The 72,089-nt window shown below is 38.2% G+C and overlaps 4 protein-coding genes and 1 long non-coding RNA gene across 5 annotated transcripts in view; 2 read left to right on the top strand and 3 right to left on the bottom strand.

The window, feature by feature from the left end:
• Positions 1-6,540: 6,540 nt before the first annotated feature.
• On the bottom strand, positions 6,541-11,892 carry LOC146361612 (frizzled-7-A-like). The gene has a single exon (XM_084922275.1). The coding sequence runs from the start codon at positions 11,501-11,503 to the stop codon at positions 9,842-9,844; it is 1,662 nt and encodes a 553-aa protein (XP_084778401.1). The 5' UTR covers positions 11,504-11,892; the 3' UTR covers positions 6,541-9,841.
• Positions 11,893-23,758: 11,866 nt separating this feature from the next.
• On the bottom strand, positions 23,759-32,034 carry cdk15 (cyclin-dependent kinase 15). The gene is made up of 13 exons (XM_084921698.1): positions 31,813-32,034; positions 29,855-29,992; positions 29,674-29,768; positions 28,545-28,624; positions 28,369-28,463; positions 27,826-27,888; positions 27,594-27,717; positions 26,245-26,365; positions 26,080-26,173; positions 25,903-25,966; positions 24,993-25,041; positions 24,673-24,815; positions 23,759-24,475 (listed from the first exon to the last, which is right to left on the bottom strand). Exons 1-13 carry the CDS (start codon positions 31,993-31,995, stop codon positions 24,363-24,365), a joined length of 1,362 nt encoding a protein of 453 aa, XP_084777824.1. The 5' UTR covers positions 31,996-32,034; the 3' UTR covers positions 23,759-24,362.
• Positions 32,035-43,842: 11,808 nt separating this feature from the next.
• Positions 43,843-58,064, bottom strand: ftcd (formimidoyltransferase cyclodeaminase). The gene is made up of 14 exons (XM_084922240.1): positions 57,938-58,064; positions 56,267-56,450; positions 56,064-56,192; positions 54,149-54,237; positions 53,759-53,938; positions 53,342-53,479; positions 51,342-51,473; positions 51,196-51,257; positions 49,735-49,861; positions 49,495-49,656; positions 49,298-49,341; positions 48,925-49,063; positions 44,174-44,269; positions 43,843-44,091 (listed from the first exon to the last, which is right to left on the bottom strand). The coding sequence occupies exons 1-14, from the start codon at positions 57,989-57,991 to the stop codon at positions 44,008-44,010; spliced, it is 1,620 nt and encodes a 539-aa protein (XP_084778366.1). The 5' UTR covers positions 57,992-58,064; the 3' UTR covers positions 43,843-44,007.
• Positions 47,202-51,346, top strand: LOC146361610 (uncharacterized). The gene is made up of 3 exons (XR_014799480.1): positions 47,202-47,388; positions 49,413-49,869; positions 50,455-51,346. It is a non-coding gene; the product is annotated as an uncharacterized LOC146361610 (long non-coding RNA).
• A 9,701-nt stretch (positions 58,065-67,765) lies between the features above and the next one.
• Positions 67,766-72,089, top strand: part of LOC146361608 (adhesion G-protein coupled receptor G7-like) — a 14,796-nt gene continuing 10,472 nt past the window's right edge. The window contains exons 1-8 of the mRNA XM_084920503.1: positions 67,766-67,826; positions 67,913-68,022; positions 68,193-68,333; positions 68,531-68,619; positions 69,239-69,387; positions 69,846-69,959; positions 70,155-70,345; positions 70,850-71,002. Coding sequence (XP_084776629.1) covers positions 67,948-68,022; positions 68,193-68,333; positions 68,531-68,619; positions 69,239-69,387; positions 69,846-69,959; positions 70,155-70,345; positions 70,850-71,002 — 912 coding nt within the window. The 5' untranslated portion in view covers positions 67,766-67,826; positions 67,913-67,947. The remainder of the gene's footprint in view (positions 67,827-67,912; positions 68,023-68,192; positions 68,334-68,530; positions 68,620-69,238; positions 69,388-69,845; positions 69,960-70,154; positions 70,346-70,849; positions 71,003-72,089) is intronic.

The following is a 72,089-nucleotide window of genomic DNA, read 5'->3' as shown; positions in this document are numbered from 1 at the left end:
ACCTGTGTACCCACCCAACCTTTTAGTATGTTTGAATGTCCCATTACAGATGTCCTACCAGGAAGGAAAAGGTTTATTATGCCAAAAAGACTGAGGTGCTTTTCATGAAAACTTAAAAGCATGTCCTTTAAATGAGTTCAGAGGTGAATAGAAATACAGCCATGATACTGACAAGGTTAGAAGCAATGATTCAGTCCTGTCTTAACTACCATAGAGTCAGTCTAGAGCTACTGTGGGGTGGGGCAGGGATCACTGGTGGTTGTTGCTGGAGAAGTAAGTAGTAAGTAGTAGTAGTAAGTAAGTAAAATTGTATTTATATAGCACCTTTCTAAATAAAAGATCACAAAGTGCTTCACACAGAGATACCAAGGTAGGTTTTAAAAGAGACTACTGAGTCCACAGATCTTAAGCTCAGAGGGAAAGAGTTCCACAGCTGTAATAGTTCAATGATGTAAGCTGGTGCTTGTCCATGAAGAACTCTAAAAGATAGAACCTGAAATCTTAAAATGGAATCCGAATTCAATGGGGAGCCAATGGAGTTTGATCAGAAGCCTTGCGGTAGCATTTTGAACAACCTGCAGATGCTCCAGGGAGTTTTTGCTTAGACATGTAAACAGTAAATTACAGTAGTCTAAACATGATAAAATGAATGCATGTATAACAATCTCCACTTCAGTGCAAGATATAATATGGCTTCATTTAGCAACGTTATCTACAACGTTATACAATGGATACACCATTACAGACAGAGTGCAGGTTGGCTCCTCTTCAAAGAATGAAGCTGTGTTTTGGCAGGAAACTGGCTCCAAACTGTCTCGACCGGGTATTATCAGCCCATTGAATCAGCACTATTAAGTATTATCAGGCCTTTGCAGGAAATAGCTTTCTCTGCCTCTTATGAGTTAATTATCATTATATGGAGGGAGTTCATAACATCAAAGCTATAGCTGCAGTTAAAAATGGCCCAGTCCAACAGTTTCACACAAACAAATAAATATTCTTCAGATTGTTTCGATAAAGAAATATATGCATTTTAAATTGTTTTGTTTTATTTTGTTCATATTAATAAACGTATGATATAAAACAGTTCTTGCACTTTACTTCCACTTGCTTGAAAGTTGAATGACATCTGGCAGACTGATTCAGTTTTTCAAGATAGGAGATGAAGTAAAGATGGTGAGCTGATGGTTAGATGCTCATTTATTCTTACAAAAAATTCTTTTTTTGACTCAAACACCTCAAGCTAAGTTGTGTCTGTTCATAACACTGTTCTCTAATCAAACTCTGTCCACTGTATATATTCTCAGATATGGGTTTTGTCCTGCATACTGGAGTTATCTCTTCATTGTATAGACACCTTTTACTAAAAATGTCCAGATTTTCCAAATTTTCATGGAATATTTCTTTTCTCTTCATTTGTTAGAAGAACAAACTTCAGTTTGAATTTCACAGTTTTTTGTGGTCATTTTAAGACCAATCCAAACTACAGATTCTGATCCTTCAAAGCTACATTTGTTTTTGGCTTGTTAAGCAAATTTAAGGTCTTTCTTATGTGTTCATGGACAAGCAGTTTTCTTTAGCCATTAGTCGGAAAGCAAACAACCCTGAGTGTGTGGTGTGTTTGTGTGCTTTTGTTTGCTGGGAGCCAGTGTGATGACCAGAGCTCCCACTATTGTAACAGTCGGAAACAAAAGAGCCTGTTTTCATCTGAGTCCAGCGGCAGCAGAGGACAGGAAGTCACTGTGCCGATCAGATGGCTCAGAGCATGCATGTGTTTGTTTTTCTATCTTTATGAGGCCCAATATGAACTTCAGCTTTGTTTGGAAGACGTTTTAAAGATTTGCTTGAGGGTTTGAACCTCACTTTAGGTTTGAGGGTGGACTCTGGTTGAGGTTAAAGAATAATTGGAAATGAATTTTGATTTTAACCATCAAATTGCTGGACCTTTTTTCTCCTGCAGACATTTTCCTGTATCCCCAGAGCTTCACAGTTCTAAACGAAGCTCCTGGTGACGTAAATTGAAGAAGGTTCTTAGAATGATGACGTTGATTAGCACCAAATCCTGGCAAGGATAAAAGGTATTCACAAAGCATCTCAGCTCATAAAAGAGCTCCTGACATAAAAAACAAAAAGAAAGACAAAATGTAGTGCCATGGGAGCTCACTGGAACGAAGCTCTGACACGTCTTTCCTTCCTCATGTGGAAACAGGATATTTACAGTTTGTAAAATACAGTTAGGTGTAAGCTTTAAAGATTCTGTTAGTGTAAATGTAATGATTAAGATAAACTGAACATGTGCCATGCTCACATTTGTGGTTAATTCATGATGTTAACTCATGCAATAAAACATTTTACCTGAAATGCTGTTGTTGAACAACCCTCTCCTCCACCTGCACTCTATACAGCAGCTGAAGGAGACACGGAGCAGCAGATGACTTTCTGAGCTTTTTGTGCAATTCAACATTTCATGGATGATGAATGCATGTAAACCATATTAACAGCTGTGACATAACAGTAAAAACGAGCCGCAGCTCAATTATTTATGTGTAGATGTTAATAATTGCTGTATGAGTGCTACATGTGATAGGATTAGGACAGTAAGAGATTTGATTTAGACTTCACACACGTATCCACAGATATGATAACTACTCAGTGCTGTTGTTAGTAACTGAGATAATCTGAACAATTTTTAGAGTTAATAATTCAGATTAAGCACTAAATATAAGGCTTAGTAATTATATGCAAGCAGAAACAAGCAAAAATGGAGTTTTCTGTAGTTTTGTGTTAAGTTTGGGCCAAGAGTCAAAGATTTTTATTGTACATTTTCTGCATGTACAGGACATACAGGAGAACTGAAATATTGTTTCTCTCTCATCTCACTGTAGAGAAGAACTAAGAATTAAGAAAGATAAAGGACAATGTATAAAAGTCAAACCTACATCCAATAGTGAAGTAATGCAAGATATGAATTCAATAAATACATAGATCAGCTTGGGAGCTGTACAGAGTGACCAACGGCAGCTTTTTCTTTGTCTTGTTTTCCTATTTAGTGTCATCTGTTTCCTCTGCTCTCATTAACTGGCATGTGTGTATATTGTCTGAGCGTCAGCTCACAGTTGTGTGTTTCCTCCTCTTTATGTTGCCCTAGAGAGTCCTACTTTTTAATTGTTTGCTGCTGCTCAGTTAGTGAAGAGTTCAACATTAAGGCTGCTTTTTGAGTCGATGTTCCACCTCCTGTCCTGCATTTATGTCCACATCCTGCCTGCCACACTGGCAGATATTATATAATAGATATTATATAAAGTTCCCAGTTTAGTCAAATACACCACAGGACTAATATTTGCTTCATGAACGCTAATTGTCCTCATTATTTTCTTGGCATCATGTTCATTCTTTCCATTTATAAACAGATATGTGATACCTGTACCCATTATACCTTTGCCATCACCTTATATAGACCAATCAGAACCCTTTGTACCTACAAAAGCAGCCCCAAAATACTTTAAATAGTAGGAAAATACATAACGAACAGGTTATCCATGCACTTTGAAAATGACTCCAACTTATTTAACATGCTTTTATCCATCTCAGATCTCCACCTGTGGCAATGCAAGTTCACCAAGATCCTAGATCTTTGTCCCAGAGCTGAACTGTTCTTTGAAACGGATGCACGGACAAGCTGTCGAGGTTTCACCTGAACAGTTTAAATGAGGGACACAGTCAAGAAATGTAACAGGTTTAATGAGGTTTAGTGTAGTTTTCATGTGGAAAAGCTACACAGGTAAGTTTGCTTTAAAAGGTAAGTGAGCAAGTGGGAATCAAAAGATACATTTTAGCAGGCAGGGTAAGTGGGGTCAGGCAGGTATGTATTTAAGTAGGAGGCAGGATGATTCCTAGAAGGAGACATGAGTAAACAAAAGGCTAAAAACAAACAAACGGAAGTTTGAGAAGAAAGAGGACAGAGCTTTTCTATAACATGACGAAATCAACAATCAGGTTACAAGCGGTGACAAAAGCTAGTTTCAAATGCTGTATTGATTGCAGGTGATGAGCAATGGGTGTCTGCCAAGGAGTTTCTGAAACCACTCCCACCACTCGAAGACCTACAGTAGTTTTCATCCACACCCACAGCTACCAAAGCCACCTTACAGCAACCTCAACAAAGCTAGGTCTGGGGACTATGACATGTTGTAAGTGTGATTTTCATCTGCTTCTAAAGCCTCCATCAGCTTTTTTTCTGCAGTCCTAACCACTCCAGCTAAAGGCAAAGATAAATAAGAGTAATTTTTCTCTTATTTATCTTCTTTTATTAAACAGATTAATATGGGTGTTGGTGATTTCAGAAAAAATGTAAACTGCATGATGTAGCAGGCCTTAGTCATCTAATTTTAAAACACTAAAAATCATCGTTTTAGATTCTTTTTAGAAAATGGAACATCGTTAAAGATCTTTCAAGACATTACTTAGAGTAGTAGCAGTACTGGGCTGTAACACTGAGGAATGTTTCCCTGTGATCTGTTGCCCACTGGTGGTGGAAAGATGAACTGTACTGGTGACTTTTCGCAGGAACAGAGGTGATATAAAGTATTTCAAACAGAGGAGAGTAAGCAAGTGCTCACCAAGAGTCTCATCATGGATGTGCAGCAGACAAATCTGCAGCAACTGTGCGCAGCAAAAGGTCATTCAGGGTAGTAGCAAGGTGTTTTGGCTTTGGTATACTGGTGTTGGCTTCATTTACCTACACCTACACCAGATTCTACCTTTTGTTGTTTACATTTGGGGGCTGTGTTGAATCAGGCTCAGTGTTTGAACTTAGTTAAGAGTTCTTCTACACCTGATGCATGTCCTTTTGTTAACCCACCTATTTTATCTCCACCTGTCCTCAGTCCTGCTGGATCTTACAGGCTGGTTAAAATGATAGAAAAAGAGTTTATAATTTCAGGGTAACTGTGGAGGAAAGGGAGGGAGGTAAGAAAAACCTTTCAGTATCCATCCACGTCTGTCAGACTCATTTTGCTCATGCACTGAAAACTCCAGATGACTTTAAGATCAGAATCTCCAACTCAACATCAGATTCAATGTGATCAGAAATTTGCCTGATTTAGGAGACATTTTTCATAATTATATGAATTATTCAGTCATGGCCTAAAAAAAACCTACATTTTATTTGAAAAAAGGCTCAGATATTTTACACTCAGCTTTGTCTGCTCTCATCCAAAAGCCTAACCCTAAGAAGGAACTCTAATCCCAACCTACTGGTCACAGGTTTCTCTGCTCTGACCTTCACCCTAACCCCAAGCTGTCTTATGTGAGTTATTAATATATCATTAAACATGCTGCACTGAATATGTACTCTATGTTTTGACCAGTGCTTCATTTTTCCAATGACCTTTATGTTACAAAGAAGCTTTCAGCAGATGTGATCAGGCATGCTGAGGGTTATACATCCGTAAGCTGCCACTGCCATTACAACCTGAACATTTATAAATTCAGACATTAAACACTGATGTTTGTTTTTATCTGCTGTTTGTACTTCTGTGGTCATTTTCTACAGTTTATGTTGTATCAAAGTCCTTCTACAAGAAATCAAAGTCCTTCTGTGCCACCAGTCACAGCAATCTTAACAGGCCTCATTTTATTATTATTATTATTATTATTATTATTATTATTATTATTATTATTATTATTATTGTTGTTGTTGTTGTTGTTATTACAAGTAGAAGTAGTACTATTAAGTGATGTATTTATTATATTAATGATTTTCTGAATGTGTTTTTATGTCATGACAGTCAAATCTACAAATAAATAGATAAGCATAAAAAAAAAGATCTTTGGTTTTCCGACTTTGCTTCAACATAAGGTTAACCCCCCCCCCCCCAATGTTAATGCTCTCTCATCATTTCTCTGTCATCTTCCTTTGTTTGACCCTGTTATGTCAGTGTGAATGCTGCTGAATTTCAAGAGTTGTATTTTCAACCTTTGGGTGAAAATTAATTTCATGTTTTTACCATTAGATGGAGACAAGTTACCTTCAAGGGAGAGTCAGATTCCTTCCCAGTGAAAGAGTTTAGTTCCTTCTGTGCTTTTACTTACTTTTATGTATGAAGTGACGAGTACTTTGATGTCTGATAGTGTAACGTAATGGTTCATTGCTGTGTTCAGCATAATCTTCGGCTCTTCTTTCTGTCATGTAAGAAAAAGACTGAACTCTGCTTTCTGGTTTCAGAGAAATGTTTACATTTTAACAAAAGCAAATCGACCATGACACTTAGACTTTCTATGATTATTCAGAATCATTTCATGAAAGGAGCCAGTTAAGATGGATCAGGCATCTAACACCGGGAGGAGGCCCTGGGGAAGAGGTTATCTTGGCTGGTCTGGGAACGCCCGGACATGCTGGAGGAGGTGGTCGGAGAGAGGGAAGTCTGAGCTTCTCTGCTTAGACTGCTGCCCCCGCAACCCGGGGAAGAGCGGAAGAAAATGGATGGATTCATGGCTGGATGGATGAAATTTCATGTATCAATGAGTTCTTTTCAGAAGTTACAAACTTGAGCATTTTATTCTGAAAAACTCTACGAGCTAAAGACAGGTAACCACACAGAAATACAAACATGATGCTTGTTAAACATAAATACATTTATAAACATGACACTGTTATAAACACTTTCCTGAACCACCACATAGAAAAAATATTTAACTTTAAAAGTCAGACATAACGCCCTAAAAATAATCAACAAAACCTCCTGAAGGAAAAATGTTTGAGATTGTTTGACTGATCTTATCACCCTATCAACATGTACTGTACATGATCATGTCTTCTTATTTTATTACCTGATTTTTATGTTTGTTGTTTGTTTTATGTATGTTTTATAAATAAAGTTTCTTATTAATTAATGAAAACTCCACATTTTTATAAATATAAACAGAATAGTAACATAAATTCTTTGTACAGGGCATAGACTAATACAATTCAGATTTTCTAAGTGTAAATAAATAGTACACAATTTACTGTTGGAACTACATCTCCCATAATGCTGGAAACGCTTGAGTAAGAACTAAGTGTGAGCTCAGTCATTAAACTGTTCTCATAAGACATTGGTGGACTTGAATCTGTTGATTGATTTCAGAAATCTTGCGGCTGTTTGCACCAGTGAAGGAGAAATTAGTCGAAAATAACTTGATTCCTTCAGCTTAATCATTAATAACGTTTCGTTTTAACAAACCTTTTTTTTCCCTGGTAAGTAACTAATGGGCAGAAAACATTGTGTAGAAATTTTTTTTCTTCACAAATAATATTCAGTGTTTGATGTCAAAGATCAATAAATAAACCAATCAGCTCATTTATAAATTTGACATATCAGCAGACATGATGGAACCTGAAGTTATTTTAATCTCTGACTTGAGCTTCAAACCTCACACTGATCTCATTACTAAGACAGCCCTCTTCCAGCTCTAAGAAAATCATTAAAGTGTGACCTCTCCTGACTCAGTCACCTCTGCTGATGTCATCAACTAACATGTAACTGGATTACAACAGCATCCAGCCTCTTATAATGCTGATTTTAAAATACTTTGACTTTTATTTTAAGCCTTAAATAATGCTGAACTCAGTTACATTTATGATATTCTCTCACTTTTCGTCCTGGACATCAAAATTCCTCAGAGAGAAAAATTGTGGATGTAGCTTTTTGCTGCTGATGTCTCAAAACTGTGAAACAGTCAACCTGTAAAAATAAATACTTTTAAGCCATTGGTTCTGGTATGTTTTCTGATGGGCTGAAGGTCAAATAAAATAGCAGCGACTTGATGAATGAATTACAAATCAGACAGGACAGAGTTTCTATGAGAGTTACAGCAAACTGCAAAAACATAGTTGCAGGTGATAATTATTGTGCTCTGAAACTCCTGTTTTTAAATTTCATGTGAACTAAGTGCTGTGGAGACATTTTTAATGGTAAAAATGTTTTCTGCTGTGAATTTGGTGAGGTGACTGGAGAGCTCTGTGAACTATAGGTCTGTTTTATTAACACTTTATTAAAGGCTTTCCTTTGACTGTAACTTCTACACATCTAATTACTATAATGTGACGTTTCACAGTGCACCATGGGTCACTAATCACGATTTACTGAAGCCATGATGTCCTAACCTAATGTCCAAATTAAGAGAGATTTGTTTTAGCATAAAATTATTAAAATCATGATTAATTACACAAAAATATTTTAAAATGCCTGCTATAGATAACGAAAACAGTATAAGTCTTTAAATAGTGTCATTAAAAATTATGCCTGTATATTATATTATATATTATAACAGACTTTGAAAATGCAGTATTGACACAGACTGATGAGTCCAAAATGTCTGCATTAATAATAAGGATCACAGTTGAACTTCACACTCTTGGCTGTTGCTATATACTGAATATGATGGCAGAAAATACAACACTAATATCATGCCAGGAACTTACATTGAATCCAAATAATTGCTCTTTAAATTTAATTTAGTTGCCAAAAACATGGAATAAATGATGTAGTGATATTCTGATATTGTGACAGCCACAATCAACACATACCGGTTAGCCTTCTATTAGTTTCCATGAACAGTGGTCTAGAATTCAGCCACATTCCCTGAATTTTTATATTATTATTCTGTTTTTCTTTAGTCTGCCCCTCCACGCAGTTTTATTGTGTTATAAACATAATAAGTATAAAACATTTATTTAATTATCAACCCCCATATCCCAACATCAAGCATTTATAACTTTCAATTAAAAACATTTTGGGGCAAGACTGTTTCCAAAGATTCAGTTTTACTGATTTTGTTGTTAAAACTTGGTCTTCCTGTCATCTCGCTGAACTAACCCTGCCACAGCCTGACGGGGAGAGAGTTTGTGTTTTAGAGAAGGCGACATCACATGACACCACTGTTACAGAAAGAAAAATCAAAATGACAACAAAAAAAAATATTTTATGTTTATTCTGCTGTTCTTATAACTGCTGAGTTTATAATTGGACTGAGTTTAAATTTCTATGAATTTTGTTGTTATTCCGACAACCTATTTCATGTTTCTACAATGTTAATATAGTAAAGCTTTCTTTGAACAAAATAGGGAAATAAATAGCATATTAAAAAAAACAACAATAACAAAAAAACAACCACATCATCATTTATGTAGAACAGTTGGAGTCCATCCTTGACTTTTATCTAAGGAGGCTTTTGAATGCAACACTTTTACTTGTAACGACATATGCAATGAAATGAAGGTCCAGATCAACCACCGGCAAACCAAACAAGACAAAGCAATTGTTTATAGACTAAACCATCCATAACTAATCAATGAATCTATAAATCATGAAATCAGTTACAGGGAAATTTGGAGGAAATTGTTGCCAGTATTTCTGAACAAAAATGAAATATTTAATATGAATTTAAGGCTTTTGGATCTTTTGGGAGGACAAAACACATCTTAAGATTTGGACAAATGAATCAGGTTTATCCACAGATCAAAGTGGTGTTTTGTTTTGTTTTGTTTTTTGCTTCGTTTGTTTACTTCTTCTATTTAAAAAAAAAGAGAGAGAGAACAGGAAACTTCCAGATGGCAGACCCATGAAATAAAAAGTTTTTCAGAGGCTGATAATCCAATTTGAGTCTGAAAAGTTAAAAAGATGTAAGTGGACGTCAGATTTTCAGGAAGTTTTTTTTCTATTTTATGACACAGTTTCTTACATGTATGTACACTGAGATCCAAAAGACTCGAAGATCCACTGAGCACTAAACTAGTGTCTCCTTTACCTCAAGTAGTCCATCAACCTCAGGCTGTTAGAGGTTTTTAATTTCTTCGGTACTACACGGTGGTTTCTCCCTGGCTGCTATTGATCAGTCTTTGATAAAAACGACGCCACGACTGTAGAGTTTTCCCTGACCAGATCCAGAACCCTGATGTTATGCCCACAATAAGGGTCATCAAGTACTTGATCATAAAGACGGTGAAGTCTGGTGTGTTTGATGCAAAGTTTGATGCTGGGCATGGCACGGCGAAGTGCTTGCAGGTCTGCATGTGCCAGGTTACCTCCCACTGCGATCTGAAGGCCTGCTCATAGAAATGGCAGGCGATGACGATGGTGGCAGGCACTGTGTACAGCACGCTAAACACACCAATTCGCACCATCAACTTTTCGAGCTTCTCGGTCTTTGTGCCGTCGTGCTTCATGATGGTGCGGATACGGAAGAGTGATACAAAGCCAGCCAGCAGGAAAGAAGTTCCGATGAAGAGGTAGACAAACAGAGGCGCCAGCACAAAACCACGCAGTGCATCCACGTTGTAGATCCCCACGTAGCAGACACCAGTGAGCAGGTCACCGTCCACCTGTCCCGTAGCCAAGATGGTGATGGTCTTCACCGCTGGCACCGCCCAGGCTGCCAGGTGGAAGTACTGCGAGTTCGCTTCGATAGCCTCGTGACCCCATTTCATCCCAGCAGACAGGAACCAAGTGAGAGAAAGGACCACCCACCACACAGAGCTCGCCATGCTGAAGAAGTAGAGGATCATGAACAGGATGGTGCAACCCTCCTTCTTGGTGCCTTGAGCCACCAGCTTGTAGCCATCCTCTTTAAACCTATCCACACACACTACTTGGTCCTCCAGTAGGAAGCCAGCGCTGTACGCCACCGCCACCATGAAATAGCAGCCTGACAGGAAGATGATTGGTCTCTCTGGGTATCGGAACCGCTTCATGTCCACCAGATAGGTGAGGACAGTGAAAAGAGTGCTGACACAACATAGAATAGACCAGGTTCCAACCCAGAGCCGCCCAAACTTTAGCTCATCCTCTTGGAAATACATCAACCCATTGGGTTTGGAGGGCTCACAGGGGGAGCCACAGTCCTTCACTCCGAGGAAGTGATAATTCAGGTAGGAGGGCACCTGGAGCTGCAGGGGGCAGAAGAAAGGCTGGTTGCCCCAAATGTATGGAGGAAAGGTCACAAGCTCAGAAAGACTTGGGGTGGGGTCGGAGGTGGGGCCCTCGGTTTCGGTGGTGTTTTGACCGACGCAGATCTCTCCTGCCCCATGGATGGGAAAGTTCTCACAGCGCAGTCTCTCGGGCCACTGGAATCCAAATTTGTTCATGAGTGCCTCGCAACCCTGCCGAGCCCGCTCACACAGAGACCTGCAGGGAGGGATTGCCTGGTCTAGAACGGTGCAGACCGGTGCGTACATGGAGCACAGGAAGAACTTAAGGTCCAAGGAGCATTGGACTTTGACCAGAGGATAAAATTGGTGCACCTCGAGCCCGGCGTCCTCCTGGGTGGTGTGCCCCAGCAGGTTGGGCATGATGGTTTGGTTGTAGGCAATGTCAGTGCACAGGGGGATGGAGATGGGCTGGCAGAAGCCATGCTCAGGGATGGAAATTCCTCGATCATGCTGACTGTTGCAAGGCTGGAAGAGATATACCAGAGTGAATCCCCAAACCCACCAGCAAAAGGAGCAGTGTCCCCCCAAAGCCATGACAGCAGATCCAACTCCAAAAAAGTTTAATCAACTTTTAAAAGGTTTTAATAAAGGTTGCAAACGCAGTGCAAAGACCCCTTTAACATCCAACTAATGTTAGCAAAAATTATTTATTCAAAGTATTTCAAAGTATAGTCCTCTCTTAGGAAAAGGTGATGGTCTGCTTATGAATCCTTTCAGAGTCATATGTCAGAGAAAAGTCCTTTCTCTCACACAATGAAGCAGTAAAACTCTCCCTGAGAGTCACCCACAGTCCACCGTGGATCAAGTACTCTGGACTGCAGTTAAGTTTATCAGTAAATCCACAGCTTGTCCGTCTGTCTGTCTGTGAAGTTGCCAGACCTCTATTCTTTCTCCTCAGTCTGCAGGACCCTTCACACTCTGTCTGTTTCTGATGGTTTTCAGGCACCCCTCCCTCTCCCCGCTTCCCCAGCAAAAGAGCAGAGTGAGGGGGGTTCCTTGAAACCAGCCTCCTCTGCTCCAATCACACACTTTGTTTTTTCAGGAGTCTCCTGACTGATTGGTCACTGCTGCTGAAAGGGGGCGGGGCGTTGCTAAAGGAAAGTGAGTGTAGGAATCCTGCAGAGTTTCACTGTTTCTGTTTACTTCAATGAAATAAAGAAGAAATCCTCCTGTCCATTCAAAGTCAGGTGGAAATAGTGTAAATGCTCAGTACTTCTTGCTTCGTTTTATGTGGAGATTACTGATGGCAAATTGTTTCTAACCAAATAAAACCTTTCTATTATACTCATTTATACATATAAAAACTAGAGTGGTTTTCAGTCAAAGCAAACTGAAAACAGAAGTATAACATAATCCTGATAGAGAAAATGTAACAAATACAATATTTACAAAATAAATACTTATTTATTTTTATTTTTATATATTTTATTTATTTGTTTGTTTATTTTATAGCCTTAAAATGAAAGGAGTGAAGCAAAAAACTGCAACAAAAACTTTAAAATATAACATGAATGAGTGAATATCTACAAATAGAACAAGAGTGGAAGTCTGGCTTCGGTCATTAAAATAAATCACAAAAATATCTTTGGAAGTGATCATTCTGCACATTCATTATGTTCTTATTGAATCTTATCTATCATGTGTCTATCAGCTGCTTCCCCTCAGAGACGAATAAAGTTTCCTTTGAACCTGATTGAACCTCAGCTGTGAAACAAACACAATTACACTAAAGTTAGACTCTTTATTCCCTACATTCATTTTTTCTTTTCAGTTTAACAGATGCATTAACTCTCAGACATCCTTCAACAACAAACTTATCAGTTTTCATCTTCTGTTCCATTTGTCTGGTTTTTAAACAGGTGACTCAATTCTGTCTTATTTTCTGCTTCTCGAGAAAAAAAACTCTTTTAAATGCGCTTGTGTCAACTGGTCATAATCTCATGTGTTTTCCTTTATAACCACCTGGACAGATCAGAAATCTCAGCAGATGTCTGCATAAGATTTCACCAAAACTTCCTGCATGTTCAAACACCTCACACATTTCTGCTGCATCTGGGTGGAAACACAAAGGACACGACCTTAAAAGTAGCTCAAACCCTTACAACACTAATAAAATGATTTAAGTTTCCAACATGTTGAGAAAAACAAACATCTTGATATCAGACTTCCTCCTTCTTTGACTCTGCATGACTGAAACTCTTTTGTGTATTGCATGCTTATGTCAAGAGAATGTTTGTCCTACCATCAGATATTTAGTGTGTGTATGGACTCGTGAACCTTTTGGAACTCAAGAAATACCATCACTGAAACATTTGTTTATCACTAATGTTTTGTTGCATTTTGTTTTTTATTGGGGTGATAAGTGTTTCCTGTCAGGTTCCCTGAAATCCATCATGAAGACCGTTAAAGACAGGAAAAAAGAAAAAGGCAGGAACTGACAAATGTGATGTGGAGCTAAAAAGCAGATGTGTGACATAAGAATATGGCAGACAATTACAACACAAGACAATATACTATGTCTTTTTAAATTTTTATTTAAAATGAAACACTAAAATTTAATTTCCTCTTAGAATAAAGAATTAGTGAAAAGCAACTTTCTGTCAAAAACTGTAAATATTGTGATTATTCAGTGAAAGATTTATTAGTACTTCCATATTTTTCTTGACATTACTGATTATTTAATGGTCCTTTACTCTTATTTTGATCGTTTTCTTCGTGTCATTGTGATCCTTCAAATTAAACCACACCTGTTACAGGAAACACAAAAACATGAAGATGATAGAAAAACTGTAAAATGGTGTTTTTATCTCCTCTGCATCTGTTTGACCTTCATCACACTGAACTTTACTCGTCTGCTTCTCGTCTCTCTGTCAACACGTTGATCGCGTAAACCAGCTCGTGCAACAGTTGCATCAGACACAAATGCAGCTGCAGCGGCTCAGCGGGAGGAACGATGGACGCATTAAGAGCTCAGGGCATCACACTTGACTCCTCCTCCCATCAAACATCACACAAGGTGGTGGTGGTGTTAGGGGGGGTACTGCTGCTGCTGGGCTTCATCCATAGTTGACTCCATAGAGTTTCTCCAGCTGTGGGAAGTTGCTGTTTTGATTCTTACATAGGATCATTGGATTTAAACGCTAGAAAACCAAAAGTGTTTTAAAGTGAGCACTAGAGACTCACTTTAAAAAGCAATGGTGCACTAGTCATAGTGTTGTGGACTTTGATCTCAAAAATAGCATAGTTGGTGTGGTGATTAAAGCCCTAACTGAAATTTAAAAATGTATTTTTCAAGTCTTATTGCGGTTTAGGATTTTTCTTATTTAGATTTTAAGTCATTTCTGTTCTCATTTCTTTTTATTTTGTAATCTTTCGGCTCTCCGACACCGCTGTCAGCTTTACTTCCTGTCTTTGTTTTTCCTCCTTTGCTGACAGTCTGTCCAGCTCACATCGCTTTCACCCTTGTTCATTGAAAGACAGCTGAGCCCTGCACAATGAAGCGAGTTCAGCTACGCAGAGTATCTTTCTGTTGCTGGATTCACTGACACTAACATCACAAACATGATAAGCGGTCACACGAAGCTTGTTATCAACTCACTAATGCTTCTTTTGACCAGTTCCAACTTGACTCAACTCTACTCAGTTTTGGTCATTTTGCCTTACAATTGAGTACCGCCTAATATGTGTGGGGTGATTATAGCAACATCCAAAGTCCTGTGACGCCATCTGTATGATGTCAAACACAACACAACAATAGACGACTTTGAGGCAAGGCCAAGCAGGTATTAAAAAGTACCTGGTACCTGGTACCAGGTACGAACACCTAATAAAAAATCCTAAAAACCAGGCTGTAGGTTAACCCGAGGTTTTCCCTGTATGTTCACGTGGTATCATCGGACAAATCAGTATGAACTGTGTGGATAAGTCTTTTTACAAATGAAGATAAATCTGGAATATCAGAGAAAAATGAAGAGGTTAAACACACAATACAGACTTAAAGTAACACATGTGAGTGTGTGTGAGAGGAAAGCTCTGTATAGTAGTTTAAAAGCATGTATGAATGTGTGTGAGCACAGTAAGGCTGGAAATGATTTACTATATTAATAAAGTTTAGCCTGTTTGAGGACAGGACAGATTAGTTTGTTAACCTCTGGTGGGGAAAGAGCAGTCTCAAGGACCAAGAGCAGGAATTTCTCAGTCCTCTGGCAGAGCAGCTACAAATAGTCAGAAAAACAGTCAGAAATGAATTCCTCAGTGTGTGCCAGGTCTTTTTTTACACCCAAAATATGAATCACAAGTTCACATAATCAGTAAATCTTTTGTGCTCCCCTTGGTTAAAACATGGCAGCGTAAAAAGTAGCAGGAAGCTAATGTATTGAGCCAGCCAATCAGAGTTACTGTGGGCTGTGCAGTGAGATTTCTACATGCATGAGGTACAGAGTGGGCTTAAGATGGGTCTACAGTGACCATGTACCCACATCACGGGTTTAACACAGTTAAAAATCACTCACTGCTCAGTGCTGTTGTGTTGTTTGACTATAAGGACAGTATTATTATAATCTCTGTTGTCACTGGTACAGTGCACTCACAGTATTTTAAATTGCCTCATTAAAAAGTAGCGTGCAACTTGTGACCACCACCCAGACTCTGCATCCCATCATGCTTTGCACTGAAGAGAGGACGGAGAGCAGTGCACAACAACACAAGCAGCACCAAAGTGAATATTATTACAAAATTCAAATTTTATTTGACAGTATATTATAAAGTAGTTCTGTAGTCCTGATCAGTCTGTACAGGGAGCTGTGAGAATGAATGACTTCGGATGAAACCTTTGTGTTTAACTGATAAAAATCAACAAGATCCAGATTCTTAAAGCAGCTGTATTCCCCACCTTTTGTTTTTTGTTTTTTGTACATCGCGGCCCAGAGAAATGCATTGTTCGTCTGCTTCTGTTTATGTAGGAATACAGATGTCATCTTAAAACAGAGCCAAAACACTGTAATTAATAACACTGTGAAAGTATCTGACTGAGCTTACTGCTACAGCTGAATAATTAAGGCTAATCACTAAGCATTTCCCGGATCCCTGTGTGAGTTTAACTCAATACACATTTATAAAGCTTTATTAACACAGAGCGGTGACACAGCTCAGCTCTCCTGTGAGGAAGCTGGAGTCTTTATTTTCAAACTGTCAGATTTGTTTGGTTCCTGAGACATTTTCAGACTTTATCATCTGCATGTCTTTTTTTTGTTTGTGTGTCTGAGTCTAAGCTGAAGGACTGCAGTGTGTTCACCCCCCCCCCCCCCCCCCCTCCTCCTCCTGCTCTGTTTTTACTGATGCAACAAAGTGAAAACTGTCCGACGTTCACAGCGTTGCACTCCGCTCTCAAATTCACCTGATCCACTCTCAAGCTCGCCTTCTTTATTTCTGCCCCCCTCCTTTAGTGAGACCAGGGAGCCTTTACTGATGAAAAGCCACCATGTGAAGGGGGTCCCCGGGGTCCAGGGGGGGATTTCTTCACAGTGGAAGCTATGTTAAAGAGCAGAAGATATTAACATCCTATTACCATCCCATTCATACACATTAACATGACAAGCTGCCTAGAGGGGGGCCGAGAAAGCACTCTGGGATGGTGGGGACAAAAGAGCTCCGCCCACAGGTCAGAGTGGCGAAGATGAAGGAGAGGATGGGAAGAGGACAAAGGGGAAAGTTTGATTCAGAGGATTTAACCCTTGAAACTCAGTTTAGACTCTGAATGAGAAACAAGGTGCAGATCTCAAAGGCAGAGACACAGGCTGAGGGTTCAGGTTTTATCTTAAAATAAAGACAAAACAGAATCTGGTCATCAACGGGCTCAGAATAATACTATAGTGCATCACAGTGTGGGATATAAAAATTCAGATACAGCCACTTAAATACAGCTAACACTCTGTGGCAGCAGAACTACAAACAAGCCAACACTGAACCTCCAAAAGCTGCTGTTCCTCTAAAATCCACCGCAGGCTCGAGCAGTGAGTCCATCCCCAGAGACTCACAAAATAATCCTGTTCATGGTCTGCTACATAACAACTGTACATGGGGAACTTTTTTTAATGACCCCTCTTTTTAAAAGTTTGCATTATGACTGACAGGTGGATGGTGACACAGGCGGCTGGAGCTGCTAGCTGTCTTCTAGGCTTCGCCTGAGCTTATTGGAGTCGCTGAGCTGAACTCAGGACTGTGTTTGTGTTGTTGGAGCCTTTTTAATGCAATAATCTGACCAATAATGTTGTTGCTATGAGATTAACTGTCGTCCTCAATGTCTGAGCTCCAGTTTTGGTGAGTGAAAGTCTGGGATCTTATTTGTAGGTTAGCACTAATTTACAGGTATCTGTGTCTGTTTGATGCTTCTATACAGTCTATGACTGTTCTCTCTGTGAATTTAATCAGGATACTTTATTAATCCCTAAGGAAAGTATGTAAAATCTGGGAATCAAACCCGGGACACGGTGGTGAGAGCACCAAATCCTAACCACCAGATCACAAGGGACCTCTGACAGGCTTGACTTCTTAACTTACAATGTTTTTCACTGATGGGCAGATGGTAACCTGACATATGTTAAAATGTTTGACAATAAACTAGTAGTCTTAAAAAGCACCTACTTTTTCTAACAGCTTCAGAGTGTAGCTTGATTTAGTGTTTTTTTTACATAGAATTCAAACCCAGAACGTGAGTTCAAAGGTTTATTGAAACAAAATAAGTTTACTTTGAGATTGATAAACTGCAGGAACCATGGAGAGAGAAAGACAAAAGGATAGAAACTGTGAAGAAAAGTGGAAACCTTATTTCCTTTGTTTCATTGAAGGTACCAGAGCAAGAATCACACAGGATAAAAACCTAGCTTCATGCTCACTGCACTGTTTGCATCACTAACACACCCCAGTTTTAATTTTTATTTGCTACTTTTATTTGCTTTTAAATATTTAAATCCTAAATCATTCAGTGATCTTAAATAAATCCTTAAGATTTGAATCTTCATAAATATTAATGAGTCCATAGTTGCTGCTAATCCAGCAGCATTTTCTTCTTTTTCTTTGACTTGTCTATAAATGGACTATTGTTGACGCCTCAGTCCATTAAGAGACCAAGCAGCTGAGCCCTGGAGGTCAGTGCAGGTTAAAGGTCACGGCGTGTGTGTGTCTGTATACTATAAATCAAACTGCAGACACACAGTCACACTGAAACTGATTAGTTTTAATGTTCCTCGTGGACAAGAGTTATTTTTAAAACGTGAAAATCACCAACCAAGTTTGGAATATTTACTGGACCTTCAGTCCTTAGACCTATATCAGTAAGTTCATTAACCACAACCTGTACATGGTTGTTACAAGGTCACTAATGTATGTCCACTTTTTTATTAAAGCAGAGTGACATTTTTTTAATAGAAACTAGTGAAAAATTTTAATGGGAAAAACTCAAATAAATAAATTTTTAAAAAGATATAAAAAATTAGAACAACAATGGAAAATAATGAAATACAGCAAAGAAACATTTCAACAGTAAGTCATTAAAATATGAAATGAAAAGAACAAAATTACATTCGATAAAGATATGAGCTCTCTGTAATTATTTTAATCTGTGATTCCTTCAAAATAAATGCAGCAAACTTTGATATTATTCATACAAAGCATGTGTAAAACGTGTTGACTGCAAACGTGTTCTCATCTTGTTGGTCATGTTTCTAAAAACCTTCATGTGATCTGATTTAAACTGACACTTCAGCTAACTGCTTACAGTGACAACACATGGCTGCTGCCCCTGTGAATAAGACCCAGTCTGATCTAATCTAATCTAAAGATGATTAAATAAAGTCTGATGAGACACACATGATGTTTGCTGCCATCACAACAAGCTTAGAGTCCAGATTGTTACTAAACTTTAATTATAAATTGTCAGGAGAATAACAAAGAAAAGGAAAGGTAACAAAGCTAAAATAAATGTACCATCCAAGAAAATGTAAAATGAGTTGCATGTGTAAAACAAAAAAGACACATGAGAGTAATTAAGAGTCAATAAAACACAAATAGCTGGTAAACTGCAGTGTTCAGGTGATTTTCATCATGTTTGAGTGAAACAGTGAAGATACAATCAAAGAATTAATCTACATCTGCTTGAAATCTGGGTATCATTGTCATCAATGCAAAATAATAACAACTTCAATGTGCACAAAATCTAAAGAAATTAATACAGGGTATTTCAAAGAATAGTAGTCACATCAGAATATAAAAATGATTCATAATTGAAAAAAACAAGCAGAGCTGATTATGTGATTTAAATGCAGCGAACTCAGATTTTTTTTAAGATAACTACTCTGCCAAGCAGCTGTTTCATTTAATAAAATCAGCTAACTAGCAATATTGTTTTATTGAAGAGTATATTTGACTTCTAAAAACAAGCAGTAAATGCAGCAAAGCTATTAGCTAGTATTTCTTTTACTTTTAGCTTCTTAGTTTCTATTAATTTACCATGGACATTAATTGTCTGTTCATGTGGTGATGCAAATGTTAACAATTCTAAATTTTGGTAGTGTCTAATGATAAAAAAAAGTACAAAAAAAGAGAAAAGAAACACATAGTGTCACTATAGCAAGGGCAAGCTCAATGCTTTTTGCTTTTAAATATCAATTAAACATAACATTATTGTTTAGTTTAAATATTTTTATAAGTCCATGTTTGTTCAACGAAGCAGCTCACCATATTAAAAAAAACCAAACCAAACCAAAAAAAACAAAAAAACAAATCTGCCTTTATGATCTTTCATGTATGGCACACAAAAATCCAGTTCTACTTCATGTTAGCAGCGAGCGAAAATTGGAGAATACCACAAACTGAAACAGAAAGTTTATCAGGAGAAAACAAAGAAAAACAACACAAGTGAAACTTGCCAGGGTACTTGTCTTCAGAGGCTTGATATCAAAGGCTGCTTAGCATTTTGATTTATTAATGATGGGATTAGTCAGATTTCTCTCATCAAATGTCCAAAAACACAAACAGAGTTAAATATGCACAAACACCTTCTTTCTCTTTTATCTTGCCAATCAATCAGACGTCAGTAGGAAATCTACATCTGACATCCTGTCAGTCAGAACAGTTAGTGTTTTTCTGTTGACTACTAATCCTACATTTACATATGAACTCGATCAAAACAGGTCAACAGAAAAAGTTTCATAAAACTTTTTCTTTGTTGCTGTGAACAAAAATGTTAATTTAAATTCTTTGATCTATAAATGTTAAACAAAGATGGCAAACAAAAAAAGAAAAAAGGAAAACACAAATTCTGCAAAATCTGTCAAATACCCAAAAAGTTGAAAACAAAGTTTTTCTTTTTGAGAAAAAAAAGGCACGTTTGACTAACAAAGCTAAACTGTAAATCTTGTTTTTAAAGATTTTTCTCTACATTTGAATATTTCCTATCGAACCTTAGAAACAAATAAACAAACGATGATAGCAACACAAGAATAAATGTGTATAGATTTCGCTAACCTTGAGACTGTGCTTTTTAGGGTAACCAATGATACTGAACTGATACTACTGGTGTTCTGTTATTGTGCTACTTGACTGAAGTACAGCCTTTGGTACAATAGACCATAAAATCTTGATGAAGATGCTACAGTACTGGTTTTCTATATCTGGCTTACCAGTTAGAATGTTTTGCTTCTATTAGTGATGTCTTTTTTTAATATATGTGGCCGCATTTTATAGAAAAATAACATTTCATGCCATTGCTATGCTGATGACACATGGCTCTATTTCACAATCCACACATTCAACAAACCTCTCCAACCTTGCAAACTGTCTACTGATATTAATGAATGGATGTGTGTTATTTCTTTAAAATTAAACTCATATAAAACAGAAGTTCTGTGCAGTAGTTCAGAAATGCATCAAGCCTCTGTTGAACCTGTTTGCCCATGTAAAATATGCTTGTAAAATCTTGAGGGCACAATCAACACACAGGTGAGGGTACATGTTTTCATTCATTCATTTACAGCAGGGGTGGGCAACTCCAGGCCTTAAGTGCTGGTGTACTGCAGGTTTTAGATATCACCCTGGGTCAACACAGCTAAATCAAATGATTAGGTCATTACCAGGCCTCTGGAGAACTTCAAGACATGTTGAGGAGGTAATTTAGCCATTTAAATCAGCTGTGTTAGATCAAGGACACATCTAAAACCTGCAGGACACCAGCCCTTGCAGCCTAGCCCCAGATTATATACTCAAACTGTGGTTCCCATACTAAGCAGTGAACAGCCTCAGACTCTCGGGCAGATCCTCAGCCACCTGTTAACTGTCCTGTGTTCAGGCTCAAAGATAAAAGGTGATTAGTGTTTACCATCAGAGCTCCTGGAATGTGAAATTAAACTGCAAGCTCACCTCATTAGTGCCTTCCTTTAAATGATTGGTAAAGACTCATTTGTATCAGGGCTTTTTCATAAATGTCATTATAAATGCAGTTCTTTGCATTCCACCAATCCACTAATAGAAATAATGAGAACAACATATATCCTCTTTAACATTACTCACTGTTTTAACTTTTCTTCTCAAAGACTTTTCTCATGGTCTGGGGTGAAACACTTTAATATAAGCTGCAAATAACTGAAGGATAAGCTTGTGTTTCTTCCAAGAGTGTGTGTTAACTTATCACTGGCTAACTTCATTATGTTGTATGAAAATAGTCCCACTAAGGATGCTACTGTTAGTGTTTATTGGATTTGTTGAGCCTGAAGAGTCATCAGACCATTTCTTTATTTATCATTGTACTTAGTGAAAAATCAAGTTGTCCTTTTTTTTATTATAATCTTTTTATATATATAAGTATTATTAAGTATGTTCGAACAATCCATAAAATGATTTAACAGAGGACAGTGGTGTTTCTGGATTTTTGCAGATTGGTGAATCTTTGTCCAACTTTACAGACTTATCACCTAATTAGCTGCGAAATGTTCTATCTTTTTTTTCAACCACTTAGTTTTCCAAACAGCAACACAAGTTTTTTTGAGACGTGCTGATGCCATCAGCTAAACATTTTCATGAAATTGTAAAATGTCTTATTTTAAACATTTTATATGTTTTCTGTGTTGTGTGGATAAAATATTGGTTTAAGCAATTTGGAAATCATTGTTGTTATTTACATTTTATCCATCATGCCAGCAGCTTCTGAATAGGGTTTGTTTGTAGATGTAAGTTGTTGCTTACCTCCTCCTGTGAGCTCAGTGTTTAATAATGGAAGGAAATGAATGAATGCATCAGTAAATATATTTTTTAAATCTCTCTGGATGTAAATGCATTTAGTCGAATTAAAGCACAGGAAAGCTGGGGCGAAGAGTAACAAGAAAGATGAATTATTAATGATGGATATAAGTTGTTAGTATTAATTCTTTTCTACTTTTTTTTTTTAACTGTTTAATGATAAAGGGGATATCAGGACATTCAGTGATGAACTGATAATTTGTATTATTCACAAAATAAATCCAAAATGTATTTTAATTAACATGTAGTCAGTGTGTGTTTCACAGTGTTTAATCTGAAAGTTGCTTCGCAGGAAATCATCTGTAATTCAGCTACTTATGCATTTGAATGTTCTGAATTATGACACTGAAATCCTCGTTCATTTTTATTTCTTAATGTTAGTCATTTTAAATTTTTTAAAAATCAAAGTATCTTTCAAAAATGTATTATTAATTTGAGCCCATTTTTATACACTTGAGTTTGTTTTTGTTCTTTCTTGTTTGTTTTCCATGATCTTTAACTTTTGTTTTTTAATCTGTTACATGTTCAGCTTTTTCAAACATCTGCATAAATCTGAGTAACAAGGAATATGTTCAAGCCCACATAGATGCAATTATCAAACATCAAGTCAGTGGTAGGAAATAAAAATCAGGTGGTCATGAGGAAGGAAGAGGTGATGGATTGGTAAATGTGGGAGATTAATGATCATGCAACCTTAAAAGGAGAAGGGAAATTTCTTTGGACTCAAAAAAAAACAAAAAAACAAACAACCTCTGCCTCCACAATTCAGCTTCTTTCAACAAATTAAAAAAACTACGCTGTAAAAATAACTTGAAATATTTTATATCAGCACAATGTTTCAAAAAACAGTGAAAATCAAACTGGATTGTAACACCTCAAAAAAAGCACAATTTTTGTCTTGAAATTGTAGGATATGCACCACAAAAATCACCAGAAGTTCAAATCCATTCTCTTGCTCTTATACAATTCAGGGTGGGTCACGGGTGATACCCACTTGACTCAGCTTGACTCCACTCAATTTTTTTGAATTTTTGGTTTGGTGGTACCTTCTCAGTCGGGGTCGGTGTGGTGTCAACAGACTGCGTGCAAATAATTAGCCAGCGAGTGATGACTCCATGGTCCATCTATGAGGTGCAGATGATTACCATCAGTTTAGCAGCAGGTATACCATCACTGAGATGTCCTCTTGTTCTTGAGTTGCGTCGCATAAAAATGATGTCACAGGACTTTTGGCCTGCGTTGCTTCAATGATCCAACCCACATTGATGTGGCACTCAAACGAAATTGAAAATGACTGAAACTGAGTCGAGTTGAGTCGAGTAGGTGGCAACGGAAAAGCAGCAATAGCGTGAGAGCCAGGGTACACCCTGGACAGGCCTCAAATCTGTTGGAGTGCTAAAACAAAAATTTATTTAAAATTATTTTCTAAGAAAATAAAAAACAAAAACAACCAAAATCTGCCCACAATAAAAACATAAAAACCCACATATTCTAGTATTATTATTTTTTAATTAATTATGCTTTTAATTTTTCGTATTGTTACAGTGCTGTGACAAGTTGTGAGGTGTCAGTGAGGTAGGGGATGAGGGGAAGATCATCAGTCAGAGGTAAACACAGTTAAATCAGGTCCATCCGGTAGCCCCCCTCTCTCAGCTGTTGGCTTGTTTGTGTATCAGAGGACTAACAAAGTTTCAGAGGTCGAGTTTTATCCAGTTAGAGTCAGAATACAGAAACACGCTGTGTCTCTCAGTGCAGGTTGGCCTGGAGCTTTATTAATAAAGCTTCATTCAAAATTCATGAGGAGTTTCATGGGACTCGTTAGTCTGCTGCTAACAGATGCTAATGAATGCTAACAGAAGACTGCAGGGACGGTTTATATTTACATTGGCAAGAAATCAGATTTACATAAGATCTTAACAGCCGATCTGAGTGAAAGTTTGACATACACATCTTTATTTAAACCAGAAAGACTCTCCAAACTGAACTGCAAACATTTAATGGCACTGTATTAATATCACTTCAAAGTCCAGTTTGTGTCTTCAGAGAGACATCTGGGTTTGTTCTCCACTCCACAGATCTTGACGCGCTGCTTATGAGATTTCAGTCACCAGAATTTAGCAGAGGGCAGCAGGGAGGGTTTGACCTTGCGCCCAGGGTTATAGATGTCTCTCACCTCCGTTTCCAGACGAATGCCAGGAACCTTAAAGATGGACACAGCTGACAAAGAAAGAAAGAGAAAAAAAATGAATTTAAGCCTTAAACAGCTTTTTGTTAAAAAAGGATTTATGATCATACATCTATAATGTATCTATGTTGGATGTTCAAGTAAGTGCTGCTAGGTGAGTGCTGAATTAACAGAAAATATGTTCTTTAAAGTTTAGCTGCAATATGGTAACATGTAAGTGAGTTCTTACTGTCTCTGAGGTGCATGATGGGAGGAGGCAGTGTGCTGAAGTACAGGTGCTGCATGGCGTCCGGAGCCGAGATCCTGCCTGCAGGGACCACCTTTAGCATCTCCTGGGCCAGGTCCTCGGTCTTATATGGCAGCTGCTCCAACCTGATCCAGATCAACACAGGCAGATGGAGGACTACAGAGTCAAGTGATCTAACCTGGTCTACATGTGGACTGTTGGACTGTCTACAGTTAGCACAGATGAAGGACTGTCATGTGACTAATGTTTGCATTTCAAAGTGTGTTAGCAGGTTAGCATGTGTGTGCCCATATAAAAGTTACCTTTTCCAAACGGTCCTAAGCTGCTTTGGTTCTGAGTAAAGAAACCGCTCTATGGAAAAAAAAACCCACTCAATTAGCAAATGTTAACATGGATCTAAAAATGTTCCCATGATTTGCACTTCAGCTGGTTTTTAGCCTACATTTATTATTTTTGGGGGAATGAAACAGCTTCAGTCTGTCATTGATGCCCTAATATATGTCAACAGATCACTGAAACCTCTCAGGCAGCTTTTTAAACTGTCTTCTTTTCAGGTTTCTGAAGGATTTGTGGAGGTTTGTTCTGGGATGACATGAGAACTAAATGGTGTCAGACTGAATCTAAAAGTGTGTGTTATCACTGTCAACAGCTCAGGTCTCATCACTCTAAAGGTGGTGTGTGAATTCTTGGGGGAACCTGATCTTTAATGTTACAGCTCTGTGTGGGTTGGCCTGAAGTTACAGTTTACTGTAAAAGATGACTTTATCCAGTGATTCATGAGCAGCTCAACCACTGATCTCACTCTGTGGTTAATTTCTTCTCGTCTTTGTTCTCTCTTCTCACACCCACATGATGTATCAGAGACCCTGTCAGACTTGCAGAGCAGAGTCCGCCTCAAAGTCTGAGAAATCATCTCATTTTAATCTGAGTAAAACTATTAAAACAGGAAACGTGGAGACATGTTGCCTCCCGATGGAAACTTTGAGTCACTGCACACAAGTAATGACCCTTAATGAACCCCAGGCATCACAGAACAACTGTGAATGTTTACAAGACAAATTCATGCCACCTCCACAAAAACATCATTGATTTAATCAGCCTGTTTATATAAGACTAAAAAAATGTATTTAAATATTAAAACTGTGAAATAACAGCAAAAACAAAAACACTAAATAGAGAGTTGCATGTGTCAGAGGCGTTATCTAAACGTACCTGGTCTGTAATTGGGTAGAAGGCTGACACCAGGCCAGCTGTCCTCAGAGGAGAGGCCCAGGACCTGCAAGGTTACATCATCTTAATAGTATTAGTACTTAATGTGAGTATTATTACAGTGTAATATCACACAGTAGTACTATTTCGTGGACCAGTGATATAAACAGTGTTACTGACCTCCCAGATCTTCTGCAGCTGCTCAAACTCATCAGAGACTCCTGGGAATGCTGGCGCCCCCTGCAGCATCTCTATGAATATGCACCCAGCCCCCCTAATTCAAAAACAGCAAACTTTATTCACAAAGTCACAGCCGGCAGCTGAATTTGAATAATCGGTACTGACCATATGTCCAAAGCTGTGGAGTAGTCTGTGGATCCCAGCAGGACGTCAGGGGGGCGGTACCACAGCGTCACCACCTCCGAAGAGAAGGTCTGACTGGGAATGGATTTGGACCGAGCCAGACCTGCACCAGAACCAGAAAACATTTGAAAAAAACATTTTAACTTTGCATTTTTGTTTTACTTTAAACTATTTAAATTGTCTGCTTTAAAAAAAATCACTTGTCTTTAAGTATTTCAGACATTTCCAGGAAGGACTTTTAGATATACACACTTAAAAAATATTTTGGTTAACACTTAACTTTAATTTGATTTTATTTTGCCTTATAGTTTTAAAAATGTAAAAAAAAAAAAATGTTTTATATATATATATATATATATATAGTTGAACCTCCCCCACCCTCGTTCAGATCTGGTGTTTGGAACTATCTTGGTTTTCATGTGAAGTATGACCCTGATGGTAAGCGCGTCATGGACAAAAGTAAAACAGTATGTCGGATGTGCCACGCAATGCTCAATTGGTGGGAACTACTGCGTTAGCGCAGTTAGCTCGTTAACATGTTGACGCCGTCCAGCCCCACGCACGGGGCGATCCGCAGTAACTCATTAACGGAGATTTGCGGCGTTATGGCGTTAATGTCATTTTAACGAGATTAACGCTGACAGCATTAGTGGGAACACAATGAATATGACTGCACATTTACGCAGACATCATCCTAGTGCAAAGACAAGTGGAAGCAGACAAAAACAACAAGCACCCATGCTACAAACTTTACCCGAGTCATTTAGACAGCCGTTAGCACATGATTCTCCTTATGGGGACCTGATATGTTTAATATGCTGCTGAGAATATAGCCCAGAAGAAGCGTATAGTATAGCTTTTATTTTGGAAAGAGCCATTTCTCTGTAATAAACTCTCTTTTCCAAAGATGAGTGATTTCTTGATCAGATAGATTTGTTTTTTTTATTATTTTGTTGTTTCAGCAACATTAAATTTAAAAACTGTACTTTTGAGTTAAAATATATATTTATAATTTTAATAAATGACAAATTAAAAAGGCATGAACAATTTTTTTGTATCGAAAAAATATCGAACCGTGACACCAAAGTATCGAACCGAACCGTGAATTTTGTGTATCGTGAATTTTGTGTATCGTTGCACCCCTAATATATATATATATCTATATCTATCTATCTATATATATATATATATATATATATATATAGATAGATATATATATACATGTTGTTTCCAACTAGGTTATTTTACAAGTCTGTTGTTCCTACAGGTCCTTGCTGACTAAATCTTTGCATATTTCCACTTCTGCCCTGCAGCGTTGAGCCGGTTCTCACCAAAGTCGGCCAGTTTGAGTTCTCCGAGGTAGCTGATGAGCAGGTTTTGGGGCTTAAGGTCTCGGTGGAGGATCCTGCGGCTGTGGATGTAGCAGAGACCTCGCAGCAGCTGGAACATGAAGATCTGAAACACACAGTGTTGAGCCATGTTAAACATTTCATGGCGTGCTGCTCACAGCTGGAATGACACAGTAGCGCCCCCGGCTGTCTGCTGCTGAGCGCAGCGACGTACCCGCACGTTGTGATAGCGTAGACCTCCAGGGTGCTGGATCATGTACTGGGCCAGATCTGTCTGCTGCAGAGACAATCTCTGGTGTTAAACTTCATTTTGATGGTAAGAAAGACCACAGAAAATTTGAAGCTTTTCTTTTATTCAGATACTCATGTTCATCATGTTAATATCATAAAAGGTTTGTTGTAAGACTGTTGTAAGAAATTTTACATAAAACATAATTTATGTTCAAACCTTATACCATAAATGTTCTACACAAATCAGAGATGGTGATCTGAGATGGAATGACCCCCATATTAACAAATAAATAGATCAGAATGAAAACCAAAAAAACAATATATACATTAAAATAAAATTGTAAAACTTTATAAACATTTAAAAGAAAAAAATATAAAATGTGTGAGTGCTAAAAATTGTAGCCTTAAAATTTTGTTCTGACTTTGGTTGAAGTGCGTGTGTGTGTGTGTGTGTTTGTGTGTGTTGGTGAGTGCTCTGTAGCACCTCCTTCAGGTCACACTCAGCACTGAACAGCAGATTTCTCACCAGGTACTCAAAGACGAAGGTGAGTGTCTCTCTGGTGTGGATGATGTCGTGCAGGAGGACAATGTTGGCATGTTTCAGACGTTTGAGCAAAGAGGCTGTACACACACACACACACACATGTTTATGCACATGTTGCTGAAACTATTAAAAACTTAACCAGTGATCTGATTGGTCACCTTCTCTAATGGCATTGAACGGGACGCCTTCCTCCGTCTTCATACGAATCACCTTCAGAGCAACCAGCTGCCCGTTTATCCTTCACAGAAGAAGAAATGTTTACAGTAAACACTTTATCACTGATCGATCATTGCTAAAACACAAGGAAGATTTTATGGGGCAGGGATAGTTCAGGTCATCCACTGAATGAGGTGCCCCTGAGCAAGGATCAATAAAGTATACATTTCTATTATATTGTCCAGTATGTATGAAAATTTATGTAAATATTACAAATTTTAAACTAATAACATGTCAGATAAACTACTGAAGTTAAAAATGAAACATTCTTTTTAAAATGTGCAACATAACAGAAATGGCCAATTAATATATATTAATGCATAATATATATAATAACAAATATGTATATACTTATAAACTCATTTGATTGAAAAAAAAATTGTAATTAATAAAATATTTGAGAATTTTTCCAAAATGTTAAGTATCTGTAAAAAAAATAAACATTAACAATAATTTTAGTAATCCTAGCAAAACATCTGTCTAATATCTAACAATAAAAAAGTAAATGGACTGGTTCTTATATAGCACTTTTCTACTCTCCTGGAGTACTCAAAGCGCTCTATACAACATGCTGCATTCATCCCACACACACATTCACTATTATCTATACGGTGAGTGCTTTCTAACTATCATTCATATGCATTCATACTCCGATGGATGCATTGGAGAGCAAGTCGGGGTTAGTATCTTGCCCAAGGATATTTGGCATGCAAACTGGGGGAGGCAGGGATCAAACCACCAACCTTCCAATCAGCAGCTGACTTGCTCTACCTCCTGAGCTACAGCCACCCCGCAATGGATTGATTCGTATATAGTGCTTTTCTACTCTCCCGGAGTACTCAAAGCGCTGTATACTAATCAACATTCACACTCATTCACACTCCGATGAATGCAACGGATCTTGCCCAAGTCCCAAAAAATTCTGTAAAAAACTTGTTAAAAACTAAACACAGGGAGATGTTTTCTTGTTTTTTGTACATTGTGACCAACATTCAGACTCAATGTGATCAAAACTTAAGCCACAATCTCATTGGCTGTTTGTGTTTGACTTGTATCGCGGTGAGCTCTGACCTGCTGATGCCTTTGTAGACCGAGGCAAAGGTTCCTTCACCCAGTTTCTCCAGACTCAGGTACGAGTGCGCTGCCCCAAACTCCAGACCTACTTTCTGATCACAGCACACACACTAAATGTCACACAAGCATCACACCGCCTCACATGTTACCTCAAACATCATGTCATACGCGCCCTGACCCAGGTAAGAGGCTCCCGGCTGCCCTCCCCTCTCAGTGGGTCGCTGTTGCTGCGCCCACGCTGGACTTTCAGCCGACGGGCCTGCAGAGTGTGGAACCAGTGAGACTGAGAGCCAGAGGAGGATGAGTCCGAATCCAGCTGAGACACACAGACGAGACTACATCAGGTACACATAAGGGATTGTTAATACTACCTTTAAAGCTCAAAAGATCATTTGAAACCTCAATACCAGCTTAAGAAAATCCTCAACCAATCAATACTACCTAAAATTGTCTTATCACCACCCGTGGTGACTCATATATACCACTTAACACTTCTACTGTGTCCTGGATTGCTGACTGTCTGTCAGAGAGGCCTCAGGTGGTCTGAGGTGGTGGTTGGTAATACTGGAGCTCTATTCCTGTTTACACCTCAGATTTCCTGTACAACAGTGAAACCAGCAGAAGTTATCTGGGACTGCAGCGGCTGGGTGTTTTAAGGGTGGGCAGGAGTCGGACTACAAAGAGCTAGTGAGGAATTTTGTGGAGCGGTCGGGAAGAAATCACCTCCTTCTAAATGTCAGCAAGACAAACAAGACAGTGGTTGACTTCCAGAGGAGAAAAACTGCAACCAAAATCAATATCATGGGTGAGGAGGTGGAAACAGTAGACAGCTGCAGGTAGTTGGATGTTCACCTGAATGACAGACTAGACTGGAGGACCAACAGTGATGCCGTTTACAAGAAGGGGCTGAACAGGCTCTACCTTCTAAAGAAGCTCAGGTCCTTTAATGTGAGCAGCAAGATGTTGGCGATCTTCTACTAGTCTGTGAGAGTTAGTGCCATCCGTGCCAGAGAAACCTGCAGGATCAACAAACTGATCCTTAAGGCTGGAAGCACCATTGGTCAGAATTTGGAGACATTTGAGTCAGTGAGGGTTAGAGGTCATTGAACAAGCTGCTCTCAATCATGGACAACCATCACACCTACTCCACACTTCTGAGCTCATTCTCCTTCAGACTGATTCAATCTCGCTTCAGGAAATCGTTCTTGCTGTTTTCTATAAAGCTGCACACTGATTCTTCATTCTGTCACAGGTGAACAAACCTGTCAACCATTAGATCATAAACATACTTTGTATTAAACCTTCATGCAGCTGTTTTTCTTATATATTTATTAATGCAATTTGTTCTTCTCTCTTGACCAACGTCAGTCGAACTTTTACTGTTTTAACTAACGTCATTTTTACGTTACTTTATTTTTCATCACTGTTGTAAGTTTATACATTCCTGCACTCTCTCACAGCATAAGATCGTCACCTGTGACCCTTTTATTTAGCTGTGTTATTTGTTGTGTACTGTAGACTGTACTATTGTTACCCTTTATCATTTTTCTGTAAAACAAAAAGCTCTCCTGTGGGATCAATACAGTTAAGAAAAAAAAATAAAGAATGGTAAATAAAAAATGCAATAAAACCAGTCTGGGTCGTTGTGTCCTTGGGCAAGACACTTCACCTACCGCCTACTGGTGATGGCCAGAGGGGCCGATGGCGCGATATGGCAGCCTCGCTTCTGTCAGTCTGCCCCAGGGCAGCTGTGGCTACAACTGTAGCTGCCTCCACCAGTGTATGAATGTGAGAGTGAATGAATAGTGGAATTGTAAAGCGCTTTGAGGGCCCCGAAAAGCACTATATAAATGCAATCCATTATTATCATTATTATATATATATATATATATATATATATATATATATATATATATATATATATATATATATATATATATATATATATTTTTTAGTTAATGTGTTGAATGGACGTAACGTCATATTTTAAATCGAGACAGCATACCCACTGTATAAAGTTACAACATGCTATAACAGATTTTACATGTCAAATAGATCACAACAAAAGGATTACTCTGTAAAAAAATAATAAATAAAATGAAATAATTGCACTTTTTACAGCGGCTGATGTTTTACCTCAGCAGACGGAAGTGAAGCTGAACTTTTCCTGAAGTTCAACTCCTCCATCTTCACCTCTTCCTCCTCTTCTTCATATCCATCATAACCTTTCTCCTCACCATCCTCCTCTTCCTCAGCACAGCAACAGCACCTTCTCACCCACTGCCCGGCCTCCCTCGCCCGCCAGGACAGCTCCTCCATCTTTTCACCTTCTTCTTCCTCTTTTCCGTCTCATATGACTCACATGGTTCAGGACGAGTAAACAAGGTCCCATGACCCTCACTCATCCTTCCTCCTCTTCCTCCCCCTCACTGTGCCCAGAAGGTAAAACAACAGGTCCATTGATGTGTGTTTGCTGCCCTCTGCTGGACACAGACCATCACTGAAGCTTTTCATATTAAAAAACAAACAAACAAAAATATCCCACTCAACAACAAGTCAACAAATAAAGACAAATAAAGAATAAAAGAACTCAAAGAAAAATAAATTTGAAGCTTTTAACCATCAACAGAGATCCTCCTGTGTGCTCTAAATGTATCATACAGCAGGTCTGTACATCCAGCTGCTAATAAGAAATACAATAAAAACAGAGAAAAATACAAAAACATCAGTTTCTGTTATATCCTGATAGAAATGATGGATCTGTTTGACCACTGCAATCAATCTACTGAAGTCAAATTCTGTGTCATGGCTGGCAGTCAGTAAAACTGTACAATAAATCTTATCATAATTAGACTGTCATGTACTTAACCTCTGACAGCAGAATCCGGCCAAACAAATTAATTATAGGTATTAATTAGTTATTAATTATAACTGATTATCCAGTTAACTCAGTGACAGTCTCAGGTGATGATTTTAACACTCTTTAATACACCATAATACCTTAAGAAATGTGACTGAAGTTTAATGAGTACACCTCTGTCTCTCCTTGAACTCATCATTAAATGTAATTTGTGGCCATCTGGTGGTGAGAATGTAAATTACAGGAGGTCAGGTTCATGTGGAGCCGGACTATTTATTTTAATTTTACTTTCAGTTTATATTTTTTACATCTCACAGCACTGCATAGACACTTATATAAGTTCTATTAAGTTTTATTGGATATTTAAAACCTGTTATGTAGGTTTACAGTAGCTCGTTCAGGTATATTTAGAACACAGAAACATTTAAATAACATCATAGGTAATAAAGCGTGAATGAAACAACTTTTGAAAACCTTCCAGCTGTTTGACAAGAGATCTGGGAATTTCCGAGATGCACATAAATGCAGCTCATCGTCGATTTAATGTGGGTACTTTAGTCTCTGAGGTTTGGTGTGGTGAGTAGAGCTGGGTATTGATCTTGATTTCTATAACTGATTCAATTCAGTTCAATTCAATGTCAACTCAGACAGTCAGAAATATTATAACTATGACCATTTATCAGTACATATCCATATTTTTATATCTACATATAAAAACAAAGCTCACACTTGTGAGGCTTTATCAGAGGTGTAAACATCACAGCAGATGCCTTTGTGTCAAAGTAACTGAGGATAAAACACAGAAAAACATGAAGGAGATTTTCCTGGCCTGACTTTTTATAGCAGACAACCCTAAAAATATTCTGCAATAGATCAAAAACTGAACTGAACTAATCAACATATGAACATTACCTGATGCTGCTGAAGTGCAGCAAAGTTACAGAGGATTTATTAGAGACACAGCTAAGAGTTTTGAAATTTGGCTGGGATGACACATCCCTCATGTGCCGTGTACATACATACACATGCACTTTGTTCTTTTTCAGTAATTCTTGTGTATTTCTGGTTATAAACATTGCTCGCTGTTTACTATCACCATGTGATGACATGTCACTTGTGTGCTGTGGACATAGCTGGACTGGCCATCGGGCATACCGGGCATTTGCCCGGTGGGCCGCTGGCGATTTTTTGTTTTTATGGGCCGATCGATTTTTTTTTAAATTTTTTTTTTTTTGGAAGGGTATAAATAATGAAAGGTGTTGGATTGGCCAATTGGTCATGATCGACTCTGGGCTGGACCAATTACAGCCGAGGAGGTGGGATGCACCCTCCCCCTTGTTTAGCAATCTTATAGACGAACTAAAGAAAATGGAGAACAAAAAAAGGAAAGGAGGTGCAGAAAAAATTAGGGCCAAAAAGAAACAAGCCCTTCAGGCAGACGCTGCCAAATGTGTAAAAATAACTGAATTGTTTGGCGGTAGCTATGGCATAGCTTCCACAGATTTAGCAACATCAGCAAGTGGTGGAGGCCAGCAGGTGGATAAGGGAAAGGGGAGGCAAGAGGAGGAGAGACCCGAGGCGGCCGCCGGTCATAGTGGCAGAGGAACTGAACTTCAGGTAAGAAGTTATGACCTGCTGTATATCTGTGTCAGATATAAACCAAGTTTAGTTGTAGTTTGTTTTCGTTGTGCTGACTTTTTACAGTCGCTTAGAATAACTGGTACTGCGTACTAGCTAGCATGACGGAGTTTATATACTGCTGGGCGGGTGCTATGAATTCATAGCACCCGCCCAGCAGTATATAAACTCCGTAACTTAAGTTACTGATAGTAAATTTTATTTTATGCTTAAGGTTAGTTTCTCAAACTCCTCAAAATCTTAACAAATTGTGCCAATCCTTACATGTTGCACCAGGCTGATTTATCATCAAAAGTGGAGAAGTCTGTGACAGAGGAGACAGAAGAGCAGCAGAGAGAGATGGAGCACGAGAGAAAAATAAAAGAGCAGGAGAGAGAGATGGAGATGGAGAGATGACTTTATGTCATCCATGAGGGATGCATTTGACATATGTTTCACATATTATAGCCCAACAAGTTACTTATAGCAATTTAAATACGAGCAATCAGTTTTTGGCAAATACCGGAAATCAGTTTTTGGCAGACAATCACCTTTTGGCACAACACCGGCTATTGCAGTTAATAATACAACAGCTTCTTGCCATTTTTTGTGTTTCTTTTTATCGCTGTGTAACTGAGTTCAATTGAAAGCCTGCATGCGCTAGTACCTCTTGCCAGAAGTTCCCAGAATCCTTTGCGGTTTTACCCCTGAATGACGTCACATTTTTGGTGGGCCGGTCTCTAGTCAAAATGCCCGGGCCGATTTTTTGTCCCAGTCCAGCCCTGGCTGTGGAGACCCACAAACACATGCAATGTGTTTATTTTGCCAATCTCACATGTTGTTGTTTTGTTATGTTGTTCATTTCTGCTTCAATAAAGTTTACTTCCAGAACAATTCCGTGTGAGTCATGTATGTAAATATTTTTAGTCACTGGGTTAACTTGACCCTAAACAGATTTATTAAAATCACTCCATTAAAAAAATAAAAAAATAAAAAATCAATGTTGTGCAAACTTATTGTATTTTATATGTGGCTTTTTCCATTTAAAAACATGTTTTTATAAGAGAAACAAGTGAGTTATCCTCACTGAACCATGATTTGTGACAGGTATAGGACACAGCGGCACTCAGTGTTGATTGAAATGAGTAAATAATGAGATATAAACAATGTTTATTTTATTTTTCTTTGTTTGTTTGTTTCTGACACTTTTAAAGGTATAACTTACAGTTGATGTGTATTTTTTTCTAATGATTCTGCAAACTGATCTGGTTCTTATTATCCTGATTGTGAAAGTGTCTCAAACGCCTCTCTGGGTGTTGCCTTCACTCCTAACGTTTTTCTTTCTGACCTTAGTATTTGTGACTATTGCTGATCGTCTCTGTGTGAAGGTAAGTGAGGCAGCCTGTAATGTTTAACATCAGCTGTGTGCAGCTTAGTTCCAGCACAAATGTGCCGCTCCATAGTTCACGGTAACGGACTCACAGCTGGACCAACGAGCCCGAGTGTGCTCACTATTTTCTGTTAGTGCGTGTGTTCCCTGCAGTTATATCGGACTGTATAAAGTCATTATTTACTACAGATGTGGTTCAGACGAAGATTTAACTCTCTGGGGTCCAGGCTATAATTGGCCGTTTTTGACTACTTTTGATTTTACCTCTATATTTCATCTTTAAAATATGTTTTTCTTGCCTTGTTTGGTATCATTATTTTCAGCACAACCTCAAATATCTGAAATTTGAGTTATTTTTTTCATTTTGGCATACTATATTAGCACAGTTGATCTAAGTTCAGACAAAAAATTCAAAATCCGAGTAGAAAAAATTTATATTTTTTACTGTAAAACCCACAAACATGTTTAACGAATCATTTTCATAACTTGAAATGCAAATAGAAAATGTACATTTCTAAAAATTATGCACAAGTTTTGCAAACAACAAAGTTATAAGGTACTATTTATCTAAAAATGCAGCCAAGGCCTCAGGCGTTTTTTATATAACCATTTAAATTTATTTACAGAACAATCAGGTGTGCTGCATCAAATAAGAAGGCACACAAATTATTTGTGCCAGTCCAAAAAATGTAGTTTGTGTTCAGTATAAGACAGAGGAGAACACCAAAGGCCTAAACCCTGCAGGTCTGACAGCAGGAGGTGCATCAGGCCCGGAATCCTACTTCCGGGCCTAAAGTAGTCTGCGTTTAATATGGCTTTTGTGTTGTTAACATGTTTAATGTTTTGTATTTTCTTCTATTTAATCTCAAAAAGCTCCTAAAACAGTCAGTGATCACTGTTGACCTCCCTCGGCTTTTATTACCGCTAATCATTTATTTAAGCTCAGTTTTTAAAACCTTAGGATGTAACTACAGCCCAGCCCATGCAGCAGACTAATGACTAACCTCGTATCGTGGATGTATTATCTCAGTTGTTCTCCTGGCTGAAGTTTGGTCCTTTTACAACATCCTGCCATGCGATTACATTTGTTCCTGACCACCGAGAACACTCACGTTAACTTTTATCGAGTGGAAAAAAGTTAGCTTGTTTATATTATGCTAACATAGCTGTGTCGCTAGTGGTCACGTAGCACATCATTATATACCAGCTTGCCAAACTTCAGTAACCCTACAAACGTCACTGCTGTTTAGTTTTCTGTCTTCATTTATGTTGGAAGTGATAACAGAGCTGTACGTTTTAATTTGTTTCCAAAACCCCGCAGTCAGGACATGCTATATTGTATTTAGATAGAAGCTAGCGAGCTAACTTCCTGCTAACTTCTAACTCCGTTAAATGTCATGAATTCCGTTTTCATGGATGCCTGGATGTTAAACTCAATTGTTACACCTGGTAGAGCAGAACGCTGATCATTTTATTAAAGATGAAAGACTTTAGACAGTTTTTCAACTCTCAGTAATGCATGTATGTATATATATATATATATATATATATATATATATATATATATATATATATATATATATATATATGTATGTGTGTGTGTGTGTGTGTGTTCTGATATAATCAAAACCAGACAATACATGAATGCAAGTTTTTAAAAGGTAACAGTTGTCATCTTCAACAAATTGTCAACATTCAACAAATGTGCAGTTGCGTGCAAACAGAAAAACATATTTACATTTTGGCAAATATAGCATCCAGGTTATACAATTTTGTACCTTGGGTTTAAATTAGTATTGTAACGCACTGGGTTACAAGTTAGTTGACTATTGTGTGTTTTGTGTTCAGAATTGCCACTCATGGCATAGTTGGACCACACCGGCAGCATGGTGATTTACTGAGTGTCCTTGAATGTGTAGTAGTCTAGAGGCCGGTTGGCCTGTCAATCAGATCAGCTACCAATGACAGAGAGTCTGGAGGAGAGCATGCGTGTGGTTGGCTGAGAGTGTTTGGGGCTCGGGTGTTAGAGAATGTTGTGGTGGGTGTGTGCGGAAAAAAGGAGAGAGAGTCGGGGGGTTTACTTTGATTCTGGAGAACACGTTTTTTCCCTGTTGATTTGGCGTTGGCTATGGCCCACAGTAGCCTGTGTTACTATTCTTAATAAACACCGGTAACCGGAACACAGATTTTCTCTGTCTTCTGTCGGAGGGACACTACAGTATCAAAGCTTGTCACTATACAGGGAGTGCAGAATTATTAGGCAAATGAGTATTTTGTCCACATCATCCTCTTCATGCATGTTGTCTTACTCCAAGCTGTATAGGCTCGAAAGCCTACTACCAATTAAGCATATTAGGTGATGTGCATCTCTGTAATGAGAAGGGGTGTGGTCTAATGACATCAACACCCTATATCAGGTGTGCATAATTATTAGGCAACTTCCTTTCCTTTGGCAAAATGGGTCAAAAGAAGGACTTGACAGGCACAGAAAAGTCAAAAATAGTGAGATATCTTGCAGAGGGATGCAGCAGTCTCAAAATTGCAAAGCTTCTGAAGCGTGATCATCGAACAATCAAGCGTTTCATTCAAAATAGTCAACAGGATCGCAAGAAGTGTGTGGAAAAACCAAGGCGCAAAATAATTGCCCATGAACTGAGAAAAGTCAAGCGTGCAGCTGCCAAGATGCCACTTGCCACCAGTTTGGCCATATTTCAGAGCTGCAACATCACTGGAGTGCCCAAAAGCACAAGGTGTGCAATACTCAGAGACATGGCCAAGGTAAGAAAGGCTGAAAGACGACCACCACTGAACAAGACACACAAGCTGAAACGTCAAGACTGGGCCAAGAAATATCTCAAGACTGGTTTTTCTAAGGTTTTATGGACTGATGAAATGAGAGTGAGTCTTGATGGGCCAGATGGATGGGCCCGTGGCTGGATTGGTAAAGGGCAGAGAGCTCCAGTCCGACTCAGACGCCAGCAAGGTGGAGGTGGAGTACTGGTTTGGGCTGGTATCATCAAAGATGAGCTTGTGGGGCCTTTTCGGGTTGAGGATGGAGTCAAGCTCAACTCCCAGTCCTACTGCCAGTTTCTGGAAGACACCTTCTTCAAGCAGTGGTACAGGAAGAAGTCTGCATCCTTCAAGAAAAACATGATTTTCATGCAGGACAATGCTCCATCACACGCGTCCAAGTACTCCACAGCGTGGCTGGCAAGAAAGGGTATAAAAGAAGAAAAACTAATGACATGGTCTCCTTGTTCACCTGATCTGAACCCCATTGAGAACCTGTGGTCCATCATCAAATGTGAGATTTACAAGGAGGGAAAACAGTACACCTCTCTGAACAGTGTCTGGGAGGCTGTGGTTGCTGCTGCACGCAATGTTGATGGTGAACAGATCAAAACACTGACAGAATCCATGGATGGCAGGCTTTTGAGTGTCCTTGCAAAGAAAGGTGGCTATATTGGTCGCTGATTTGTTTTTGTTTTGTTTTTGAATGTCAGAAATGTATATTTGTGAATGTGGAGATGTTATATTGGTTTCACTGGTAAAAATAAATAATTGAAATGGGTATATATTTGTTTTTTGTTAAGTTGCCTAATAATTATGCACAGTAATAGTCACCTGCACACACAGATATCCCCCTAAAATAGCTAAAACTAAAAACAAACTAAAAACTACTTCCAAAAACATTCAGCTTTGATATTAATGAGTTTTTTGGGTTCATTGAGAACATGGTTGTTGTTCAATAATAAAATTATTCCTCAAAAATACAACTTGCCTAATAATTCTGCACTCCCTGTATATAAAGGCCAAAAAAAAAAAATTTCAGCCAGTGTTGTCAGTTCATATTCGTTTGACCTTTCCACTGCATAGGCATAAAAATGGTCATCAAAGAAGCTGACTTTCAGAATCCTCACAAACATGAAGACAGACTCATTAACTGACTGTGGCAAGATATGAATGACTTCACCAAACAAAGGTCTCTTCTTAGTGTCAATACGGAACCAGTTCTATAGTCTCTCCGTATACATCAATACTGTGTGACACAAAAATAGTACTAGTCAGAGAAAGGTCTTGTTCAAGGGTTAACCTCAAGTTGTCTAACAAGACATCTGCTTTTTTTAGTGACCCCACACTAACTAGATAGGGATTGGAGACATCCATTTTCTTAGCTAGATTATCACTATGGTTATAGCGATACATGTGTTGAACCTGATGTTTAAAAGCCAGTGTTTTTGACACATTTTTGAAGTTACAAACTGAATATGCTAGTCTTTTAGATCAATTGTGCTTGGCTTCAAATCGCATACACCAAAGTTTAGACAGAAAAGCGTCTGGACTTCTTTAAGTTGCTTGAAGACGTTTCACCTCTCATCCGAGAAGCTTCTTCAGTTCTAAGGTCAAATGTCGGGGAGTCCCAGATTTAAACCCAGTGGGAGTAACCCCTCAAGGGGGACAAAAGGACCCCCTGATGATCCTCTACTTAATCACATGAGCCAAGGTGTGAAAACGGGTGTGGGTCACAATCAGCCAGGGTTTCGGGTGAGCTCATGTGAAACCTGGCTCCACCCTATCATGCGATTTCCTGAGGTCAGATGGTCCAAACAAAACAAACAGAGGCCCAAACAAAACCATGGATAATGTATCATAAAATGATGTTGCAGAATAAGATTTGTGGCATAAAGGTGTTTGAAAAGAGTATGGTGCTCTACTATCAGTTCTTTAGGAATACTGCAAGCCCTCTTGTAATGACTGGTGCAAAGATGATACTGCATATCTCTCAGTAAAATCAATAAATGCCAATGTTGACTTTTTCGGTCTACACAATCTCCCAACAAAAAGGGCAAGACCAGTAAAAAGCACCACATTTGAGATGCCGTCTGTTTTAACGCACTCTCACTGGTTCTCAAGCTCATTATAACACTTGACTTGTTTTTAATGTCTCCATATCCATATTGAAAACTGGAAATCCTCTCATTTAGCTGTTCCAAAGTCATCAACTTCTCCTCATAAATGAAATGGCGAAAGCATTAATTTAACCTCTAAAGGGGCTACACCTTCAAGTATATCATGCATGATATCAACACTTATGTTTTCTGTTACATGAAAATACTTAAGGTTATTCAGACAGGAGTCCTCTTTCACACCAGTTTTGCTTGGTTCGTTTAAGCTTACATGTTCCTGATAACTGTCTTTGGTAACAAGTATAACGCGTTATACTTGATAACAAGTAACAAGTAACGCGTTACTTAAACGAACCAAGCAAAACTGGTGTGAAAGAGGACTCCTGTCTGAATACAAGTAACACGTTACTGCCCATCTCTGCTGTTAACACGCAAACTGTACCATATAGTTGATGGCTATGACCTTTTAAATCCACATTTAGACCAGGATTTTCAAGAAATCTCAAGTCATCAAGAAGTGGTTGCAAAATCTTGTCAAATCTATATACCTCCCTGTCAATTGAGTTGAACAAAAGACACAGGTGAATATTTGCAAGTGAGGATTTCCACTCTGGTGGCAAATTCTTCAAGGTAAAATACACAGCTCCTAGCTTATGTATGAAAAGAAAAGAAAACCAAAGAAAGAATGCTTGGACACTGCTAGCATAATGGATAGGGAATTATTAAGTGATAAGAACAAGTAATCTGATGTATTGTAATCATTATGAAGCTATAATTTGAGATACAATAAAAGATACAGTAAAAAAAAATACGTTTTTGTATCCATATCGGATCAGTATTGTCGATACCACCCTGAATTTTACTTGGTAACTGGAAAACAGAAGTAACCTTTTTTACTTCTGTGCACTTCAACATTTTTAAAGGGAAACATTCACTGCAAAAATTTAACAAAGTGCAGTAAGGTGCTATACTTACTCTCCACACCTCTCCACCAAATCCCCAATGCAAGTCTTCACAAGAAGCTTCCTTGATGGTACTGACAGGGTACCTGTAGTCTCATACTCCTTAAGAATCTGTGGGGCTTTCCTCTTGAGTAGTGACTTTAGGGGTTGACTTTGTTCTTCTGTGGTAATGGTAGACTGTGTAAAGGCAACACCAGACACTGTACCTCTCTGCAGTAATCTTCAAAGTCATGACAGCAAATTTCCGCAGAGCATAGAAGTGTGAGTAAACTAGGCGGTTTCTTAATTACCGTGATTATAACGCAATGACTAAAAGAAATTCTGAATAATAATTAAATTGATTTTATCTTATAGTTGCTACTTGGTGAACAAATCTGATCCTGACTAATAGTTAATAACTGTTAAAACACATTTTATGACTTAGAAAACTGGAGAAATGCAAAGTATACCTGATTTTGTCTAATCTCCCCAAGAGAGGTTTTCATTGGTGGCCCTCTGGCTGACAGGAAGATATAGAATCTACCAAAGTCCTTAACGTCTACCTTACTGTCAACATCAATATATTCCATGAAATCAGTTTTATACTTTAGCAGCCTATCTAGCTCAGCACACAGCCCATGTGCTGAGCTTGGCTTTGACCTATGATGTCTTTGGCACTGCTGACATTAAGAATTTTTTTTTTTACAAATCTCTTTCTCATCTATAAAAGTGGTTACAAGGACTTTGACAGATTCTAAGTTGTCATATGTGTGCTGAAAAAAAAGATACACATGGCTAAATAAGTAAGATAATTTGCATGGTCAAGTTACTGTTGTTTTTTAAATAACACTGACTATTACTTCCTCAGAAGTTCTGCATAAAAAAGAAACAATATCAGATCATGTTTCCAGAAACAAGCCTTAAAAAAGAATGCACACATAATTTAGTTAAGCATACTAGATGCAAAAACTGCTTTAACTGCTTAAAAATCATTATTTTTGTATGAGGTATATTTCATGTTAACCAGTGATAAGTAATTATAACAAATATTTATCACAACACTACTAAATGTAGTCTATTAAGTGTGATAACAGAAGACAGAGGGGTGACATCAAACTAAAGTTGCACAGTCTTTGTTCCTATTCTGTGCTAGTAAACAAATGGTCGCGGTGATAACTACATTTGCTATATTCAGAGTTAACGACAATATTGTCATTTTACACAACACTGCTACGGTTAGGTACTGAGTCTGGTGTTGCTCATAGACACCAGAATGCTTGTCGGAGCTGCTAGCTCAACTACAACACTAGTACTAAGAGCAATTTCTGAATACTGTAATACATAAATAAAGTAAATGCATAAATACATGAATAAAGAAATACATAAAAATACTACCAAAAACACATTAATACTAATGAAGTATGGCACTAAAGCCAAGAACTAATACTAAAATTAAGAGTAGGATATGTTAGCAAGACTGTTACGTTAAGGTTAGCTAGGTATAGTTAAGCAGTAATTAACAGTGCTTAAACTCAAAGCTCCTCCTATATTTTATATAAATTCAGAGTTTCACATTCTTCCAGAAACCCGACATATTTTCAGTACATTAAGATAAACTGGTAAATCATACTTACTGTAAGGTCTGACAACATACTAGGCAACGTAACCTCCATCTTTGTCTCCTTTGCCTCAGTGGCGCAAAAAGATAGCGCCCCCTTCCCGCCGCTGGTATGTCATGTTACTGGGCAGAATTTGTTTTAACACATCAAGTGTATTAAGCTTTTTACACATTTTTTCATGTGTTTACACATTTTCTTACACATGTTGCGTTAAAATTTGCACAAAATGTGTTAATAGTACAACAACAATTTTTTGTGTAATTTTTTAACACATCCTTTCTAAGAGTGCAGGGTTCATGAGCAGTCTATGGATTTGTAAATTTTTTGATGGCGTGTGTGCATTGTACTGCTGTCCCTGGTTTCTCCTCGATGCTGGATTGTTGCGTGAGACTTCCCGTCAGTTTCCCAGATAGTCATTCTGTGAGTGTGAGCTTGTCACATTGAGGTTGTCCAATGTCTGCCTATGTGATTTCCCAGGAGGAGTGCGGAAACAAGAGGGCATCGAGCACGGATGTACGGACACCAGGAAGCGAGGACATGGAGCATGGACACTGGGAGGAAGACACGGCATGGAAGTCGGGGGTGCACAGGGATTTATTGTTGTGTGATTATTTACTTCACTGTAAATAAATGCACTGTCTTCATTAAAGAGTCTGGCGTTTGGGTCCTCTTTCCCCACATCCCCACGGTCTGCCATCGCATACGATAACATTTTTACCAGTATTTCTAGTACCATGTTCGTCCACTGCAACATAATCTGTCCCGACAGAAAATCATCTTACAATAAAATGTTATTGTGATTCTGCTCTGTGAATATGAACGGAAAGAAATGACCAAAAATTAAAAACTTTTACCATTTCAAGTAACCTCTTTATTCTGAAGATTTTCCCTTGCAATACATTCATTGTATCCAGCTCTTCAGTGTTTAAAGTCACATTAATGTCAGATTATCTTCCTTGTGCAGCTTTATTTAACTGTATTTATTTCTTCAGTCTATTCAGTTTCTTTTCTCTGCAGCATGGAGGATGGCGGCACTGCTGTCTTTGGCTTCATGCAGCAGTTCTGATGCTCTCCTCTGAGTCTGCAGCAGAAACAAAAAAATGAGTTATTCACGAGCAGAGCAGATCAACAGCAGCATTGAAGAACCTCATGGACACACTTACTGCTGCTCTGAAGGCTTCATCTGTGATGTCTTTGAGGTTGATCGTGACGTTGTAGTACGCTCCAAAAACAGCTGTTTCTAAAGCTTTAGCTGCTACCTGAGACCAGAAATAAAACATGACAGGTGGGCTTATTTACAGCTTTGCTGTTGCAGGCAATGTTTGACAGAAAAGTGGGAGTAAAGACTAGAGATGGACCGATCCGATATTACGTATCGGTATCGGTCCGATACTGACCTAAATTACTGGATCGGATATCGGAGAGAAATAAAAAATGTAATCCGATCCATTAAATATCAAAAAAGTACCTCACAAAACTTGCGACATGGCATAACTCGGCTCATAACCGTAGCACGTCGGAGCAGTGTGCTCACGTGATAGAGAGGCTGCGGGAGACCTGTCGGTGGTCTGGTTGAGCATTTTGAGCCTTGCTACCAAACTGGCATTTGATCTCCGAGAAAGTTATCCCAGAGAGAAGTAAAGCAAGTGTGTAAGTTCATCTCTGAATGTTTGTAAAGCATTCCAGCGTTAAGCTTAACAACCGATATATGGAGCGACTGCCTCTTCTCTCTCTCCTGCTGCTACTTCAATCGTGAAACTGATCAATGATCTAGTGATGGGATTTCCGGCTCTTTTTAGAGAACCGGCTCTTTCGGTTCGGCTCACTAAAAAGAGCCGGCTCTTTCGGCTCCGAACCGGCTCTTCAGGTTGTTTTGTTGCTTTAATTAATTTATTATTAACAATAATAAAAAATTATGCACAAAAGGAATTACTAATGTAAAAAAAAAAAGTGGTTTTATTTATATATGTTTATATATAAATATATGCGGTGGCCCCTAGAGACAAAACACGTACAAACTCCAAAACACATTTCTAGCATGAACTGAACTTCCAAAACAGAGCTACCTAGATCACTTAAATTACACAATTGAAAGCATGAAAGCATGTGTGTTGTGTTTGTGTATTTATTAGAGATGGACCGATCCGATATTACGTATCGGTATCGGTCCGATACTGACCCAAATTACTGGATCGGATATCGGCGAGAAATAAAAAATGTAATCCGATCCATTAAATATCAAAAAAGCACCTCACAAAACTTGCTACACAGCGTAACTCGGCTCATAACCGTAGCACGTCGGAGCAGTATGCATCACGTGATAGAGCGGCTGTGTGTATTTGTAGCCTTGCTAGCAATCCGGCATTTCATCTCCGAGGAAGTTTTCCCAGAGAGAAGTAAAGCAAGTGTGTAAGTTCATCTCTGAATGTTTGTAAAGCATTCCATCGTTAAGTTTAACAACCGATATATGGAGCGACTGCCTCTTCTTGCTGCTACTTCAATCATGAAACTGATTAATGATCAGCTGATCGGCTTTTCTGTCGCGAGTCCGTCTCTCTTCTTTGTTTTTGGCCCACTTCTCACCAGAAAGAGGAAACCAGCGGCTGAACAACAGCAGCACTATTAAGCTTGATAAGCTGTTGTTAGAATTTATTTAATATTACTTTCTACACCAGGATCCTTTTCTAGTAGCTGACGGCTGGTAACTGTGCAGGGGCGGATGTAGCAAAGTTTAGCCAGGGGGGCCGATAGAGCATGAACAGGGAAAAGGGGGCACAAAGACATACTTTTCTTTCTTATTCTCATTTAAAATGTCTAGCTTTTAATAAATAATTATCTGACTCTTACACCCAAAGTTTTAATCTGATGTAAAATATATAGAAGTCCATTACTGTATATAGTAACTGTTAAGTCTAATATACCCTAGTAAGCTATAGTACTTTTTCCTTTGGGAAAGTACCATCTGTGAATTCTGCAATTCTGTTGAAGAAAGATGTTGAATCTATTTAATTATTCTTGAAAAATAATTTATTTCTGTGCATTTTTCCACACTGCATCAAATTAAATTTGATTACATCGATTAAGCATCATGGGGGGTGGTTCCCTATTTTTTTTTTTGCTGGGAGTTTGCAACCCTATTAGTTAGGTTGCTTAATATTTCTGCAAAGTACTCTTTAAAATACCAGAATAGGGAGGATGGAGTAGGTTCAAGTTTATTAGATTGATCAGTGTTGCTGAACTATGAAATATTTTGGGCGCAGTGTATTTTTTACATACAGGTATAACAGAATAGCTTTAGTGTTGTTATTTATTTAAACTTGAGTATGAACTTATATAAAATGCAGCAAGATATTAAAAAAATGTTTTATTGATTAAAAAACACACTATATCAGATTCATATCGGTATTGGCAGATATCCAAATTTATGATATCGGTATCGGACATAAAAAAGTGGTATCGTGCCATCTCTAGTATTTATACACAAGCATTCATATATAGTCAAATAATTAAAAAAAAAAAAAAAAAAGTTCATTTACCTGTTATTACCACAAACCAAATCCGGTCGTTGGTACTTGCTGGCTTGTGTAGCCACTAGGTAAAAAAAGTTCAACACTGCCCCTAGCATCCTGGAGCACTGCTGTTGTCTTTTGTACGTGTTTTTACGTGTTTTTGAGTTTTTACGTGTTTTGGAGTTTGTACATGCTTCAGGGTTTGTACGTGCTTCAGAGTTCGTACGTGATTTGATGTTTGTATGTGCTTTGTCTGTAGGGGCCACCGTAAATATACTTTTATTTATTCACTCCACATAAAATGTAATAAATAAATCATATAATACAAAAATCAACTATTCACATTTCAACTTTTAACTATTTAAATTTTCAGCTTTTTCCTTTTACAAATTTAAAGTGAAACAACACAAAACACTGCAAACCACAACACAATTAAATATAAATTATAATATGAAAACAAAAAGAAGATGCACATTCTCTGTCATATGGACCTGCATGAATAAACTTTATGAATCCTTTATCATCTGCAACTGAAAATAGTTGTGGATGATTACTATACCTTTCTAATGTGACATTGTTGTCCCTGGCTCTTTCTCTGTCTCTCCCTCCTGCTCTGTTTTACATCCTGTGCTACTGAGTGTAACTACCGCCCCTCCCCCCTCTTCCCAGCGTAAAGCACAAGGCCTGCATGCTGAGTGAAGCGGAAAAAAAGTGCGAGAGAGAGGGTGAGAGAAAGAAAACAAAAAAACAAAACCCATGGCTCGCGATAAGGAGCCGGCTCCCGTCGTTCACGTCAAAGACCCGGCTCTAAGCCATTTCGTTGGCGACCGACCCATCAGTACAATGATCAGCTGATCGGCTTTTCTGTCGTGAGTCCGTCTCTCTTCTTTGTTTTTGGCCCACTTAGCGCCAGAAAGAGGAAACCAGCGGCTGAACAACAGCAGCACGTTTAAGCTTGATAATCTGTTGTTAGAATTTATTTAATATTACTTTGTACACCAGGATCTTTTTCTAAGTAGCTGACAGCTGGTAACTGTGCAGGGGCGGATCTAGCAAAGTTTAGCCAGGGGGGGCGATAGGGCATGAACAGGGAAAAGGGGGGCCCAAAGACATACTTTTCTTTCTTATTCTCATTTAAAATATCTAGCTTTTAATAAATAATTATCTGAATCTTACACCCAAAGTTTTAATCTAATGTAAAATGTATAGAAGTCCATTACTGTATATAGTAACTATTATGTCTAATATACCCTAGTAAGCTATAGTACTTTTTCCTTTGGGAAGATACCATCTGTGCAGTCTGCAGTTCTGTTGAAGAAAGATGTTGAATCTATTTAATAATTCTTGAAAACGAATTGATTTCTGTGCATTTTTTTTCACACTGCATCAAATTAAAGTTGATTACGTCGATTAAGCATCATGAGGTGGGGGGTGGTTCCCTATTTTTTATTTATTTTTTATTTTTTTTGATGGGAGTTTGCAACCCTATTAGTTAGGTTGCTTACTCTTTAAAATACCAGAATAGGGAGGATGGAGTAGGTTTAAGTTTATTAGATTGATCAGTATTGCTGAACTATGAAATATTTTGGGTGCAGTGTATTTTTTGCATACAGGTATAACAGAATAGCTTTAGTGTTTTTTTTTTTTTTACTTGAGTTTGAACTTATACAAAATGCAGCAAGATATTAAAAAAAAACAGTTTTATTAAAAACACACTATATCGGACTCATATCGGTATGGGCCGATATCCAAATTTATGATATGGGTATCGGACATAAAAAAAGTGGTATCGTGCCATCTCTAGTAAAGACTAAAAGATTTAATATGCTGTTAAGGGAAAATTGTACTTAGTAGTCAGTATAAGCTTTTAATGATATAAGTTTACATGTGATAGAATACTGCATGATGACCTTTTCCCTGCTTAGAACTGATTGTCCTTTTCATTGTTCAGAACTGATTGTTCTTTATTAAACGTGTTCTGATATTTCTATCTGAATCTTCCCACAGCGATAGTAAGAAGTTGAACAAGCAGTTCTGACCTCGCACACACACACACACACACACGCACAATCACATACGCACAATCACATACGCACATGCTCACGTATCAACATTCCACTGAACAAATGTTTTCATTTTCACAGGGCCCCACTCTCTGATGTGAGCGCTCTGTGAAACGCCCTTGCAAGTTAAAACTGCAGCGTCTGTGTGTGTCTTCACTCTTAGACTCTCAGCTGAAGAAGTGTCATTTAGAATAAATCTCTTGACATATGCATTCATGTTTTAACACACCACTAGTAAAAGACAAAGTTCCTCTCAGTTTATATCACCATAATGCTGAAGGTGCACTTCATAACCTTCAGAGAATCTGAGCAGAACAAGTAGAAATTAGTGTTTTTTCACACCTGAGCATCAGACTTGCAGCTAAAATTTCCGTAGACAACCATTTCTTTAAGAGACGGCCAAAGGATGCTGATCCTCTCAGCAAGAGCCAATGGGACGGCAACAGCTTGCTTCAGTCCTTCCTGCATCGCAGCTTCTCTCCTGATGAGAACAACAAACAAATAAACAGGAAGTGTTTCTGCAGCTGACAGAAATGAAATCAGTTTTGACCTTTTCAGCTGTAAAAAGAACAAAGTGAATATTTGATTATTTAAAAAATGATCACAGGTGGAAACGTGGTTCTGAAAGTTACAAGGACATTTTAAAGATGATAATGTAACCTGACGGCATTCAGTCATTAGCAGTAATTGTGGTCTTAAAGTCTTGAGTATTCACCTTTTCATTTCCTCTGCAGTTTTCTTTGGCATTTTCAGTGCTGCCTACAAATGAGACGAATATGATCAACTCAAATCTGACATGAAGACAAAACATATTCACACTCTGGTTACAGTGAAAGAAGTAAAGAGTGGAAATGGTTCCGGGTGCCTGCAGATGTTACTGAGGCTCTGCAGGTGTTGGAGCTTCCTCCTCACCATGTAGCTGTTGAAGGCGGAGGAGTCGGCATCCACCATGTCCAGCAATTCATTCATGGCCTGATAAAATGGAGGAATCAGCCTCCTCATCGCACTGTCCAGATTCTCAAACTGCCTCTTCCCATACGTCATCTGACCAACCATGGCACCCAGTGCGGCCCCCTACAGGAGGGATACGAAATAAAATAAGTAACTAAAAGTAGAATTGTATCATTTTGTTATGAACCTAAAAGCTCGTACCATTGCACCGACTGCTGCAGAAACTGATCCTCCTCCGGGAGCTGCTGTCCGAGCACCAACGCTCTGAACAAACTGCCGCAGAGACAAAGACACCAGCTGTCCATCCTCCTGTGACTTCACCATGTACCTGCACAGGTGATACACACCTACCTTTAACAAGATATCATCATCATTTATCATCTGCTGTATAATACTGACAAATAATGTTATATATAGCTTTTGTTTTATTTTAAAATATTCTGGGTTTGTCACAGGATTGATGCTGGATGTTGTTGAGGTTTAAATTTATAATCTTAAATGCTTATATGCTGATTATATTGCTTTATATAAGAAAGGCCTAACTCTGAGTACACTCTGTGCCAAAAGTGCTGACAGGAAACTGCATGCTTTTGCAGAAGCATGGTAATTGCAGTAGAAAGTGAAACCAACTAGGCTGTTTGATCGAAACTTAAAGTGTGGTGTGACGTAGAGAGCAAGTATATAAATACCTAGGCTGCCATTTGTGCTTCAGACCTGGGGTTGTGTGTTTTGTGTTCAGGTCTCCATATCCCAGATATGTAAAATAAAGATCATTCAAGATCATGAGGCCAAGCAAACTACTGTTTTGGACGCTTGGCCTCAAACTAGGTGAACCACAGCCTCACAGATCTGGGACTATGGACCATAAGGATCGGGCTCTCATTGGCATGTTTCAATTTTTTTATTTTTTTTTTGCCTCAGATGAAGACAGATGAACTGCTCCATCTACAAAGAGGAATTTCTGAGCACCTGAATAGAGAAACTCTAAAGCCCCCAACAGGACCTTCATGAAAATCATAACACGTTTGACCTCTTTTCTAGTGACGGCACTGCTAGTGAGAGACGTACAGTTTTTGATATTGTCATTGCAGAACAAACTGACATTGATACAAGATATCAGATATCACTGATACAAATATGATTGATATGGAACCACTGATATCAGTAACTACTGGAGGGACTACTATAAAAAAAAATAACTGATTCAACCAACAGATTCTGTCTGCCATGATTCTTTTTAAGACATGTCCCACCTTAACACTATATAAGAAATGGTTCTCACATTTGTTGAAATATGGTCCTTAAAAGACACCAAAATACAACAGATGCTGGCATCATCTCAGTGGAAAAGAAGCATCCGACTGGTGTGCTAGGGTTCAGAAGTTCAGAAACATGATGTAAAATCTGGTACCACAGACAACCTACTAACCCTCAATGATTATTAGGTGGGTTTGGCAGTTTTCTCAATCCACTCCACAAATGTTCTAGAGACTTTAAAAGGATTTATAATGTCCTTCTGCTTTCTGTTTATTTATTACTCACAGAATAAAATGTAATCCTGTCATTATAAGGGCTGAATGTTCTTCGATGTTCTTATATATTTTTCGGGATATAAAGTATATAATGAATCAGCTGACTACATCACAGTTTGTAAATACTCACTCTATGATTCTCTCCTTTGGATTAAACGGACCGAGGGAGTCGAGGCCAAGTTTACTGATCACCTGACAACAAACAAACAAACAATCAGAGCCTATAATTTATTAAAATATCTTAAAAAAAAAAAAAAAAAAGAGTCATCTGCTGACCAGTCGGACTTTGTGCTCCTCTTCGATAATGAAGAGTCGGTCTCTCTGGATGTAAAAGTCAGCAGAGTCCAGCAGAGCCTTCAGAGGGATCAGGCCGACAACCTGAGAGCCGACCACAGGCAAGTTCAGGTCCTAAAAGACAAAAGAGAAAAAATTAAGTCAGTAACAATCTAAGGATTTGTTGGTCTTTACTTAACCCTTTAAGATCTACCATAGTCTGCCAGAGCTTATATTTATATTTTTACATGCTGTAGTTCCATTTTTGGGAGCATTTCAAGTTGCTATATGTTAATACAACAGTTATAGCTCAAATGTTAATAATATGTACGCATTAAGTCCATAGTACCCACAAAAATTGCAAAAAAGTGCAATAAACCACAAAAAAAAATGAAAATCGTTTTTAGTTTTTTTTTTTACATATATTTCTAGTTAGAGAAATTTAACCTCTTAAGCACAAAGGGGGTTTCTGAGCTTCCTGCTCGAAAATGTAATGCCCAAATTTAATTGATTATTTCTCTGCAATTACAAACTCTGTCCTTACAATCTTGGTATCAAAATAAAGCTAACACTTGTGAGATTTCACCAGAGGTATAAATATTGAAGCAGATATTACTGTGTCAAAATTACTGAGACTGGAACACAGAAAAAGTAAGTATATTTTATCCTCGCCTAATTTATTTTATTTTTTTTTTAATTTTTAGCATATAACCCTTTTAAAAATATGCCTCAGATCACATTTGGTTCCAGGATTTCAGTAACCAACATATAAACATCAACTGTGCAAAGATTTATGTTTCTAAAGTGAAACAGTGAAAAATTACAGCCCTGCCAATACATCAATATCCAGACGTTGTACAAAAATGTCCAATTTTGGCACATAATTGGACACCATGCCATTTTAGGTATTAAAGAGCAGAAATTAATAAATTTTATTAACAGGCCTAAAAATGCTCTTTTTTAAAATATATTTTTGAAGAATTAACCACACATTTACATGGTAATGGCCCTTTTCTGCAGTGCGCATGAAGCGTTTAATTGGTCTCTGGCCCTTTAAACTCCGAGGGGCTGTAACTTTGGTTTCTTTTGGTCAATTTGCATGATTGACACCTCTTTTTTAATCGTTTTAGCCAATAGAATCAAAGTAACGATGCCACGTTCACGTCAGTTCAACCAATCAGACGTGGGCCCAAATTTGCTGCATGTGGCGTCTGTCCAGTCACGTGTCTGTAGGTGGGTCTAAAATGGAGGTTGCTCTGATGCGGCTAGGTAGGCATGGTAACTACTGGTAATCACGTGGCTACCGGCTACCAGCGAAAATAATGGAGGAAATCGGGATGGTAAGCCAATCTCTGTCCCAGCGCATTTGCGCCGCTGTGTGTTTTAGTGGTCTTCCTTTGCGGCTCATTCAGTGAATATTGGTCTGATCGTGGTGAAACTTGGTGTGTGGAGTCAGTGATAACTCTGGAAGCTAACCAGCCTATCTTTAGCCGGTTACATGAAGTCTGGAGAATTTCCAGTTCGGTTTTGTTTGTTTAGCGGTCTTCTGCGCATTTACGTAACTGCTCGTTTAATCACGACTTGTTTTCGATGTGTTTGGTGGTTGTAGAAATGGTTTATATGACATTTTAGCTGAGATTCTGAGGTTTCTGTGGATACCACACGTCTGGACTTATATTTCTCATCCCGTGTTATAACCGATTAAATGAGATGTCCTCCTTTTTGCCCCCGGTACCGGGGGCGTGGGGCTTAAGTGGTTTTAAGAGGTTTATCCCTCAAAACTGTAAATAAAAAAAAGTTGCACAAAAAAGTTTCCAACAACAGGAAATTTATTTTGAGTGTCTTCATAATTTTATTTTTGAGATACATCAATTTTTATATACTACAGGAAAAATGAAAATGAGTATTATAATGCTAATTTGCAAAAAACAGCATGTGCATTTCCAGCAGTGTAATTTGAGTTCTAAGCATCCCAGAAACGACACAAAGTACACAGCTCTAACCTCCGCATCTCTGCAGATCTCCTCATACACAGCATGGAGGGGCGTCACCTCGTAGTCCAGAATGTTGGTGGAAACCTGAGCAAGGTTAGCCTCATCCAGGTACCAACCAATCCCCTGCACTTTCTTCAGCTGCCCAGGCTTATGAACACGGAGAAGAAGAAAAAAAGATTTTAATACTTAGTTATATATCAAGTCCGAACAAACATAAGAAATTCAAAAATAATCGGAAATTTCAACAAATTCTCCAAAAAGTGGAAAATATTAGAAAAAAATTGATTTAAAAAAGAAAAATCTGAAAAATTCATCAACAAAACAGAAAGAAAGAAATCCTAAAAGGACATTTTAATCATGTCATGACAGCGAGCAACACCCACAGCATGAAAAGCTAAATAAATAACCAAGATTCCCAGGACGCACCTGGTCCTTCCCTCGACCCTGCTCCCGGATGTCCAGTGCTATGCGATGAGCCTGTTCTTTAGTGCTGATCAGGTTCACATTATAGGCAATGAGGAACTTACGAGCACCAGTTACCGTCGCGCCCCAAGATGGTACAAAGTCGGCGGGGCCAAAGTCAGGGGCCCATTCATCACGTTTCAACTGGAGGGAGAAAAACATTGTAATTGGAAATAGAGACAATTTTCTTGTGGTTAACCATATTTCAAGTTAAAAAAAAAAATCAATCACTGACCCTGCTGTTACAAAGAAACTTTTTTTTTTTTTTTTTTTAGAAATCATTCTCAGAAGTTAGAACCACACAACACTAAATGAGCGAAGAAGAAAGGAGATAATGATTTGATGAGTCCTCACCTTTTCAGGCAAAGCTTCGTACTCTCCTGTTCGCACAGATGGAAGGCTTCTCCTGGTCTCTGTTCGAGCTGCTTCTCCATAAAGATACACTGTGGAAAAAGAACCTTATTTACTTCTTAATTTGAATTTAAACCAAAAACAGTGTATAGTAAGCTGAGACTTGAATCTCGGGTTTATTGCTGAGAGGGTGAAGCCTCCTTTTTGGTTCTAATGTTAAAAACACTTTGTGGTTTTTAAAAATCAGAGCAGTCAGGAAAAAACCCCCAAATCATTTTAACTCATTAACCTTCCAGTTCTGTGCTCCCCCACCCCCCTTACTTTAGTGTTCTCATTCAAAATTGACCAGTCTGTTTTAACAGCTCTTAAAAGAATGACCAGGAATACAGTGCCACTTGCACTTCTGGAGTTTTGTTCTGGGCTCAGCATGCACTGGAGCTGACGTCCAAATGTTTGCATTTGTAGTGACAAAGTTGCTCTCTGACTTTGGTAGCAATTTATTGACAACTCAGTAAGAACATGGTAATAGTGTGGAGTGTGGCATAAAGGGGCAATAGTTCCATAATACCGTATAACACTATGCAATTACAATATAATAACTAGTAATAGCTTGTTTCATTGGCTTTTAGCTTTCATTACATTTGGCACATGCAGACATGTTTTCAGGTCCTAGGTCCCTAATTTTAGCAAGTATTAGTATGCAGCATAGTAGAAATGGTAGTCTTATATTTAGTTGCACTGATTTATAGTTATTATATAAAAGCTACCACACAAGTACACCATAGCATCAAATATAAAATATTTGAATATTATTACATTCAAACAAAGGACCCTTTTTAAGGTATATGGAAAATTCATTTCACATATAAAATATTGTAATATTATCCTAATATGTGAAAACACCAACGTGCATTATCTTATTATCATGCCATTACTACCACATCACTGTTATTAGAAATGTATTCCCATAATTCTGCACAGAAATTACTATTTTATTGCTCACAGCTTCTCTTATTCTTAGAAAAATATTACTGTACTGTTACTAACAGCTTTACCCTCACAGGCATCATTATTCTATGCTATAAATTTCGGCCAATAGTGGTCAACTAAAAAATTACTTTGTTTATTATCTTGTATGTACACTAAAATTAAATAGTAATACGTAGTTCCCACTCTTTTATTGCCACATTATTGGCCCAGGATTATGTTATTATTGGGCTCTAACATAAAGTGTTTTATTTTCATCTCAGAAGTCAAGATAAGATAAGACTTTTCACTCAGTTCAGAAACAATAAATAAATCAACTTCTGACTCTTTGGCTTCATTTGAAAGCGACAGGTGATTTTTTTTTTCATGTACTTGGTCTCTCACCACTGATACAACACTAGCATCTGTGCAATCGGTCTCCGTACAGCTCTTATAGTCCTGAATAACAAACCAAAACCTTCCACTTCAGTCTGATTTCCTCAGCTACAAAAGACTTATTAAATTCCAGACTTGTTTACTTACAATATGAAATTCTGAATTAAGTAGCACCTCTGTCATTTACCTAACTCACACAAAATTTCTGGGCACTGATCAGCACCTTCCACAAAACAAGGAGGCATTGTTGTCATCATTAGAAAAACACTGTGTGGAGAAAAAGGCTTAACAACAAAAACCTCACAACTGTGAAACATTGCAGGTTGTCATAGGTCTGTCTGTGTTACTTGCTTTTTGTGCTTTAAGTCTCTGTCTGTCTTATCCAGGTATCGCTGTTTTTTTTTTAGTTTTCCTAATAAACAATAAAAATTGACTTTTTTTTTTTTAATTTTACATTGGCATTTAGTTTTATAATCACATTATTCTGTTTCTCATTCTTGTTTTCTTGAATGTTTGACTGCAGTAAAGCTGAAGCTGTTTTTTTAATGAGCCTCACCAGGCACATGCAGCATCTCTGCCAGTTTCTGTCCGAACATGTTGGCACACTGCACGCAGTCGTCCATGCTGACGTTCTGGACGGGGATGAAGGGACAAACGTCCATGGCCCCGGTCCGAGGATGTTCACCTGGACAGGAAACATGTTAATGCCTTGATGTTAGGAAGCAGCTCCCTGAGATGAGCTGCTGGGCTCAGACTCACCTGAATGTTTCCTCATGTCAATAAGGCTGAAGGCCTGGCGGGCGGCGTTCAGCGCCCCCTCCACCACTGCCTCAGGAGAGCCCACAAAGGTGTAGACGGTGCGGTTAGTGGAGGCTCCAGGGTCAACGTCCAGCAGGCTGCAGCCGCGTGTGCTGGAGATGGCTGCTGAGATGGCATCGATCACCTAAACAGTTCATAGAGAAGTTGTAATAATGTGGCTCACCTGCTTTAGTTAGTCAAGCTCAAAGGAAATATTGTGTTGATAAAGAGCAAGAACACTTTGTTTGCGAGTAAGGATACTGGGGTGGCCAGAGTTTAGACTGTAATAATGGCTCTAATGAGCATCACAACGAAGTGAATGACCAGAATTTTATGCAGAATTGATTCTAAAACTTTAGAAATTTACACTCAGCTGTCATTGAAATAAAATGGAAACAATTTGAAATGATTTAAAACCCGCATTAAACTGGAAATAGAACAAAGATAACATCAAAAAATTGAGAATTTGTGTTAGCAACAAGTATCAAAAACTTAAATTAGGAACATGTTTCTCAATGTACTGCATCGGCTCTATTTATTTATTTACATTGTTATGAGGACACCAGTTGCTGCAGTTTGAAAACCACATACGTCCTCTCTTAAAGTTGGGTTTCAGCTTCACCTGTTTTGTATTTTCGGTATCATAAAGCATCAGATGCTTTCAGTGGGTGTCCAATTTGGACTGTACTCTGGTTTGATTGGCAGCTGATTTTTTACAAACCAGTGCTGCTGGAATATGAAAACAGTGTAGTTTGTCAAAACACAAGCATGTTCTGTGGTTAAACAGAAAATCAGCTGATTATTTAATGTTCCCACTTCCGCGGAACAGTTTTCCTCTTGTGGGAAAAGAGGGCAAAGGTCAGTACACAGCTTTACTCTGGAGTGAATCTTTAATGTCTGTTTAACAAATGTTTCAACAGATAATCTGAACTCAAGAGCACCTCACTCACACATTAAACACATCAGTCTCCTGCAGATTTCATGTTGAGACATTTAAACTGTTTTCAGAGCAGTTTAAAGATATTTCGTTTGTTTAAAGATAAAAAGATTAGCTGTTTAATGACATATCTCATTACTCTAAACCATATCTTGATCACTTTTTACTGAACTGCAGTTTTTGACAGTTTAAGTTATATTCTAGCATTTTATGCACTTCCTGTTCAGTAAAGATCCAGAAATCTGTCAATGTTTTTATTTTAAATTCAATGGCAAATGAAGAATGAAGTCTAGGATCTTGCTATGCTCTCTCTTCCTTTCTCCTCAGATGGCTGTTCCTCTGAGGGAGGCTACTTCCTGCAAGATGAAGTTCTTCCTCCCCCTGCTGTTCACAGGGAATCATCCGATTCTCTCTCTCTCATGATCTCAAACTGCCAAAAGAGCCTAAAGTTTTTTCTGATTTTTTAAAATCATCTCAATGTCAAAGATATATAAACTATTAAATCAAACACACAGATCAAAGCAGCAAATAAAAACACTTGCAGTTGTAACTTTAAAGTTAAAGTCAAACAGCATTTCAATTCACAATGAGCACATTTATACTTGAATCACATTTTGCTGATAATACTCACACACCTTTACTTATTTACTTTAAACTGTTTAAATGTTAATTAGGCAGAAAAGTCCTCCTCTCACCTCTTTGTTTCGACCCTCAGAGAAGTTGGGGACACACTCCACCAGCCGAGCCATGGTGCCTGCTAACTGAATGAAAACCCAAAGAGTTCAGTTTCACCCAAGTCCAACCTCACATACCCCCCTCCAAAAACCTCTGAACCCCTCAGACAGACACTGAGCAACGGTTCAATCATTAACTGTGTGCAGCAGATCAGTATGTAGGTCACCTGACAATGATTACCACCTCTGCACACAGACACTCTTTCAAATGCCAGCAGATTTTTTCTACATAAGAGAACTCAAGTCTCAGTTTCTGATCACAGGCTGCGCTCTTGAGATAGTCCAGTCCAGAAGGGCAGAAAAAGCATGCTTCCTTCTATTCCTAAATCCTTGACCAACCAGTCAGCATACCCCAAGACACATTACTGATGCTGAATTTGTGAAAACTAAAATAAACATAGACTTTTCATTCTAATAATTTTATCTTTTAGCTCTATGGTCACTGAGATCTGTCTCGCTAGCATCCTGTAGCTGAATTTTAGCCAATTTCAGTACAGTGTGAGACATATAAGGACAGCCATAAACATCTGGGCTCTGTGCTGTCAAACAAATTCAACATACTCAGAATAACTTCCAGTTACCTGGATTTATGGCTTTACCCTACCCTAACATCATCAGTCAGACAAAGAGGCCATAAGAAAGTAGGTATCAACATTAGGTTAAACCAGGTCAGTCTAGGTACAAGTGCTGTAAAATGACAAGGGTGGCTTTGGCAGCATGTGACCAAGTTGTTACATGGAATGAGCAGCAGAGAGACTGATTTTGCAAAGAGAGAAAAAAACAATAAGAAAGAAAGAGAGACATCTAACAACTATGCTGACTACAAGTAAAAAGAGCTCTAAAGGACTCTATCATTAATGCACAGGAGAATCTGATGAATTCTAATTAACAGTGTTAGTTGTTTCAGCTGCAGCCCTGATAGTGTTTAAAAGTCTGAGAGTAAAGATGAGAAAGAATTCAAAACTGAAAACTGAGAATTACCCTGAAGTTAACTGCACAAGCCCAGATTCCTGCTTTGTAAAGGCCTCTAACAAAGTCCTGCCGACTCTTCCTGCTGCACCAGAACCTCAATATTTAATTTTAAGTTTGCAGAAGAAAACCCAAAATTGTTTGTCCTGAAGATGGTGTTGATGTTGGTGCATCAACACCATCTTCAGAAAAATAATAATAATAGTAAATATATATATATATATTCATTTTGATTATCAGTTATTTTCAGATAATTAGTGACAAAAATGTTCAGTTTGTTAATTAAATGAGATAGTTTTTCTTTGAGAATAAATGCAAGAGGAACTTCAGTCTGATCACAGCCTCTATTATGATGTTTATTTGTGATATTGATTGATTGATCAGTATCAGTATTTGTTTCTATAGGTCAGAGTCTGAAAGATAAACTCATCTCAGTTTTGAGCACAACTCTGTACAAAAGGAGAAATGAGAAGGCTTCAAAACACTTTGTTTTTGATGATTCAGAAAACATTTTAATCTCAGAATTCATGAACTTTATCAAGACTTTAAAAATATATCTGACTTTAATTTTATGGGGGAAATGCCAAGTTTTGCAAATGTGGACTTGTTTTGTCAGATTTGCCTGACTGAGCTGAATCATTAAATGAAAACAGACATTTTTTAATTTATTTAGTATAATCTGAAAGATGTTGAACTCAGTTCTGCTATCAATTGTAAAAGGATAAACACTTTTTTTTAACATGTTTTTGTCTGTGTGAAAAAAAGTTTATTGCAGACTTAACTTATTGTTTTAAAGTGGTCATGCCACAATCTGAAACTTGCAAAGCCCCCAGCATCCAACATCAGCATGGAGGAGAGGAAGGCACTCACATCACTTAGTAATGACAACAACATCATCATCCTTCCGACAGACAAGGGTAGGTGCATGGATTTGCTAAACCAGTAAGAGTATCGTGAGAAAATTTTGTCACTGCTCAGTGACAAAATTGTGCACCTTTAAGACTGATTGTTTGTATGATCAACTCGGTCACCTATAACATCTCTGGCTTCGATCCTCAGCCTGTTGGTGGGCAGCTCTGAACACCACATCCTTGGATTTTGTTGAGAAGGTGAGAGATGTCATGATGGAGGCAGATGAAACCATGGTCTCGTACGATGTTACATCTCTCAATTGCATCCCAGTCACGGACGAGTTGGAGGAAGTCCGTAAGAGATTACAGGATGACCCCAACCTCAGCAACAGGACCGCTCTCAGCTCCGACCAAGTGTGTTTGCTTTTGGAACTGTGTCTTAATTCCACCTACTTCACATACAAGGGTCAGTTCTACAGGCAGAAACATGGCTGGTTCACCAGTTTCACCCATCGTGGCCAATTTGTACATGGAAGAAGTGGAATAGAGGGCTTTGTTATCCTAACATGGAACACCACAAAGTCATTGGTTCAGGTATGTGGATGACACCTGGGTGAAAATCAAATCAAAGGACGTACCACAATTCACGGATCACATTAACTCGGTGGACCAACTCATCAAATTCACTAGGGAGGATATCAAAAGTGGCAGGTTAGCCTTCTTAGACTGTGAGATTTCCATCAGTAATGGGGGACATTTAAAAGCTGATGTATATCAGAAACCTATGCATACGGATCAGTATTTTCAGGTGTGACTCTCATCATCCACTGAGCATAAACTGGGTGTTATCAGGATGCTACAACACAGAGCAAACACTATCCCCACAGACACAGCGGACAAAGAAGCAAAAGGACATCACATCAAGAAGGCCCTGAGTAAATGTGGTTATCCCAGCTGGACATTTGTCAAAGCTGGGAAGGCACCTAAAGAAAGCTCCAGCCGATCGAGGAGAGAAGGACAACTGCCACCTAGGCGAAAACCCGTAGTGATCATGTACGTGTCTGGAGTAGTGGAAGAGTTGAGACACATTTTTTTATAAACACTGCATCTCTGTGGCTTTTAAACCCCAAAACACGCTGCACCAAAAATTAGTCCACCCCAAGGATCGGGTCCCCCGACACAAACAGAGTAACATAGTGTACGCTGTTAAGTGCCTCTGGCGAAGCGGATGGCACAACACAGAAGAGCTACCTCATCAGACCAAGACTCTGCGGTCTATTTACACGTACAGGCCAGTGGACACTCTTTCAATGATGAGGATGTACACATCCTGGACAGGGAGGAATGCTGGTTTGAGTGCGGAGTCAAGGAGGCCATTTACGTGAAAAGGGGAGGAATCGAGGAGGGGGCCTATGGGTACATCTTTCACTATCTTACAATGCTGTGATTGCAGCCATTCCCCAACTCTCTGTAAATGGTACTCATGGCCATTGATCAGTCGTCTTTGATCAATGATCTTTGATCACTAGTTGTTGATCAATGGTCATGAGAATTTGCATAATTATGATGAAGAAACTAACCTCCCAGCCTATTGTTCCTTCAGTGGTGCTAGTTTCTCATTATACAAATGTACTGTTTATAAGATTGGGGAAACCTGCAGTCAGCTGAGACTGAAGAAGTCACTTAGATGAGTGACGAAACGTTTCTCCCACTGAAAACGCTACGTCCAGATGAACAGAATCAACTTTTTGGGACTTGGAGTTGATGTTCCTCGCTTTTGCCTAATAATGATTTAAATTTCAGGTGTAGAGAGGTTGATCCAAACATGGAAGCTTTTTTGTTCCATTTAACTCATAAGGAGCAGTGGGCAGCCACCAGCATGGTCAGCATCAGTGGTCATTACTTTATTGAATGTTTTCTCTGTACATTTGAATTCTGGGTTAAATTGTCCTAAAACAAAACTTCCCCTACTGAATAATTTACAGCCAGTCCCTGTAAACTGGCTCTAAATTATTAGAGTGGGTCTCAAATGTAAGGCTCGAGGCTCACAGTCAGCTCATAAATGTTAGATTTTAACTGTATTTTCATAAGTTTTACCGCTTGTCCTGCTGATAAAGACCTCCCCCATGTGCATTCATACCACACTAAAGTAATTAAGTAATAGATAAAAAGTTCAATGACAGAAAAGTTGCATTTTCTCTGTGTACTATAGAAATCTCTCTGTTATTTATTTATTTATTTTACAATCGGCTCATAATAATAATAATAATAAAAAAAGGTAGAGGACAGTGAGCTACCAGGATGTCTCTGTAATTTTACAAAATGATTGTTTAAAGTTTAAACCCAAAGAGTCATGCTGACAGATTTCTTTCATTAACTACATTAGCATTTCTCTATCATGTAGAAAAAAAAGACATACGATTGTAGCAACACTTCTTTTTCCCATATTAAGATATCTCATGGATTGCAGTTAAACTTCTGTACAGTGACAAAAAGAAGGGTTTCACTGGTCAGGACCACTTAAAGGCAAAGTGGGCGGTGCATGGTCCATGATGTAAAATGAGTTGGACATCACTGCTATACAGTATTATGGTGTTTCTATTATTTTGACCTGTTTTTGATGAACACGTGTTACCTTTACCTTCACTGCTGCTGACTGTAGGTCCTTGATCGCAGTTTTACAATAAAAACAAAAACGACATTAAAAGTTTGCAGATACTGAGATTTACCAATGACACTTCAGGTTTCACACTGTGCACCTTCCCTATGGTAAATCACACCATATTTATTAATTTAGCACCTTTTACGAAGGTGGACTGCAGTTCAAAGTCCTTTATAGGTAACTTATGAGCAAAGACAGTCGATACAGGAACTTTTTCCTGAAAAAAACGTGCAGTAAAACAATCATATGTTATATGATCTGGTGGCTCATTGTGAAGCAGAATAATTCAGCTGAATGGTTTCATGCAGACTCACAGAGTGGCGTCTTTAAAATATGTAAACTTTTACCAAACCGGACAAACAGGAAATCTGATTTGCAGCAGCTCATCATCATGGATGACTGGGTTTGGCTCGTTTTCACTCTGGGTAAGAACAACTGAGTTTATCTGATTGTTGCTGGCATTTCTGGAGCTGTTAGTGAGACACAGTGTGACCTAAGTCACATCATATGACACCATAAAACACAATTACTACTGTATTTTTTCCTTGACAACAATAACTATTATTTTAGTTATCACTGAAATCTCATCTAAGTCAAACTTGATTTTTCTTCATTTTAGATAAATAAGGTTAAACTAATGTTTACAGTATGAACAGATAAGTTATGCATGCAATATATAAAATTATTTATATAATTTGTCTATTTTTTTTTTTTTGCTTTTCTCAGACTTAACCTAACAATTAAAAAGATCTCAGCAACAGAATGGAAAAAAATGTCATTTTATTGTTTTGGTTAATTTGTCATTCCCCAAAAGTTGATTCTGTTCATCTGGACATAGCGTTTTCAGTGGGCGAAACATTTCCTCCTAAGTCATCCAAGTGACTTATTTAGTCTCAGGTGACTGCTGGATTCCCCAACCTTATAAACAGTACATTTGCACAATGACTGATACCAGCCCACTGAATGAAAAATGGGCTGGGAGGTCAGTTCCTTGATTGTTAATATAAAAATTGTGAGACTGAAGAAATCACTTTGATGAGTGTTGTTTCTTCCACTAAAAATGCTACATCCAAATGAACAGACTCAAGTTTTTGGGATTTCCTTACCTGGATGATTGAGCATGTATCAAGACTTTTCTTTGTCATTATCTTTATAACTAGCAAACTCAGTGATGTATATATATATATATATATATATATATATATACACACGAATGCAGAATTTGTATTAATTATTTTTCTACATCATATAGATGTTGATGCTCACAGTGATCTATGCAGTGTCTGTTAAACACTTTTTTTTTTTCTATTTTTTATGTCACTGCTCGAGATTAATTGTTTGCAAAACTATGACTGTTATGTGTGTCCCATAGTCATAATGAGCAGTGCCCAGCTATAAAACATAACAGTTCATCATAAAACAGCCCAGATTTTCTCTGTGGATCAAGCCTAGGCATCATTATCAAGTAAAGAGTTATTAATTAGTTGCAATACTAGATTGTAGACTTGTACTTAATTGACACATTGATGTTTTTCTTAAACAAGTTATAGAAAACGTAAGTGTTACACAATAAATCGTTAGCTATTACCTTTCAGGAGCTCCATATTAATACACTTTAGTACTGAGTACATTTTTGTCATTCAGAGTTTTATTTCAGACTGAAAAAAACATTACTGGATATCAGGGTTCAGATGTTCATGTCCCCTCAGGGTGAAATTGAATGACCTGAGTAGTCCTGATTCTACCTGTACTGCTACCATCAGATCATCATTTTAATGTGCAGTACCTGTAAAACTATCTGAATTTAATTTGTAGTATTTTTATAGTATTTTTTTAATATATCACTTTACTATTACTGCTGACAATCACTAATTCCAGTCATGTTAACATTGCTAATGTCAAACTGATCATTGTAATGTTGATGCGTTTCCCACATCTGTTCCTTTAGCCTCCTCCACAGCTGGAGCAGAGTTCACTGCAATAACAGACATCCCTGATACTGCAACTACTGCACTCCTGCCTACTGCTCTTCCTGATCATTCTACTACCTCACAAAACATTACTACTGCACCAAGCCTTACTACTACACAAAACATTATTACTGCATCAAGCATTACTACTGCCACACAAAACATTACTACTGCACCAAGCATCACTACTGCTACACAAAACATTACTAGTACTACACAAAACATTACTACTGCACCAAGTGCTACTGCTACTACTACACAACACATTGCTACTACTCCAAGTGCTACTGCTACTACTACACAAAACATTACTACTGTACCAAGCATTACAAATACTACACAAAACATTACTAGTACTACACAAAACATTACTACTGCACCAAGTGCTACTGCTACTACTACACAAAACATTACTACTGCACCAAGCATTACTAGTACTACACAAAACATTACTACTGCATCAAGCATTACTACTGCTACACAAAACATTACTAGTACTACACAAAACATTACTACTGCACCAAGTGCTACTGCTACTACTACACAACACATTGCTACTACTCCAAGTGCTACTGCTACTACTACACAAAACATTACTACTGTACCAAACCTTACAACTACACAAAACATTATTACTGCACCAAGCATCACTACTGCTACACAAAACATTACTACTGCACCAAGCATCACTACTGCTACACAAAACATTACTAGTACTACACAAAACATTACTACTGCACCAAGCATCACTACTGCTACACAAAACATTACTAGTACTACACAAAACATTACTACTGCACCAAGCATCACTACTGCTACACAAAACATTACTAGTACTACACAAAACATTACTACTGCACCAAGTGCTACTGCTACTACTACACAACACATTGCTACTACTCCAAGTGCTACTGCTACTACTACACAAAACATTACTACTGTACCAAACATTACAAATACTACACAAAACATTACTAGTACTACACAAAACATTACTACTGCACCAAGCCTTACTACTACACAACACATTGCTACTACTCCAAGTGCTACTGCTACTACTACACAAAACATTACTACTGCACCAAGCATCACTACTGCTACACAAAACATTACTAGTACTACACAAAACATTACTACTGCATCAAGAATTACTACTGCTACACAAAACATTACTAGTAGTACACAAAACATTATTACTGCACCAAGCATCACTACTGCTACACAAAACATTACTAGTACTACACAAAACATTACTACTGCACCAAGCCTTACTACTACACAAAACATTATTACTGCATCAAGCATTACTACTGCACAAAACATTATTACTGTATCAAGCATCACTACTGCCACACAAAACATTACTACTGCACCAAGCATCACTACTGCTACACAAAACATTATTACTGCATCAAGCATCACTACTGCCACACAAAACATTACTACTGCACCAAGCATCACTACTGCCACACAAAACATTACTACTGCACCAAGCATCACTACTGCTACACAAAACATTACTACTGCACCAAGCATCACTACTGCTACACAAAACATTACTAGTACTACACAAAACATTACTACTGCACCAAGTATCACTACTGCTACACAAAACATTACTAGTACTACACAAAACATTATTACTGCACCAAGCATCACTACTGCTACACAAAACATTACTAGTACTACACAAAACATTACTACTGCACCAAGCCTTACTGCTACACAAAACATTATTACTGCATCAAGCATCACTACTGCCACACAAAACATTACTACTGCACCAAGCATCACTACTGCCACACAAAACATTACTACTGCACCAAGCATTACTACTGCTACACAAAACATTACTACTGCACCAAGCATCACTACTGCCACACAAAACATTACTACTGCACCAAGCATCACTACTGCTACACAAAACATTACTACTGCACCAAGCATCACTACTGCTACACAAAACATTACTAGTACTACACAAAACATTATTACTGCATCAAGCATTACTACTGCTACACAAAACATTACTACTGCACCAAGCATTACTACTGCTACACAAAACATTACTAGTACTACACAAAACATTACTACTGCACCAAGCCTTACTACTACACAAAACATTATTACTGCATCAAGCATTACTACTGCCACACAAAACATTACTACTGCACCAAGCATCACTACTGCTACACAAAACATTACTAGTACTACACAAAACATTACTACTGCACCAAGCGCTACTGCTACTACTACACAACACATTGCTTCTACTCCAAGTGCTACTGCTACTACTACACAACACATTGCTTCTACTCCAAGTGCTACTGCTACTACTACACAAAACATTACTACTGCACCAAGCATTACTAGTACTACACCAAGCATTACTAGTACTACACCAAACATTAGTAGTACTCCAAGCACTACTGCTACTACTACACAAAAAATTACTGCAACTACACAAAACATTACTACTGCACCAAATGTTACTACTACTACACAAAACTTTACTACTTCCCCAACAATTCCTATTACTACATCTAAAACTTACACTACACCTTCTACTTCTACTAGTACTACATCTCCAACTTCAGTTACCCCGCCTACCACCACTGCCCTGGAATGTGATAATGGAGGGGAAAATGTAAACGGTGTCTGCCTCTGTCCTGATGAATGGACTGGAGAAACATGCTCAGAAGGTAAGAACAAACAAACAAACAAACAAAGAAGATTGAATTTTTTGTTCACTTTTTAGATTAGCAGAAAACAGCAACTATGTGATGCTATTAGCCGCAAGCTGATGCTATTAGCCGCAAGCTGATGCTTTGTGTCAGTAATTTACTTTTATATTTGTTGTTCATTAAAGTTTACATGAATTACTTTTTTTCTGTGATATAAAGATGTGGGAAACCACAACCAGATCGTTAACTGGAATAAATAACTAACCAACACTTTGAGCAGTCATTACATGTCCAAACTTAGGATCTTCGGGTCTTTACTTTATTGTGTGATCCAGCTTTTAAACTACAAAAATCCTGTCTCAGTTATAAAAAAAAAAAACAAAACAATAAGAGATGGTTATGCAAATGCCATTTTAAAAGAACATGCCATTTGAGTCCGCTCAAATGTGATTGGTCAACAGTCAACAGCATTCAGATTGTAAATAATCACTGAAACTCAAATTCTTTCTCTGAGCATGGATCATCGATTTTTTTCCACTTTTGTATTTTTATATAAATAACTAATTATATGTTTTTCCTGCCTATATTTTAATACCTTTGTCTTCTTAGTAAATTTCTGCGCAGCCCAACGATTTGAAGGATTCAGGTTCCCCCGTACACCCATTGGTTGGTTTGCATATTCTGATGAAATATGTGAAGTGGGAACAAGTGGCGGTAGGTCATCCCTTCAGTCCAACATCACTTTGTCAGGTACACCCCAATGTAGTGATGTTTCTCTTTCTATCAACATCCCCACTCAGCTGGAAAACCTCAGGCTTCAACCAGATGCTTGTTCATGAGGGAATCACCAGGTTTCAACACTCTACATATCTTCCAGTGTAACCTGACACTCAGTGATATACAACAAAATGTAAGAACTGTTTTTATTCTTCTGAAGACTTATTACTCGATGGTCTTATACAGTTGCAGCTTGAACTGAGTATTTTATGTAATCCGGTAAAAAGGCAGCAAGACATGCACAGGATTACACATTCATTTAAGGACCACAAAAAAAAAGAAAAACGTATTTCTTCCACTCAGCTGACCAGTCCAGCTGATTTAGAGATGCTGGCAACCAGCACTCAGATTCTGACATCCAACCCAGAAGAGCTGACGGCCGAAAATGTTACAGCAGCGGCTGAGATCGCCAACACACTGCTGCTGTCTGCAAACGCCACAGAGGTACAAACATTCAACAAAACTTAAGAAAAAAAAGAAACAAAGATTTAAATCAGTGTTAACAAGGGTTTGGTCATCATTTAAGAGATCATTTAATGAATGCAAACATTAATACATTAATTATTCACTCTTTATTTTATACCCTTCTGTAGCATCAGTAGTTACTGACTGTAGCATCCTGGTTCATGTTTGTGTTGCAGAGTGTCAGAGTGGCAGCAGTAGCAACGGTCAGTCAGCTGCTGAACACCACTGTACCAGATGACACAGAGGAAAACAACACAACTCTGGGGTGAAGTACTAAGAATAAAATATTAATCTATTAACTCATATGACGTCTTCAATTGTGTTTAGCTTAAATTAAATTAAATTAAATTAAATTTTCCTGGTTCAAAGCAACTATACTCACTAGGTACTTCATTAAATACACATTGATTGTTGCAGGTTGGACTGATGCTCTTTTAACTTCAGAACTGCATAGATTCAACAATGTGCTGGAAATGTTCCTCAAATTTTGGTCCATATTGTCATGATAGCATTGCACAATTGCTAGAGATTTTTTGGTTGCACACCCATAAACCCTTTTTCAGGCTGTTTTCTGTAAACTCGACATTTAAAGAGAACACCTGTTTTAAGTAAATATCCCAGCAGATCATCAGTTTCCAAAATACTCAGACCAGCCCATTTGACACCAAAAAACTACATTCAAAGTCCCAACCTGTCCCCATTCTAATGATCAGTTTGAAATTCAAGATGGTCATCTTGACTATGTCTATATGCATGCATGTACTGAGTCACTGCCATGTGCTAATTAGATACTTTCATTAATGAGCAATTTTGTAAATGTATCTAACAGACCAGTAAGTGTAAGACAGCCTGTTTTGTGGTTGCTTTTTGTTTGTTATGTCCAGGCTGACGGTGACTCTGGACCAGCTCTCAGTGAACCTCAGCCTCAGTCTCAATGCATCTCAATCTCAGGTGGTTCAGCCAAACCTGGTGGTCCAGTCGGCACAGATTTCTGCTGCACACACTCAGGGAGTCCAGTTCACTTCTCTTAGAGGTCAGTGAGAAACGGTGTTAAAGAAAAGTAATCCTCCAATTTTTTTATTTTTTTCCCCCATTTTACTGCTTTTCATCCCTTACATACAGTTTGGGTCAAATTTGACTAAATTTGACAATAATAAAAATACGCTAATAAAACTTTTAACATTCAAGGCGTATCTGTTCAGATAGATATTAGATCCACCGGTGTGCGTCAAGTCAAGAAATATTGTGGTTTTAGGGAATCTTTAAACTGTAAAACTGTGTTGAAGTGGGGACAGTTAACAGAACTGTTTGTGTTCCCCCCACAGTTGTCCAGGTTCTTGCATGGACAGGCACCCGCAGGTCTCCTCTCAGAATATCATGATGTAGTGGAACAATTTCAATATTTGTAGCTTTAAGATTAAAGATCCAGTGGTAAGGTTCTGCATTTTTTATTATGTGATCACAAACAGCTCACTTCTTTTGCTGCTACAGGGACGTCTGGCAGTTTTGTAGCTGAGAGAATTCAGCTGAACACAAACGCAACACAGGTTGTGGTGGAAAACGGTTTCGTAGCTGATGCCCTCATTTATGTAAGATTCCCTCAAGGTGAGTTTTCTAGACTTACACAGTCTTACAACAGAACTTGTTAAGATGCTTAAGGTGTCACTAAGAGGTATTTAAGAGAGCTGTTTTAGTTTGTTATTAATGAAAATGGAGCACTTCTATTTCAGACATTGTCAGTTCTTGTTACACCCACACAAAAGTTTACCAACTGCAGTGGATTTCTTTCTCTTATGTCAGGCAAAGGTGTCAGAAGTCGTCAGACAGACTCAAACGTCTCTCTGGGTTTCGTTCTCTATCAGAACGATCGTTTCTTCCGTTCAAAACTCTACATGAGGCGACGGGCCACCATCAGGGTCCTGTCAGCCAGCGTCAGTGGGCAGGAACCCAACATGGTGCCACAACATGTGGAGATGATGTTCAGGCCAAGAGTAAGAAATCCAGCATTTCAAATTAAAGTCAATTTTAATATTTGTTGACCTCTTTTAAGTCAGTTTTATCTTCAAGATTTCAGATAATGGTGACCACTGGACAGCTTTTCCTTCAATAACTTGTGATCTCACCTGACAATGTATATATAATTATGTTTGACCTCTATCTGCAGGTTTAGGGCACACAGATAGTGAGCAGTGTTTATGGTGTTTTTTACGAGACAGATAAATTAATAAACTTGCAGTAGCTGTAGCAGCTGTGATAATGGTGTAAAAATAGAACAATACCAATATACACATCACAGAGTAAAATATTCATACCTAACTTATAACCAGTTGTGTTTTTATTGTTAAAATGGTTCTGTGTTATTTTCAAAGAACTGCATATGTGCTATAAACTCTAAAAATATGAAACATAGCATCTGCTTTTGAAAGCAATATTTTATGTTTACATGTAAATCAGAGTTGTGGTTTTCTGAGTAAGGCTGTGTATTTCTGTTTCAGAACATCAGTGGGACGTCTCTGTACGACTTCTCTTGTGTTTTCTGGAACTACAGTCAGAAGGACTGGAGCACCAGTGGCTGCTCTAAAGGAAACACTTCAGATGGACTCATGAGATGTTTCTGTAACCACACCACCAACTTTGCTGCTCTCTGGGTGAGGGTCACAACTTTTCAGGGCAATAGATGAGGTTACAGTGTTGGGTTGCAAATTTTGAAGCCTATATGATAACCTTCAGATCCAATTAAAACCAAAACACTCAGAAAGATCCTCTGGAAAAGACTAGAATTCTTGGAACAGAGTTTATTAAACAGTGTCATATGAAGAGCAGAACAGTACATTTACAGCAAAAAAACACATGGAAAGCAACCAAAGCAAACCCTGGGGTGTAGGGTCTTAAAGCACAAACAGCAACAACACACAAAATGACAAAAAGGAAAAAAGCAGCAGTCTGGGGCATATCGACCCTCCTCTTACAAAGGATCAGTAATCGCTCCTTCTGTTGTTGGGTAAATTTCCACCCAACAGCAGGAGGAGGAGCAGGAATTTCCGATCAAATCTACAAATGTCAATATTATCTCAATTATCGATACTTTTCTCCAATCCATTGTTAATCATACTTGCACCTTGTTACATACCTTTCTGACCCTACCCCATAACTTTTTAAGCACCAGTCTTACATCCATCATTTTGAAATGCGTCCCTTCATCGGTTTTATGGCCAAAGTGATTCCAAAAGTTTGCAAAACGGCAGCCAACAGTTAATCAATTTGACAATTTTGTCAGGTGCACTTGTCAGAAGTAAACTGGTATCTATGCTAAGAAAGGGTTTTTCTCACCTTCTGGCGGCTGATGCGAGAAACAGAATCCCAGGTGCATGCCCACCGGGGCCAGGTTTGTTTACCGTATAGGTAATGAAAGGGCTGGACACAACGTGGGGCAAAAAAGACGAGCACGGAGAAAAAGGGTCCCAGGTGCATGCTTTAGCAGTGCCAAGTTTAATTAACCCTATGTTTGGACTAGTCACCATTGGCCTTAACACAATCAAAGGTTACTTACTGATCCTAATTACTACATTTTCAAACAGTATTGAACAACATGTGTTCATACAACAAGTGGCACAAACTTCATTAATATAAGTAGAGATAATATTTGACTTAAATATGTGGGTCTTGTGATCTCGAACATGTAGGTTAGATGCACAGTGATTCCATTATATAAAATACTCCAGTATAGGTATATAT

This window comes from Perissodus microlepis, chromosome 23 (genome assembly GCF_051167445.1).
Source record: "Perissodus microlepis isolate ML-2025 ecotype Zambia chromosome 23, ASM5116744v1, whole genome shotgun sequence".
NCBI classification, from domain to species: Eukaryota; Metazoa; Chordata; class Actinopteri; order Cichliformes; family Cichlidae; genus Perissodus; species Perissodus microlepis.
This window is presented reverse-complemented; position numbering and strand designations above follow the sequence as displayed.

Excerpts from the sequence above, each read along its gene's own strand:
- LOC146361612 (XM_084922275.1), bottom strand. The coding sequence starts at position 11,503 with ATGGCTTTGGGGGGACACTGCTCCTTTTGCTGGTGGGTTTGGGGATTC.
- cdk15 (XM_084921698.1), bottom strand. The coding sequence starts at position 31,995 with ATGGAGGAGCTGTCCTGGCGGGCGAGGGAGGCCGGGCAGTGGGTGAGA. Across the intron at positions 29,993-31,812 it reads CTTCACTTCCGTCTGCTGAG|CTGGATTCGGACTCATCCTC; the intron begins GTAAAACATCAG and ends TGTGTGTCTCAG. Across the intron at positions 29,769-29,854 it reads GCCGGGAGCCTCTTACCTGG|AAAGTAGGTCTGGAGTTTGG; the intron begins GTCAGGGCGCGT and ends TGCTGTGATCAG.
- ftcd (XM_084922240.1), bottom strand. The coding sequence starts at position 57,991 with ATGGCTCGGCTGGTGGAGTGTGTCCCCAACTTCTCTGAGGGTCGAAAC. Across the intron at positions 51,474-53,341 it reads AGATCTGCAGAGATGCGGAG|GACCTGAACTTGCCTGTGGT; the intron begins GTTAGAGCTGTG and ends TTTGTCTTTTAG. Across the intron at positions 51,258-51,341 it reads AGGAGCACAAAGTCCGACTG|GTGATCAGTAAACTTGGCCT; the intron begins GTCAGCAGATGA and ends GTTTGTTGTCAG.